Source organism: Ptychodera flava, chromosome 2 (assembly GCF_041260155.1).
Source record: "Ptychodera flava strain L36383 chromosome 2, AS_Pfla_20210202, whole genome shotgun sequence".
Taxonomy (NCBI): Eukaryota; Metazoa; Hemichordata; class Enteropneusta; family Ptychoderidae; genus Ptychodera; species Ptychodera flava.
This window is the reverse complement of record NC_091929.1, coordinates 38,788,608-38,860,696: the sequence shown is the minus strand read 5'-3', so window position 1 is coordinate 38,860,696 and position 72,089 is coordinate 38,788,608. Positions and strand designations below refer to the sequence as shown.

The 72,089-nt window shown below is 38.5% G+C and overlaps 4 protein-coding genes, 1 long non-coding RNA gene and 2 pseudogenes across 5 annotated transcripts in view; 5 read left to right on the top strand and 2 right to left on the bottom strand.

Moving 5' to 3' along the window:
* The first annotated feature begins 28,095 nt into the window (after window positions 1-28,095).
* Window positions 28,096-30,892, top strand: LOC139120454 (uncharacterized). The gene is made up of 4 exons (XR_011549100.1): window positions 28,096-28,238; window positions 28,778-28,873; window positions 29,100-29,195; window positions 29,844-30,892. It is a non-coding gene; the product is annotated as an uncharacterized lncRNA (long non-coding RNA).
* Window positions 30,893-33,758: 2,866 nt separating this feature from the next.
* Window positions 33,759-34,213, top strand: LOC139148385 (histone H4-like; annotated as a pseudogene).
* Window positions 34,214-36,915: 2,702 nt separating this feature from the next.
* LOC139148379 (late histone H2A.3, gonadal) lies at window positions 36,916-37,364 on the bottom strand. Its single transcript, XM_070719814.1, has one exon. The coding sequence runs from the start codon at window positions 37,308-37,310 to the stop codon at window positions 36,933-36,935; it is 378 nt and encodes a 125-aa protein (XP_070575915.1). The 5' UTR covers window positions 37,311-37,364; the 3' UTR covers window positions 36,916-36,932.
* Window positions 37,365-37,614: 250 nt separating this feature from the next.
* LOC139148372 (histone H2B, gonadal-like) lies at window positions 37,615-38,035 on the top strand. The gene has a single exon (XM_070719801.1). It carries the CDS (start codon window positions 37,648-37,650, stop codon window positions 38,014-38,016), a length of 369 nt encoding a protein of 122 aa, XP_070575902.1. The 5' UTR covers window positions 37,615-37,647; the 3' UTR covers window positions 38,017-38,035.
* A 2,491-nt stretch (window positions 38,036-40,526) lies between these two features.
* LOC139148366 (histone H4) lies at window positions 40,527-41,027 on the top strand. Its single transcript, XM_070719788.1, has one exon. It carries the CDS (start codon window positions 40,539-40,541, stop codon window positions 40,848-40,850), a length of 312 nt encoding a protein of 103 aa, XP_070575889.1. The 5' UTR covers window positions 40,527-40,538; the 3' UTR covers window positions 40,851-41,027.
* A 14,580-nt stretch (window positions 41,028-55,607) lies between these two features.
* LOC139148362 (late histone H2A.3, gonadal-like) lies at window positions 55,608-56,253 on the bottom strand (annotated as a pseudogene).
* A 6,398-nt stretch (window positions 56,254-62,651) lies between these two features.
* LOC139150047 (calcium-activated chloride channel regulator 1-like) overlaps window positions 62,652-72,089 on the top strand; it is an 11,977-nt gene continuing 2,539 nt past the window's right edge. The window contains exons 1-6 of the mRNA XM_070722200.1: window positions 62,652-62,720; window positions 67,684-67,968; window positions 68,280-68,523; window positions 68,661-68,790; window positions 70,819-70,886; window positions 71,427-71,594. Of these exons, the coding sequence (XP_070578301.1) occupies window positions 62,713-62,720; window positions 67,684-67,968; window positions 68,280-68,523; window positions 68,661-68,790; window positions 70,819-70,886; window positions 71,427-71,594 (903 nt within the window). The 5' untranslated portion in view covers window positions 62,652-62,712. The remainder of the gene's footprint in view (window positions 62,721-67,683; window positions 67,969-68,279; window positions 68,524-68,660; window positions 68,791-70,818; window positions 70,887-71,426; window positions 71,595-72,089) is intronic.

The window sequence follows — 72,089 nt, the reverse complement described above, 5'->3', positions numbered from 1 at the left end:
TCTAAAAAGAACAGCATGACGCAAGGTAAAAGCAGGAACGTTAAAATAAATCTGTGCAAGAACTTTGGTACACTATGAACTGAGTGAAGAATTTTATATACACTTATTGAAATAACCATCTACATGCACACTACAATCAATCAAACTATCCAATATTTTATATGTGCAATCATGGTCTCTCATCATCACTTATCGACATAACTGTCCTTATGCACACTACAATCACCCACTATCCCATATTTTGCATGTGCAGTCATGGTCTCTCATTTACATCTATTGAAATAACTCTACATGCATACACTACAATAAATACAACTATCGAATATTTTGAATGTAGAGTCATGGTCCCTCGTCTAAACCTATTGACATAACTATCTACATGCACACAATAATCACTCCAACTATCCCATATTTTGAATGTACAGTCATGGTCTCTCATCTACACTATTGACATAACTATCTAAATGCACACTACAATAACTCGACTATCCCATATTTTGCATGTGCTGAGATGGTCTTTCATCTACACTAAGGGGCCGTTCAGTTTTTACGGCTGGGGGGGGGGGAATCCAGGGGGGGTCATTGTAGTTTTGGAATCCGCGAAGGGGGGTCATCGCTTTTTCACTGGTAGGAAAGGGGGTCATCACATTTTCAAAAACATAATACCTACAATAAAGTTCAATTTTTGCAATGGCCATGATCGACCCTCCTTACCGGCGGGCCGCCTTTGGCGTCCCACTACAATTAATTGACTTTGTGTTATGGCCTATGACCCTCTTAGAGTTGACTTTATGTAATAACCCATGACATTCTTAACCAACGGGCCACCTTCTGCGGCCCTGTCCAGTAAAGTTTATGCAATGGCCATGATCGACCCTCTTTACCGGTGGGCCACCTTTGGTGGCCCACTAGGATAAAGTTGACTTTACGTAATGGCTCATGACCCACTTAACCGGAGGGCTGCCTTTGGCGAACCACTCCAATATAGTTTACTTTATAAAATGTCCATGGACAAAGGTTGTTTATGAAATGACGTTAAAAATGCCTATCGGTTGTCCTATTTAACAGACGTTAGCATGGATGTGGCTGGGGAATTTGTGCAATGGCATCTCTGCTACATGAATAAAATGCGCCGCGTACCGGAGTTCAAATCCAAACTGTGCGGGTAAATTTGACACATGGGTTTTGGTTATTTTTCAGCCGGGGGGGGGTCATCAAATGTTTTTCGTCTGACAAACGGGGGTCATCTTTTTTTCTGGAAAATGCAAGGGCGGTCTATATTTTTAGAAAACCAGCGACAAGATTTTGCTGCCCCTCCCCCAAGGCCGTAAAAACTAAACGGTCCCTTATTGACATAACTATCCAGATACACATTACAATCACTCCAACTAACCCCTATTTGAATGTTCAGTCATGGTTTCTCATCTACACATATTCACATAACTATCCACATACACACTACAATCTCTCCACTATCCCATACTTTGAATGTGCAGTCATGGTCTCTCATGTACACTTGTTGACATAACTATCCACATACACACTACAATCACTCCAATTATCCCATATTTTTAATGTACAGTCATGGTCTCTCATCAACATTTATTGACATAACTATCCACATATACACTTTAATCTCTCAACTATCCTATATTTTGAATGTCCAGTCATTGTCTCGCATCTACACATAATGACATAACTATCCACATACACACTACAACCTCTCCAACTATCTGATATTTTGAATTTGCAGTAATGGTCTCTCATCTACACTTATTAAAATATCTATCTACATGCACACTACAATCAATCAAACTATCGAATATTTGGAATGTGCAGTCTTGGTGTCTCATCTACTCTTTTTGAATACACAGTACAATTACTCAAACTATCCTCTATTTCGGAATTACAGTCATGGTATCTCATCTTCACTTATTGACATATTTGTATACATACAAACTACAATCACTCAAACTATCCTGTATTTTTGATGTGCAATCATGGTCTCTCATCTACACTTATTGACATAACTATCTACATGCACACTACAATCTCTCCACTATCCCATACTTTGAATGTACAGTCATGGTCTCTCATGTAGACTTGTTGACATAACTATCCACATACACACTACAATCACTCCAATTATCCCATATTTTTAATGTACAGTCATGGTCTCTCATCAACATTATTGACATAACTATCCACATATACACTTTATCTCTCCACTATCCTATATTTTGAATGTCCAGTCATGGTCTCGCATCTACACATATTGACATAACTATCCACATACACACTACAATCTCTCCAACTATCTGATATTTTGAATTGGCAGTAATGGTCTCTCATCTACACTTATTAAAATATCTATCTACATGCACACTACAATCAATCAAACTATCGAATATTTGGAATGTGCAGTCTTGGTGTCTCATCTACACTTTTTGAATACACAGTACAATTACTCAAACTATCTCTATTTTGGAATTACAGTCATGGTATCTCATCTTCACTTATTGACATATTTGTATACATACAAACTACAATCACTCAAACTATCCTGTATTTTGGATGTGCAGTCATGGTCTCTCATCTACACTTATTGACATAACTATCTACATGCACACTACAATCACTGCACTATCCAACATTTTGCATGTGCAGTCACGGTCTCCCATCTAAACATTGAAATAAATATCTACATGCACACTACAATCACTCCACTTTACCGTATTTTGCATGTCACTAGTACAGAAATTTGCGAGAAATGGACACTTTCTCGTTGTATTGCGAGAAGTAAGCGAGAAACGTACTTCTTGCAATCAATCTGCGAGAAATGTGCTTTCTCGCATGCATCTGCGAGAAATTGGATTCTCGCGATAAATCAGCGAGAACTATGTTTTCTAGCTCTGCATCTGCGAGAAATTGTGAAGTTTTTGTGAAATGCTTACATAGAACAATACAATTTCTCGCAGATGCAAAGCGAGAAAACAAATTTCTCGCTGACTGATTGCGAGAATTCAGTTTCTCGCAGATGCTGAGCGAGAAAACACAGTTCTCGCCAGCTGATTGCGAGAAAATTAAATTCTCGCTAGGCTATTGCGAGAAAGTTAATGTATTGTCGCTTACTTCTTGCAAAAAGCGAGAAAGTGTCCATTTCTCGCAAATTTCTCACAAATTTCTGTACTAGTGTGTGCTGTCAGGGTGTCTCATCTACACTTATTGACATAACTGTCAACATACACACTAAAATAACTCCAACTATCGTGTATTTTGGATGTACAGTCATAGTCTCTCATCTACACTTATTGAAATAACTATCTATATGCACACTACACTCACTCCACTCTCCCATATTTTGAATTTACAGTTATGGTCACTCAACTACACTTATTGGAATAACTATATATATGCACACTACAAACACTCCAATCTCCCATATTCTAAATGTACATTCATGGTCTCTCATCTACACTTATTTAAATAACTATCTATATGTATACTACAATCACTCCACTTTTGCATGTGCAGTCAGGGTCTTATCTACATTTATTTAAATTACTACATACACACTACAATCACTGCACTATCCCATATTTTGCATGTGCAGTCACTGTCTCACATCTAAACATTAAAATAAATATCTACATGCACACTTCAATCACTCCACTCTACCATATCTTGCATGTGCTGTCAGGGTCTCTCATCTACACTTATGTAACCATACACATAAAAATAACTAAAACAATCCTGTATTTTGGATGTACAGTCATGGTTTCTCTTCCACACTTATTGAAATAACTATCTATATGCACACTACAATCACTCCACTCTCCCATATTTTAAATGTACAGTCATGGTCACTCATCTACGCTTATTGAAATAACTATTTATATGCACACTACAATCACTGCACTATCCCATATTTTGCATGTGCAGTCATGGTCTCTCAATTATTATTGAAATAACTATCTACATGCACACTACAATCACTGCACTATCCCATGTTTTGAATGTGCACTCATGGTCTCTCATCTACACTTATTGAAATAGCTATCTACATGCACACTATAATCTCTCCACTATCCAAAATTTTGCATGTGCACTCATCGTCTCTAATGTACACTTATTGAAATAACTATCTTTATCATATATCTAGATTATCCCCATGTTAACGTTAGGGAGGAAGCGCCCGCTAGAACGGGCAATAATTTGCCGTTTATATATACACACAACAATCATTCCACCACTGCAGCCCAAAAGTCCCTCATTCTGTCCAATGAAAACGTCCCAACTTTTCGTCACACATACGCGAGTGCGCGTACACAAGGTCAATGCCACCTTCCACGTCATGTTAAAAACTTCGCCGAATTTCCTCACTGCAAAGGTAAATATTTATGAACGAGTTGCAGATTCCATTTCCCTTGCATATTGCCCTTTATTATAGTATTTTGGCAAGAATTTGAGGGAGGAATTCCAAAAATACCCAAGCGATATTAGTCATGTGCAAAAATAGGTGAAAACATAGTCAACAGCCAAATGATCGTTAACTCGTCATCTCAGAAAAACAAGAGAGAAACTCAAAAAAGCAAAATCATAAGACTCTTTGTTAATCTTCAAGAGATGTGTAATCTGAAATATTGTAAGAAATAACAGCGAAATGAAAAAGTTAAGTCAGCGGGTTTTTCAGAGGTATTTTTCATTTTACGATGTGGCGAATAAGCTCGATTTCCCATAGAAAAAAATGGCGTCTAATGTACCGAACAGATTGCATACTTCTCTCAGGTTCAAATTTTTCAAATATTTGGGGTACCTGAGACATTGTAGTTTGACAGTGAAACAGATGCCATGACTATGCACGCAGTAGTTTTTACCCAGGGTCTAGGTAGTCGCTTCGGGAAAAGCGATGTCGTGCCGGATTATCCAGAAGTCGTGACGAAAACCAAACGGTTTAGACTAAAATTCCACCGTTGGTGTCGCTAAGAACATGGCAGCTGACAAGCCAGATGCTGGCGACGGTAAGAATTTTATGCCATATCTTTACTATCTTGGTGGTGAAGGTTGTTTAAAGTATCCCATACAGTGTAGAGGATATTAGAAAATGTACCAGGAAAGTTTCTGTGTTCAATTTTGAACAATGGCCGAGAATTCAGTGTTCCCGTGTGAGTTCACTGACTGAGTGGTAAACCTCCTATACCTTACACGCATTACAGTACTGAGTACATGTAGTTCAACGGAGGTACGATGCGGACGATTTTTAGAACATATTACTTGATCTTGCTTGGTGTTGAAGATCGTTTTAAGTAGCTCATACTGTGTAGAAGATGTTAGAAAGTGTTCCAGGAAAGTTTCTGTTTTCAATTTTGAATAAATTTTGAGAATTCAGTGTTCCCGCATCATAATCAGTGCAGTGTGCTGAGCGTAGGTTCACAGGGCAGGCGCTAGCTAGGCCATTCATACACATGAGAGAAGAATGCAGGGCATTTCAGTTTATCCAAAGGCATTTTGTGTACCTATTCGGATAGCCTGTTTTGAGAGTTGCAGTGTTTGTGCATCAACAGGAGGTGTTCCCCCTTTACCCGAAAATTAAGGGGAGTTACAAGTTCATGTGTTATGCATGTGGTCAGGTCTGGCAGCAGCAAAGAAAGTATTCTTACTGATTTCACAAATACTGATACACCGTTAGTAAAATTGTCAACTTTTTCATTTGTCCTGGGCAGGCTCTATAAATATGTATCATATGCAATGGCAGCATGATTATAGCTAAGACATATGGTTTGCATGTGGTTCTGAGAACACAAATTTCTGCATGTTTTGCCCAAGTGTGCATCAATGTATTGTCACATCTTTGATAAGCGGCAGATAAAGCTATGAAACTTTGGCAAATTTACTGACCGTGCAACAGACCTCGTGACTCATTATAATTATTATTTTGTGTAAATTCCTTAAATCCACATTGTCAGTTAAAGAAATTGAACCAAACTTGACATCAGGGCCGAATTAGTTATTGTGAATTACTTATTATGTAATCCTTTCAATTCATTTAGGACCATCCATTTGATATGCGTATCAGAAAATGTACAGCTCGACGAAAGTTGCAAGGATTGACAAATCTTGAGCCAGCCAGGGGAGTCACTGGTGTCAGGGTATTCCACAGAGTCAATGAAGGACGACTTAATGCCCTCATAAGACATGGGCAAAAGTGGCAAGACAGAGTATGCAATTTTGACAACCCCAGCAAGACCATGCTACCTGGTGTCAGTGTTACCTTTTTGAGAAGTGTATAACATGTAACAAGATCAGAAAGCATTGTCTATGATATGTATAATTTCAAATTGTGTGATTGTTGGATATTCTCCTCACAATTCCATATTAGTGGCCTTGTCTGTGTTTTAGTGTGTACAAAGAAAAATAGACACAGTTAAACTGTATAGTTTTTTAACAATGTAATAATCTAGTATATATTTCACATACATTTTATGTGTAATCATAAAAATAAATCCATAACCCCAAAAATATTTTCACTTTGAACAAACAACAATAAATATTTACTGGCAGTGTAAACATCAATATGTATCGTATAAGCTTTACATAACAGAAGACATATGAGGTATAGTTTTTCATAAGTGAACATTGCAACAGGAAGAAGGCTAATCTTCTCACTGGTCATTGTGCTATGTTATCAAGGAGCTTTGAGGCAATCTTGTATTCAAAGGTTACAAGTCACACTGCTTTTCACACATATATGTATATGTATCTTGATTCAGCAGTTCTGCACTTTTATATGATTTTAACTATTTTGTTTCAGTGTCAAATACACTTTCTTGATTAACTCCCGAAAGCATATTGACAGAGTCTGATATTATCTGACTTGTCAACAAAGTGTCAATATGTGTGAACTGTACTTGGGTTTTGATTGCATTCTAGCCAAGACTGGAATTCAACTTTCAACAACAATATTACAGTCTATACAGAGTACACATCGAGTTGAAAAGATGGATAGTGCTTGTAGGTGTTCAACATGCTTTGCAGAGAAGAACTAAGAAAGTGTATTTGACATAAAAACATCAGAAGTGGTGAAATGTTACGAGAACATTAAAACACCAAATATTGGGCATGTATTTAACATCCATGCATAACTATAGCAAAAGGTTTAAGATGTTTTACTCAATAAAGAGAATTAACTGTAACTTTGAACAGAGACTGTCACATTTGCAACCAAAATAGACTTCTTAAAAAATAAAACCTGCATTTGAATAAACACCTTTCTCACTAAAACTACAACTACTTGAATCAATATGAAAAAAACCCCAGGATAGTGTGAATTTGAGATCCCTAGAGTACTCTCTTGAAATATCACACTGTATAATATTGTTTATTATATTATAGCTTTGTCAATACCAGTGAATTTTGTGACGTCATATCCATACATTATTACTGATAATGTATTCCATTATTCAGCATTGCGGCCCCACAGCGAGCAAGTTTTTCTTTTGAAAACGAAAAAAGGACTGCGCATTTCAAAGGAGGGAAAGTATCGGATAAACCATGTAATACACAAAACTATAAATCTTGATAATGGTGCACAATATTGATAATAATGTCTTACTGTACGATTTATCACATTTTTTGAGTCCTCACGCATGCACTTGTCGTCTGTCTGGCTGGCGCTCAGCATGCAGTCCCCGTCCGATACGCTGGTTGTACTACTACGTTTGTTACAACATGGTTCGCTTCGTTGCCGTATAGGTGAACAGATCTCAGTACGTTTGCAAACTCCTAGACGATACTGGGTTTGACACATGGCATATTATGTATGTCAGTGGCCATGTAAACAATGCAAGCTTGAAAGGCTACTCGTAACCAGCCTAAACGGGCCAACAACGGCAGCTTGTTGTCATCAACCTTGACCGGAAGTGTCTACGGAAAAATACTACGGAGCCATTCAAAGTCTCGGTCCAAGGTCAGCTACTACCAACAATCATGACGACCGTGGACTCTCCGTTGATCTAACATCTCGGCCACCTAATTCTGATGCACTGACTGTAATCGGAGACAACTTTCATTCATCGTTTTTTCTCCTTGTCTGTGGTTTCACCTTGCCTTGTTCTCGATATCGCGACGGTACGGAAACCCTCCAGTATGTTTGTCAACTGTACCTTTCAAGCACCCGTTTACGTCAAGTTTTCTCGTTCGCCGAAATAAAATAGCTCTTCTCAAGAAGCCATCGAAAATTAAATTTATAGACACCATTATTATTGAAATATAAAATTAGAATAACAATGTTGAACTCTGTTGATATCGTTTGCAATGAATGCTGTACTACTAGCGACATAATAATGATCGTATTGATCAGCTGATACCATGGCATGCAGGTCGCTGATCATGCTGATGTCAATGCATGAACAGTCCGTTTTCTTCATCTCTGGCATTTCACCGTGTCGGCGTTTTGAATGGGCATGATATTTAAAGGTGATGTTTCAAGTTTGATATAGACGGTAGGATGCAGTTCCGTTTCATTTCCTTCGAAAATACATCGTTTTTCAAGTCAAAATTGAACCGTGAAAGTGTTGGTCATTTTTTGTGCTGAACGTGCGTGTTCAGTGCAGTGCAGTGTGGAGTGCATGTGATGTGTGCAGAGTCAGGACGCTCACTGGCTTCAAACTCAGTTTAAATTTCCCTTTTTATTCATTTTCTACAACTACAAATTCACTGGCAATGCCAAAACTATAAAATAATAGCAATAATGCACACCCTCCCGCCCATAATGGACTCAAGCAAACTTTGCACTCCATAATGTACTCGGCTTCGCCTCGTACATTATGTCGTGCAAAGTTTGCTTTCGTCCATTATGGGCCGGGAGGGGTGCATTATTGCTTAATTAACCATGATTATACATTTAAGTCATTTTCAATCAACTTTCACAAAGTCATTGACATACAATATAACTAAATATTCTGTTCTTCAAGTTCAAATGAAATAAACACATATACAGCAATTCATAAGGAGTTTAAAAGACAACAGTAACTGTCAGGTTGGCTAAGACTTGCACATCATTCTTATCACTGAAAGAGCTTAATAAAATGTACATGTTAAGATATTATTGTTTCTTAAATGTTCTTTATACTAGACATTTGAATATATCTGAAATACCTTGTCAATCAGTTCCAATAAACATCGCCAATGACATTTGGCTCACATTTTGTTCAACTTGGCAAACCGGAGTATACTTAACTAAGTTTAACCCTTTTCCTGCCAAGTCCATATTTCACCACCAGGTCAAGATGGTTAAAATTAATGAAACACAACATATTCAATATGATGTATTTTAACATAATACTGTACATTTGAAGGCTGTTGAAAACATAATAATGTAAAGTTGATTTTTTTGGACAAAAGATGCTATAACATACCAAGCCAAGCGGGTGAAAATACGTCATGTTTTGGCTAAATACCACTTTTTACTGACTTGGCTGATGGGGAAGTGATACAGTTATTACTGTCTGGCAGGAAAAGGGTTAAACCTGGGAACATGCATAACAAGAGCTACTTTCTTGTCTTCCCCCTCAACTCTTTCTGCTAATTCGTGTTTTCACTTGTTACAGCAACTGCCTCATCTGAAAAATCTCGAGATTCCACATGCACACTGGGTCTACTTCTGAAGAGTGCACGGCGCTCCTCACAGCAACACCTTCAATGTCAGCAAATAATTTCATGGCGCATCTGATATAACATGACAAACAAAAACCAAAAGTAATCTAATTATACAACTGAAAACAATCCTTGTTATTTGTTACACTGTAAAACTTGGCACACACTTAACGGTAGGAGAAAAAGATAATAAAATCAAAAGTGATAAATTGACCAGTGGTTATTGATTCACCTGCGATGGTAACGATTGTAGAAATAGTGAATGTATAAAGTGCAAATGCAGAGGAGCAGTGGGTTTTACTCGGACTCTTGACATTAATTCCTCTTTCTCTTCAGTTCTACATGTCATCATCATTATTATTCGAAAAGTAGCCCAAGGTCATGAAATTTTGAAGCAAGATCGAGTAACATGTTCAAAAAATCGTCCGCATCGTACTTCCATTGAACTACATGTACTCAGTACTGTAATACATGTAAGGTACAGGAGGTTTTTTTTACCACTAAGTCAGTGGACTCACACGGGAACACTGAATCCTCGGCCATTATTCAAAATTGAAGACAGAAACTTTCCTGGTACATTTTCTAATATCCTCTACACTGTATGAGATACTTTAAACAACCATCACCACCAAGATAGTAAAGATATGGCATAAAATTCTTACCGTCGCCAGCATCTGGCTTGTCAGCTGCCATGTTGTTAGCGCCACGAACGGTGGAATTTTAGTCAAAACGTTTGGTGTTTCAGAACGGCTTCTAGATAATCCGGCACGGCATCACTTTTCCCGAAGCGACTACCTAGACTCAAAACTACTGCGTGCATAGTCATGGCATCTCTTTCACTGTCAAAACTACAATTTCTTAGGTACCCCTGAATCTGAACCAATGATGGTGAAAAGCGGCACGGCGATCCTGTGATTGATATGCAAAATTCCTTTGGTTTTAGATTTTTGAATTTCTTCACGAAGCTTGTTTTATTTGCATTTATTTATTCCGATCACTAATACAATACTGTTGCCCGGAATAAAATGGTGATCTGACGGTGTTTACATACACAGAACAAGGGTCTCAAATTGGCGCATTGTAATAAGTAAGAGTCTCTTAAGTCGTACAGACCAAATACCTGTAAAGTTGTCGTAATTTACACAAAATTTTAGCGAATATGAACTATGAAAATTCCAGTAAACTGAAAAAATAACACAGAACGGAGGCAAACGAACGCAGGGTCTCCACTGCAATCGTGCAGTGAACGTTATCGATCGATATTCTTTTGTCGGAAATTGATACATTGTTGTGTTGCATACTCGCCGGTCGTTCCCGGCTCACAGTGGCGGCAAACTTGGCCAAAGCGCGCCAAAATACACTGAAACGTAAAAGTATCACAAAAACTGAAAAAGTGTCGTCAATTTCATTAAAGTACAAGAAGCCAACGGAAATGCCGATGTTATGGTATATAAGTCAAAATATACGAGTTATTTTGGAAATATTCATGGCGTACCTGAATTACATGAGCAACACCCAAACAGATTTCGATCGATAATCTATTGAAAATACAATGTTCACCGTTGTCAATAGCGACCGGCCGATAGCGCTGTGCGGTAGGAATTATGCTTCCCGGAGTACTGGACACTCAGACATGCTATTGGACCGCACTGCACTATCCCATATTTTGCGTGTGTAATCATGGTCTTTATTAGCTGTGGAAACGCAGCTATCTGTTGGCGGGGTAGCGTAAGTAGCTGTACGGGTCAAAGGTCAACCCCGCCACGGATAGCTGCGGGCCAACTGCCGGCGAAAGTGGGTCCATTACGACGACACCACTTGTATCGGAACTTTGAACGGCAAAATAAACCAAAGTGAGTGTAATTCAATAAAATGACCTATACCTGCCTGAACTCTGATTATTGTTCATTCCCTAACTCCTTTTGTGAACAAAATTTCTGGTTCGTTTACGTAATTCGGCTGATTTTCTGAGGAGTACTCAAGATTTTCACTGCAGCAGCCAACTTTGACTTCGATCGATATGCTAATAGAGACTCACGTTCGAACGCACGACGTCCTTATTAGCAATAAATAATTGCATCAATGAGAAGGAAAGATATCTTGTCATTTTTCTATCTCTAAAATAAGTCTCTGTATCAAATATATATTGTGAAATTTTTGTGCATGTTGCTTTCTCATACTGAATTCTCATAGAGAGAACAGAAAAGTATCAGGAATTTGTCATCCTTTTCATATGAAATGCAGATTTCATAATGGTACACTTCCACTTAGCAAACATGAAGACGTCTCTGATTTATTAGATTATGGCGCCCGAAGGGCGCGCCGAAAAATATGAAACATCCGGATATCTCTGATATATATGCCTTGTATATTAAAGTCACGCACCTGAAGGGCATGCTGAAAAATGTCTGATATATTAAAGTAATGAGCTTGAAGAGCACGCTGAAAAATATTGAACATACATATATCTCTGATGTATGTATGCTTGATATGTTAAAAGTTGGGTGTGCTGAAAAATATGACTGATTATTAAAGTTACGCGCCCAAAGGGCGCGCTAAAAATACAACTTAATGATGAAATTTGTGGCTGACACTAGCACTTTAGGCAATGATGAGCCTGTGTCAAAATTCAAAAACACACTGAACCCCCCCCCCCCCCCCGCTATTGGGCATTTCAACAACATGGTGACCCCCCTATCACCAAAGTCAAAACAGGGTGACCCAAATGAATCCACCGCCCCCAGGCTTAATCTTAATCTTAATCTTAATCTTTAATTCTTATTATCATAAATTGTTTAAACTGACAGTAAAAAAGCAAAGGTAAAATTAGCAACATGTTATAAAAATTAATCATAAAAACTACAAAAATTATGAATAAAAAGACGTAAAAAGGTGAGTTTTCAGTTTACTTTTAATAACATCGAATGACTGAACCTCTAGAATATGTAATGGCAGAGAATTCCATAAGCGAGGTGCACAAATTGAGAAAGCCCTATCACCGTAAGACACATGATATAAATGTACAACACTGGAGTGAGAGCGAAGTGTGCGCTGAGTGTCACGGACTGTAAGCAATTCAACTAAATACACCCGTGGCCACTTTAGTGTTGATCAAGCCTGTCTGGTACAAGCAGAAATTCTGTCTGCAGAAGGGTGATAAAACGGTTACTTTACACTGTATCAGTGGTGATAATGATCCTACTATCCTACCCCGTGGACACGCTGATTAGCCTGAAATTACGAAGTGATTATAAATACGCTGTATACAAATGATGTTGACCACAGCATTTGCTCTATCAGTATTTAGTTTCAGGTAAAACTCATGTGTTTCAAATGCAGTCAGTGTTACAGAACATCACACATTTTGTGCCGATTTCAATATTGCAGTGAATGAATACCAACGATACTATAGCGTGTATCGTAAGTGTCGTGTTCAGACATTGTTCAGACGCAGGAATTGAGATGCCACTTTGAAAATGTCAGCAATTAAATTACAGACATCGCCCGTCTTGACTGCAAAACTTTCGAAATAAACATTCACTTGCACTAAGCCATGTTTCTTTCCTACAAACCGAATAAATTTACTCCAATTTCACTTGGTACGGAAAGGTAAAGTGAAGTACAGTCGGGTAGCGTTTTACATGTACATGTATTCACATGTGTATAACCATATGAACGACACTTTTCTCATTCCGGTTGAAGGGAACCTGTCCTGATACATGTATATCTCTTCCAAACTTTTCTGGCTCCCTCCACGCTTATCTTAAAACGGTCGCTTGCTTGTTATTTTGTAGCTCCTCGTGGTACCTCGCTAGTTGCCACCACAATGTTTTATATTTTGAACAATCAAGCTGCCCACGTCCTTACTGAAGGATTTTCCCGTATGATATTCGCGACCGTTGTTATTGATGTTCATTGTCGGAGTGCAGACTTACAGCGTGTCTACAGTGCAGTGTTGTGATCGATTTGAATTGGGCAGGCGAGACATTTTAGTAGAACGTTATCTCAATCCTAACAGTGGGGTGCCGATAGTGAACCTTACATTTATTACACCGACCACCACTTTGTTTCGTTTATACAAACAGAATTTCTGCTTGCACCAGACAGGCTTAATCAACACTAAAGTGGCCACGGGTGTACTTTGGAGCGTGACCATTGAGTATCTTATAAGTGATGCAAAGAATTTTGAATTCTATCCTTTGCTTAACTGGAAGCAAATGTAATCTGTAAAGACAAGGTGTGATATGATCTCTTTTTTTGTACTAGTAATTAAACGAGCTGTAGAGTTCTGAATCGTTTGCAGCTTTTGAATTCCATAGCTGGCAGGCCAAAAAGCAAACTGTTACAATAATCTAAGCGAGACGTGATGAAAGCGTGAACAAGTTTCTCCGTAGTGCTTTGATCTAAGATGTTACGAATTTTCCCTATCTTCCATAACGCATGGGAGGCTGACCTACAAACATTAACAACATGGGCCGACATACTACCGACTGTATCCATGGTAGCACCAAGATTACGAACTGCGTTCGAAGGCTGTATGATGACATCACAAATCTGTACATCACAGCGAGTTACCGGGCCGACACCTTTAAATTTAGATGATAAATGTACAATCTCTGTCTTCCCGTCATTGAGAACCAGCATATTTTCTCTCATCCACCCTCGGATATTCTCCACACAAGACTCCATAACATCGATCGGGACACGATCGCCCTCACAAGTGATATGAGATTGGGTGTCATCTACATACATCATACAATGAAGTCCATACTTTGTCACGATATCATCTAATGGTGCAATGTATAAGCTGAAAAAAATTGGTCCAAGGACCGAACCCTGGGGGACACCGCATTCAAGGAACTGTGCCTCTGACACAATTGACTCAACACAGACCGATTGCGTACGACCCCGCAAATACGATTTGAACCAATCCCATACAGTTCCTGAAATACCAAATCTGTAACGCAATCTGTGAAGCAAAATGTTATGGTCAATTGTGTCGAAGGCAGCAGATAGATCAAGTAAAATCAGAATAACATCTCTGCGTCTATCAAGAGAACGCAATACATCATTTTGCACTCTAAGGAGAGCAGTTTCTGTACTGTAACCAGCTCGATATGCCGATTGATGTTCTGAGAACAGATTAGGCCAAACAAAAAAATATGTGCTGTTCCGATTACCCGACCTACCCCAATTTTAACCCCCCGACCCTAGACTTTTTAGAGCCTCGTAAACCCGGAAGTAAAAATAACGATATGAAAAAACGTGAAACGCATGAAATCACGCGAGAACTATGACAAATCGCGTGAATCACGCGAGAACTAATACGTCATTCTTATAGTAGGGATGCCAGACGCTCATGAAAACTTGCGACATGACACTGACAGTTGTTGCACACTGAACGGTTTCCGGTTTTCAAACTGCTGTATCTCAAAAAGTATTAGGTCTAATTCAATAAAATTTTCGATAAAAAAATTCCAATTCAACTGCTCGTCCTACCATGGGATATTTTTTGAAAATAAAGGAAAAAAATTGTGTCATTTTAGCGCTCAAAATCAAACATTATTTTTCGCCATACAGCGTGCCGTACTGCGGCACTGCACGCACATTTCTCAGGCCACTACTTCCTATGTTAGAATGGAATGGCTCGTTACAGTATGTTGTTCAGTGCCTAAACGGCGCTCTGTAGGTAGGTTTTCGCTAAAATGCAGGGACAATTTTCAGTGATCGGAGTTAGTATACCAAACAGCAACTGTTATATTAAATTTGTGGAAAGTTTGAAGCATTTTCATGGCCGTTTTCTGATGTAATCTTTCATTTACATTCTTGTTGTCATTTCCGAACCGCGCCATGCACAGCGCGGCCACATTATGCAGGCCAAGTGAAAGCCCGGAAGTGTTTTGTGATAGTGAATCGAGCAAAATTTTGGTCAATTTTACTTTTTATAGTCATTCTATCATTAAAATATAAACCCGTACACCAAAAACTGTGTGGTTAAGGTCAGTTCTGAGTAGTTTCAAAGTCTGTGCGTTCGGAATTTACCGTGAATTTGCCGTACGTACGTACTTCGTTGAAAAGCCCCTAACTGCCAACGCTACAATCAGCTGTTTTCAAACGTTAACCCTGGTAGTTTTGCGAACATTAAACTGTGTTCATTTTTCATCTGTTGATGTTACACAAAATTTACAAAATGATATTTGACAACAGAAATGAATACTCTTTCAATGATGTATGGGAATAAAGTCAGCATGCGATGTAAACAACCTTTATTTTTAAACAGCATTAACGTAAACTGGGGAAAATGACAGACAGGGGTAGTGCAGGAATCGGGAATTGATAAACAAGACAAGTTGAAAGACGGGCAAATGAAGAGAGAATGAAAAATCTAAGGAAAGGAAAGGAAAAAATCATAACCCTGACTCTAGATTTCAATGCTAAAGGAAAATTGAGTACAACAAGATGACAGCTTTTTGGGGGGGGGAGTAATATTCTTGTGTAAAAAAGGACAGCTCCAGGGGGATTATTCTGTACTGTGAGTTGATCAGTTGAACAATGACTTATTTTATTCATATTCCTATGTTTTTTGTTTTGAATATCAGAATTTCTCAAATGTAACATTTAAGAAATTTTACAGATCTAAAATATATTTATTCTTTTTTATTATTACTCAAGTTTAACTGTCCAGAATTTGGTACAGCTAGCGTAAAAACTCTGAGAGTTACAGCTGTTTGAAAATGGGGAGAAAGTGGCTATTTTTACTGACATTCCGTCCAACATTTTTTGGCTCTCCTTGATTGTCAGTGTATCTCAAATACAAACTTCAAGTAATTTTACAAATCTAAAATGCATGTATTCTTTTGCATTATCTCTCAATATTAAAGTGTTCAAAATTTGACAGAGCTAGCTTAAAAACTCTGAAAGTTACAGTAGTTTGAAAATGGCGAAAAATAGCTTTTTGACTGATAGTATACACAGTGCCGTCCAATTTTCAACTCTGTCTCACAAAAGTTTTGGCATTTTCAAGTCTCTGTGTAAAGAAAACAAAGCTCCTTATACCGTACTCTTACAATATATTGCACAAAAAGTATTTTAAAGCAGATTAGTTAGAGAACCAATATTATTATACAACTATATTTTTCATAGGGATACGCACAAAATGACTCTTAGCCATATGTTGAAATTTTTTGACCATTTGTCAAAAAAATCGAGCATATTTTAATTTTTAAAAAATCATAACCCTGGAAGTAGACAAGATAGAACCATCATTCAAACAGTTTTTTAAATCCTGAGACAAGATCTTCAAGAAAACATACAATTCAAGTAAGTTTAACCAAGAACAAAAAAGGGCCTGGTATCCCTACTTATAGCAGGCCTCGTCTCAAACAAAATGGTGACTCGTGATGGACATAGCGTGTACTCAGTTTTGTTTCGCAAATGCGATCACGGCGAAGAAAGATCGATTTTGTCTCCTGTTAAACAGAACCAAACATTCGAAGAAATTTTGGAGGAACACCATCCAGGTTTTTCTGAATGTAAAATGTACTCTATTCGAGTTGAATGTGCCAGTGATGCTGCTGGGCCGTGGTTGGAAGTACAGCAGACAAATATACAGGTTGACGAGGCTACAAACAACTTCAACGTAAAGTATGTGTGTTTTTCTTGCGAGTGACTGCAAAAAGCTGAGGATTTACCTGTGGATAAACAGTTCACTTTCCTGTCAAAGAATCGTAATTCAGCCATATCATTTCCGTGGCAGTCTAATAAACCACACACTTCAATTCTACTGATGAATATTTTTTTAATATATTGGTATTTAATTTGAGTGTGTTTCATGAGGAAATTGTTCACTGGTAGTGTGTTTGAACGCGTACAAAATGCACATTGAGAAATAAAAAAAAAATAATAAAAAAATTTCCCTACCTACCTACCCTATTTTTGAAAACCATGTAATCGGAACAGCACATATTTTTTTATTTGGCCTTATGGTAACATAAGAATGCATTCAATTGTTTAGAAACTGCATGTTCAATAAGCTTTGAAAGAAACGAAATATTTGATACAGGGCGATAGTTGTTAAATATGTTTGGATCCAGGTTTGTCTTCTTGAGCAGAGGACGAACGAGTGCTGATTTGCATGAATCTGGAAATTCGCCATAAAGCAAAGACCTATTGATGATATTACAAATAGCTGGAGCCACCTGTTTATTACATTGTTTCAACAGTACTGTGGCAATGGATCGAGCATACAAGATTTTGGTTGCACGTTGCTAATTAGCATTGACATATAATAGATTGTGATAAGTGTAAATGAGTGAAGTGAAACATTTGAGGTTGGGCAATCAGAAGGTGCAACAAATGTCAGATGCTTGCGAATGTCTTGAACTTTAGATCAAAAGAAATTTGCAAAGGCGTTTAGTAATTTTGCAATGTCCATATCTGGGAAAATTCCTCTCATGGTCTTCTTTTTTCCAATCATGTTGTCTATAATCTTGTAAATAGATTTCTGGTCAGCATGATCTATCCGAGCGCGATGATATGCATCTTGAGCGCCATTTAATTTTCTAACATAACTGGAACGGAAGGATTTGTAAATTTCTCCATGTACAACTAGACCGGTTCCAATCCATGGTCTTTCAAAGCGACGAAGATCTCTTCTCATCCCCAAAAGCTCTTCGGTATACCAAGGGATCCGTTGCTTGATTTGGGTCACTTTAGTTATTTGAGGAGTGATGGCATCGATGAGTGTGCCGAGTATGTTGTTATATCTCGCAGCCTGCAAACTAGCCCGTTCCTCATTTGATGGCAAAACTGACAATAAGTCAGCTAGGCTGAAAAAAATGACCAGTCCCTTATGTAATAACTGTCCACATACACAGCACAATTACTCAAACTATCCTGTGTTTTGGATGTACAGTCATTGTCTCTCATCTACACTCATGGACATAACTATCTACATGCAGATTACAATCACTCCACCTCCCTTATTTTGAATGTGCGATCATGGTCTTTATCGACACTTGTTGGAATAACTATCTATACGCACAATTCAATCAATCCAACTAGTAAATATTTTGAACGTACAGTCATGGTCTCTCATCGGCACCATTTACAAGTGGTATAGCCACAAACTGATGACGTCAAAATCGCCGTACACAAAACACAGACGCCCGTAACTGCGGTACTGACTAACTAATAAGGTTAAAATAATATTAATTTGCACTTTCTCCAAAATACTGTCACAATCTCCGACTGCTTAGTTTTTGTATCGGGTGAAGTACAGTGGGGCCAGAATTGGGTTAGCTGACCAAATTGTCGGAACGGAGCAAGCAAAGCGAGCGGAGTTCCGACAATTTGGTCAGCTAACCCCAATTTCTGGCTCCCACTGTGCTTCACCCGACACAAAATCAAGCAAATGAAGACCATCAAAGAGTTTTTAGGTTAGGGTTAGTTAGTTCATGTGATCGCCGCAATAATTCCGTCTCATTCCGGGTACAATATGTCCCCTCTCACGTTTTATTCATCAAATTTGTTGTCATGTACAAACTGACCCCGACGGCAATGGCCATATTGACCCCTTTTCAATATAGCCGTTGCCAAAGACGGCACACAGTTACATAACAGAATTCAAAGTTCATTCGAATGCAAATAATAATCAATATGACGGCCAAAAATCTTTGTATGTTTAAATTTGCATTACTTCTTCTACTTCACACCTGTACATTAGTTCAAACTCTGTTATTGATTGGTTTAATTTTTTGTCCACAAATTTGTTTCCTTTATCTTCGCGATATGCCTCCCAATAGATTTTTAGCCAGGCTGTATTATGGAAATTTATGAATACACGGATGTAAGCAAAAAAAAAATCTATATTGAATTAAAGTTCCGGAAGTCCAAATACATCTTGAGTCGACACAGTGACAGACATTTGGTGATTGGAATCATTGGTCGCGATATTTGTGCTTGCTTTTTAATTTCTGTTGACCGGCGTACGTAATGCCAATGCTTTATCGATTTGTTCCTACAGGTTCCAGTATTATTCTGATGAATGGTAGGGGGCTTATTCTTCGTTGTCCAAGTCTCCTCAGTTCTCTCATTTCACCGCTAATCATTGTCTTCATTTTGTGGATCCTCAAACCTTCGCCCACACCAACACCTTTGAAGGCATGTGGATGCATGCCATGCGAAATTGGATTGGCTTCACACCTTCAGATTTATTTTCAACTTATCTTTATGAAGTCATGTGGCGAAGGCGTTTCGGCGATAAAGGTAAGGCGTTGATTTTACTTGTTCAACATATTTCAATTCTCTGTCCTTCAAGTTTACAGTCCCCTTCGTAGATTCATTGCAACTCTGCACATAACACCATATTATGCCAAATGTTTTGAGACGGTCTAAAAACTAATATCACGCCTAAATTGACAACTCAGGAGGCCACTACTGCCGCTGATGTGTGACACTGGGAATGCACAAACCAGACCAAGTTCGTGCTAGTGACAATATATGCACCCTAAACCTTATATTGGCGGCAAATTTCGTTTGCTTCTGTACTTAATTCACTTCGTCGATCGGCGGAATTTTTATAATGTAATTTTCGTGGCATATCCAACGAATTGTTGTTCACGTTTTCATCTACAATAGCAATGAAATATCGCATTTCATACATGTTGAGTGATGAACCACTTTTATATAAAAGTGTATCCTGTCAAAAACGGAACACACACCTTTCGTATTGTAAAAAAGGCAGCAAATGACAAATTCAATAATAAATGTCAAACACAAAGTTTTCAACATATAAAACATCCTAAACAAGTGACAATTTAATACTTGAACTGTGCAAATACAAAAAATAATATGAAAAATATTAAAAAATAACAAATCTGCACAACAAACACGACAATGCAGAGAAAAAAAATAAAGACACGCAATAAAGAATCAATTCAGAGGCATAAATTCAATTAAAGGAGGAAAATGCGTAAAAGACTTTCAAATCATTACAAGTGAACATTATAAATTCATCAGTTCCTGCTTAGCATTATCATCCTATCGTTTATATGAAACATTGCATCCCTTTCTGGCAACTTGTTCTCGTGGAGTACATGTTATAGGTAGTGCTTCACATGCTGGAGGTGCTGGGTGCGACCCCGGCAGCGGTGATAGTTGTTGGGTTAAAAAACGTAACTTAAAAATAACATTCTCTCCCTTTTCATTAATCAACCATTACTTCCTCATAGGTATCAGGCTGGCTGAAGAAGACGTGGATAGAGTAATAGGAGTGAAGATAGTAAAAAATTGGGATCCTTCTTTTCAATCATTTCCCCCTAAGTTTCCAAGCCCCCATTCCTAACTCTTACCCCCAAAATAATTCATCGCCCCTTTTAGAACGTAACCTTTGACCTCATTTCCATAAGTACGCACATCTTTGACGTCATCAGTTTGTGGCTATACCACTTGTAAAATGTTGCCCTCTCATCTACACTTATTGAAATAACTATCTACATGCACACTACAATCACTCCACTATCCCACGTTTTGAATGTGCAGTCATGGTATCTCATCTACACTTATTGAAATAACTATCCTTATGCACACTACAATCTCTCCACTATCCCATGTTTTGAATGTGTGCAGTCATGGTCTCTCATCTACACTTATTGAAATAGCAATCCACATGCACACTACAATCTCTCCAGTATCTCATATTTTGCATGTGTAATCATGGTCTCTCGTCTACACTTATTGAAATAACTCTCCTTTTCATATACCTAGATTATCCCATGTTAACCGCTACGGAGGAAGCAATCGCTAGAACTAGCAAATAAGTTGCCATTACTATATGCACACAACAATCATTCCACTATCCCATATTTTGCATGTCCGATCATGGTCTTTATCTACACTTATTGAAATAACTATCTACATAATCACTACAATCACTCCACTATCCCATGTTTTGAATGTGCACGCATGGTCTCTTATTTACACTAGCTACATGCATACTACAATCTTTCAACTATCCCGTATTTTGATAGTACAGTCATTATATCTCTCATCTACACTTATTCAAACAACTATCAACATACAAACTACAATCTCTCCAACTATCCGATATTTTGAATTTGCAATCATGGCCTCTCATCTACTCTTATCGAAATATATATCTACATGCACACTACAATCAATCAAACAATCAAATATTTGGAATATGCAGGCTTGGTCTCTCATTTACACTTATTGACATAACTGTCAACATACAAACTACAATCACTCAAACAATCGTGTATATTGGATGTACAGTCATGGTCTCTCATCTACACTTATGACATAACTATATACATGCAGACTACAATCACTCCACTCTCCCATATTTGAATGTGAAGTCATTGTCTCTCATCTACAATTATTGACATAACTGTCCACATACATACTACAATCACTCAAACTATCCTGTATTTTGGATGTACAGTCATGCACAATTCAATCCATCCTATTATCGAATATATTTAAATGTACAGTCATGGTATCTCATCTTCACTTATCGAAATAACTATCTACATGCACACTAAAATCACTCCACTATCCCATATTTGCATGTGCACACATGGTCTCTTATTTATACTTATTGACATTACTTATCTACAGGCATACTACAGTATATCCACTATCCCATATTATGAATGTACAGTCATTGTCTCTCATCTACACTTATTCACACAACTTAACATACACACTACAATCTCTCCAACTATCCGATATTTTGAATTTGCAATCACGATCTCTCATTTAACACGATTGGAACTATTTTGGGAAAATTGGATGAAGGTAATTATTGGGAAAATGTAACGAAATCGAAATTTTTACAGCTGAAATTTTACAAAATGATAGAAAAGAGTAAAATTTGAAATATTGTTCTCATCGAACAAAACAACGAAAACACAATGATTATTGCATACCTTTTTCATCGGATTCATTTTTATGAAAAAATGTTGATTTTTGTGTAAATGTACTGAAGAAACGAGACAAGATGCTTAAATTTCTCTAATTGACGACTTTTGAGTCAGGGCACTTTTGAAATGCCCCTGCCTTTTTCGTGAATTTAAGGCTTCATAAACATTTAATTGAGTCAGGGCACATTTTAAATGACCCTGACTGACTTAACTGTAAATCAATCAAAAGACTTCATTTTGGTCAAGGAAAATTGACAAACTGAGATTATTACTAGTTTTTCAGTAATGAAGAAACTACAGACAAACTCTCATATTTTCATTCAAATATAAATATTGTTCCTATGTTTTGAACAATATTGCATTAGACACTATCATGCACTGATACTTACTTACTCATAACATTTCAACAGCATTGTAAATTTGAATAAAATTTTAAAGGTGGTGAGCAAATCAGGTGTAATATTAGACAAATTTCTAAAATTCTTGAGAAATTGTGCCTATCCAATTATCCCAAATTAGTTCTCATCGTGTTCATCTACACTTATCGAAATATATATCTACATGCAAACTACAATCAATCCAACTATATGATATATGGAATATGCAGGCTTGGTCTCTCATCTACACTTATTGACATAACTATCTACATGCATACTACAATCTCTCCACTATCCCATATTTTGCATGTGCAGTCATGGTCTCTCATCTACACTTGTTGAAACAACTATCTAAATGCACACTACAATCCCTCCACTGTCCCATACTTTGCATGTGCAGTCAAGGTCTCTCATTTACACTTATTGAAATAAATATCCCTATCATAAACCTAGATTATGCCCTGTTAAACGCTATGGAAAAAGCGCCTGCTAGAACGGACAATAATTTGCCGTTTCTATATGCACACAACAATCATTTCACCATCCCATATTTTGAATGTGCAATCATGGTCTTTATCTACACTTATTGAAATAAATATCTATATGCGCAATTCAATCAATCCAACTATCGAATATTTTGAATGTACAGTCATCAGGTGCAGCCATCGGAGTTATTCGTCGTAAAAGTTATTCCAGGAGCAATATTTGAGGGCAGGGGAAATTATAATTTTGCTTGGGGAGGGGACGTATTTTTAGGTAGCAGGGGAGCAAATTTAGTTTTTTTGTCGGGATGGCAGATATCAGTTGATTGTCCAGGGGACAAGGCTTTGCGAAAAACGAGGAGGAGGGGAGTAACGGCCCGCTGCTGTTATCGGACTGCTTTACTAAAGCTCTTAGGGTATATGTGAGGGCGCCAAACAAGGCTGAGCAAAGCAGTCTGGGTAAAACGAACTCCTTCACAGCTGGCCCAGATACTGCGGGTATATTGCCGATATAACGGTTTTACCCTTAGACTGTCTGCACCTGATGAGGGAAGCCAAACTTTAAGGAGGGCAATTCTTGTAGCATGCAAGAGGGGCTGTTCACATGTTTTTGAATTTATTTCCGAATTTTTAATGTTGGCTGAAGTCCACCCTTATTTATTCATAGCAACTGTCTTTGTAAAAGATTTTAGGATATTATGCCCGATCGTTGTGAACCCAAAAACTAATGAAATGATTTTATATTAGATAATACGCAACGGTATAATCATGTAGCAAAATTGAACTGAACGTTTGGCACCAGTTATTTGTCACCTTGTTATCTGATTACACCCCACTGCATCCAGCACAGCACAACCAAACAAAAAAGACCTTCATCGCGGAACAACAAACAGAGATTGATATTAAATTGTCCAGATCCGACAACACGAAAGACAGCCAAACGCCTCCAGAGCAACAACAACAACAACCAGATCTCTGGGTCCCCTTTTATGAAAGGCGAAAACCAAGATACATCAGCACTTGGAACACTAACAATAACTTAGTTTCAAAGGTCAATACACTTAATGCAAGATTAGTCGAACGTGGCTAAAACCAACAGGAAATCTGTTGTCACATCGCCACACGAATTACGCAACTACAAAACCAGCGAACTTCCAGAACTTCAAGCGAACAAACGAAGAAACAAACAACACACTAGTGTACACAAGAAAATATATTTAAGAACACAAGCTAAAAAACAGCAATGTGAGAAAACTGTGAACACATAGAAAAGGACGAAACACTTAAAGGAAATTATTCCCACAACAACTGATCATCGCATACAAAAGAAATCCAACATGAGCGATACACTGATAACGGCCAAAGTCAACGGCATCAAGAACAAGGCAACAAACAAAATACAAAAAACGATACAAACAAATATTCGATCTCTCTGTTAGAAGAACAAGAGATCAACAACATCAACAAAATATAAAAATGAAACAGAGATAAGCTTATACCTATATCTCTTGGCGACTGAGGAAGGAACCGATCCAGTTTAGAAACGTGAGGTCAAAGGGTCACAGCTGTACTACGCCCATGCATGTCTCACCATGGCTTATTTTGAAATTAACAACCTATATTTTAATTTTCACACAAACAACCAAAATACAATATAACCACAAAACACATTTAAGCACATACAGGACGAGATAAGCGATATTATATGAAGCCACTTTCCTTTTATCATGTTGTAGTATGCAAGCGTAGTCTACATGAGGGGCTGTTCTCCTGTTATTGAATTTATTTTCGATTTTTCTGATTGGTTGACTACATGTACAGAGATGTTTGTAGCTTGATTAAAAATTTTCGACACATGGCAGATGGTGTTAAACGGAATCTGCTGATTATCAAAGTGACGCAAATTACGTCGTTCCTCACGTGCCATAGCAACTTGATGCCTGCCATGGTAACTCCATACGTTGAAGTAACTGTGGCAAAATATCAGAATATTGCGATACATCAATCGGAGGTTTTCCGAAAATTCTCGAAGACCAACGAGGTTTGCAGTACATCCGGGATAACCGATCTGCCTACTTTTCCGACGTTTCCGCGCCAACGCGACTTAGCATATCCTGGAGCCTTGTTCCGCGGATGCAGTCAACTCCACACAGTGGCTCGTAGAACAACCCACGTTAAGTGTATCCTTAGAGTGTTACAGAACATTATATTTTTGCCGCTCAAATTATTCTTTTGCCTTGATTTGTACGAACTGCATATCTCCAAAGGAGATTCGGTTTTGGCTTGTGTTGTGTCGTCTGCTACATTTTGTACTTTCACAGTCATGTCACTCGCACCAAAATTGGAAACGAATTTTTACCAAAATTTGTGAATGAAACTAATGTAAAATAAATCAGCATCAGAAAATATATATCATCAGTAATTAAATTGTGTAGTTATTTGTGAACAAAAGTAGAATCAAGATTACAAAAAAAAATCCAACTTAGTACCGTTTACTGTTAATAGCATGCGAGGAACAGGCCCCTGTCAACGTTTCAGGAGCAAAACCAGGGCTTTGTGACATGCGAGTGTTTTTAAATCATATCAGCTATTTTTACTGAAGCGCTTGTTCCGTTGTGAACGATTTGCCCTTTTTGCGGAAGATTGAAAAGAAATGGGTCACTTTGTAGCGCCACTTGATATTATCTTTTTACATGTATTCTGGCGACGCCACGAACGCACCCGTGTACTGTACTGTACAGTACAATGTGCTCTGGGTAAGATGATCATCACGACACTTTATAAATCCTGTAACGAATAACTCTGTTGTACTTCAGGGAATGAAACAAAAAACTGAATTGTCCAAAATGTGGGAAAAAATTAGCCAGATCGTGGTACAAAAAATATTCAGTCAAACACTGCTACATATATGACGAGTGTTCGCCTATGACTTCGCTGCCGAGTTGCCCATTGAATTTTGATGGTAGCATTGGTTACTTTTTGAGGTTTTTATTTTTCGTGTATCCCATTCTATTTCTTCCCTTCTTTTAATAGAATACAGTGAATCACATATCTGTCGACATAATCGACATTTCTGTTTGTGAAACTAATCGTTACTTTGATTCAAAAATGCCCGTGCTTTGTCTCCTTTGAGCGTCAACGCCCCAACCCCAAATTAATATCTAACCTTAAAATGCCGTCAAATTTTTATGACAATTCCAAAATTAATATTTTTCAGTCACTTTTCAGCTGAAACTATCAATTAAGCATTTTCTATATTATATAATATAAGATTTCAAAATCAATTTTTAAGATTTTTAGAGCAATTTCAAGCTTGTAGTCACCAACAGCCGTGGTTGGCCGGCCGGGCTACATAGCGTGTAAATGTAACAGTAAAGCCAGCATTACTATCAATGAACCTCAGGATCGCTTGCTGAAAAGTAAATAAAAAGCTATCGATAATATTAAGGAAAGTTATGCCTCTCCATCTGTCAGTACATATTCCCGGTCCCTCAATGTGGATTAGCCTAACATCTGCCATGGATTTTGAATAAATGATCTATATCTGTCAAGGTTACTTGTAGGTGATGAAGCAACTTCGTGTATTTTTGTTTGGCAGTAATTGGGCCAAGTCAAATAATTACTGTAAAATCTTCAATTTATGTAACTTGCAAGAATGGTCTGAGTGTCTACAGCGATAGGTTCAGGTTTCAAAGTCAACTGTCTGGCGGCAATGCAGCATTCTCTACTATCCAGTTTTGAATGCATTCTTCATTTATTCAGCAGCACAGATAGCCAGTCAGTTTTCATATTGCAAGTAAGACTTACCACTACCGTATAGTCAACACTCAATAGCAAATTACAGTATGGATGTACAATTTCGAATTTACCGAAATTAACATTTTTAAACAACAATCAGGGCCATGCACCAATATATGTTACCTAGAAAAATGTGTTGAATCAATGTCTTAACAGTTTTATTCTGACCCAAACAGGTATTGAAGTTAATGTGCTCAATTTAAGCATTATTTTGCCACATAATTTCAAGTTTTTAATTAATGTGGGAACCAACCCACTTGAAAAGGTGGACACTGTCACTGTTATGTAATCAAGTTCCAGATAACATATCCTGACTTCCTAGGAGATAATAGTAATTTAACTGAGACAATGATATTTCTGACTGTGATGATAGACTGACTAGCATGTTTGACCGGAACACCGAAATATATGAATTTATAGAGTAAATTCTGCCATTACTGAAACTCTGTAAGTTTTACAAAAAATCAGTCCACATTATGGTGCACCCTGCCCCTTCAGTTTGACAAAGGCATGCTCTAATATGGATAAGTGATATCAGTTACTGCAGTGATGTTATCTTATATTTAAGTAAGACACAGTATTAAAGATACATGTAAACAGCTGCTGGACACTGACCTACAGGTCATATAAACTGAAGGTGTTAAAGACGACCCTGAAAATAGACAGGAAAGTATTTTTGCCAGGAACCACCGAACATATACGCATTTGAGAGAGTAAATTATGTCCTTACTTTAACACATATAAACACGTGTATACACATTCAATTATGGTATATAAATTGACGTACAGATACACAGATACATAATAAACGTGTCATTTTAAGGTGTTTCATTAAAGAATCGCTCGAAATTCCACATTTCAGAAGTCCTTGACGAGCCCATTTCTTCACGCCGAGGGTCAAAGGTCATTGTTGACCCGAGGTTAATCTACGACAGAGAGTCGGAGAAAAACACAGTCCTAGATGACGAAACAGTGCAACCAGGGTAAGTTGAAGAGCGCAAGCAAAAGTGATAAACATCCCGTTTTAGAATATTGATAGCAAAATTTCAGCAAAAAGGCTTAAAAGCTTGTCACATTCCTGTGATTGTAAGACCAAAAGCAATAATCTCGCGTTTTTAAATTTATCACAGTCGCTCTATGATAGAGGACCGTAATTTTACTGAGCATTTTAGTCCGCAGAGACAAGACAGGTGTGTTTGTGACAAACCAACATTAAGTTTGCTACTTTATCAGAAAATAATGATGTGATGTCGCTGATTCAATTGTTGATTTAGCATCGCGCGCAATATATTGTGCTGTCGACAGAAATTCGGACATTTGCCTGCCCATTGCCTTTGTTTCTTACCACAAATTATGTTTGGAAACCTTTACGAGTAATTTTCGTCAAACTATTGAATTCAAAGCTTTGTGTTCCAATGCAGTATCTTGAAATTATGAGCCTGGAAAATTCCACCAAAAACAGTTTTAAACAACGAAATATTTTTCTGGTGTTCCATTGATATTTTCATTCTCTCAATTGAAGGTGGCTAAAGAGGAGGAATTGTTACGGATTCCCCTACTATGAAGAACAAGAGACTGAATCTGAAACCTGGGAAAAACCTCTGGTGCTGCCTAAATTGTGAGTTTGTTATGAATACTTTTCTACTAGTGTGTAGCATACAACCATATCTACGAGAGAGAGAGAGAGAGAGAGAGAGAGAGAGAGAGAGAGAGAGAGAGAGAGAGAGAGAGAGAGAGAGAGAGAGATTAATGTGACAAAATCTATAGATAAAACTAACAGATGCTATGTTTGCGAAACGATGCAAGCGTTGAAATTCACGATAGACGTTCTTATCACATTACAGCTGGGAAGAACGTTGTGACGACAATGGCTTTACATACTACATTGATTGTAAAACCGGATTTATCTCCTGGGAAAAACCTGAAATTCTCCCTTCTGGGTAAGTTTAATTCTCAAAATACATTTCAACGATGACATTGAAAACTGTGTATCGTTCGTTAAGTGTTAGTCCAAAGACTACTTTGGCTTCATGCAGCTCTATGATGCCGTGTGTCCGAAAGTATGAGTCTACATTGCCGTTGGCGGCGCTGTTTTGTTAGCGACATCACCTACCAATGCATTGAATCCGCCTCAGAAAAAGTCATATCAAAGTGGACAAAACATTGTAGGAAAGTTCAGGCATTTTGATTAAAAAGCATTTATTACCTCAAAGATATTTCACACCGATAAAATGAACTTTTGCTCCAACTTTCCTCAAGCAAATTTTAAACCGTTGCTTTTCAAAATCAAGAATGAAATTTTGGTGCAAAGTGCAAATTTCGCGTAAGAGAAACAAATCACCTAATATATACCGATATTTGAAATTCAAAATGGCCGCCATCCCTGATTTATCTCTATGGGGAAATACTATTCCCGACTTTCACAAAACTAAGCCTGCAAAAACTTTATTAAAACCATAAGCTTCAAAATTAACCGTCACAAGTGGCAGGCCGGAAGAAAATTTACAAGTTTGAGTGTCCAAATATCTGTCTCCGAGGCGCATTCTGTCTTGATTTGTTTACATTTTGATTTTTTATCTTTTGATCAGGTGGGAGAGACAGACGTCGAGTGATGGACGCTTGTATTATTTACACTACCACACAGACATCTCATCCTGGGACAAACCCAACGTCAATACTTTACAGACTCTACAATCATCAACCAGTTAAATCATTACAGTTTACTTACTTTACAATATAAATGCGACACCTTGAAGGTTAGAAGATCAAATTTCCTTCGACGAAGCAGCAAAAAATAAGCGATCTCTATCTTGCAATGGAATTGTGCTGTTACCATGAACTACGCCCTCTACGACTGACTACCGTCGCGTTTTAAAAGCAGTCGCAACTTATTCGACACCTTGCCGTGTATGGACTGAAGAATCTAATGTGCAGTTAATACGGACTGAAATTTGAAAATTTGTGGTCCGAGCAGGCAGAGCATCTTGGTTTGATCTGTGGTGGCGCTATACTCATCTCTGGCTACAAATACATCTTTATCACGCTTCGAGACTCGGAGTACACCGCACCACGGTTTCTCAACCAACCCCCCCCCCCCCGTAGAGTAACAGTAACCGCTCAGTAAGAAATGGCGTTCAAAGTTTTTATAAAGTGACGCCAAAAACAAATATATATTCACACATAACATTATATATGTGGCCAAATTTACGGATACTGAAATTTTAGCGTTATAGTATTTTTATGTTGAATTGATAAAATGGATATTACAACTACAATAATGACAATTACGAATCCCCCACGGTGACTTACCGCCCTAAACGATACATGAAAATGGTATTCAGAAGGGTTGGGGCATTGATAATGCTATAATCAGACGTACCTTTAAATGGTGAAATTCTTATAATTGAAGCAGGGGATTCATATACATGCATGAGGTCATGACCTTGATAATGAAGGGAGGCACGTCGGCTGGCTATATGAGAACTGAAATATATGTTGACAATTCATGAAAAATGGTACGTTGGGCACGGAACTTTTAGAATTTAAAGGAAGTAGTCGTCGGAACTGCGCATGTGCAACTTTCTTGTTTACAAACAATGTATTTCATGCACTATATATAGATGCATCACGTCAAAATAGCTGCAACATTTAATGTACTTTAAGACCAACATGCTTTAACTTTCATCAGTGGCCAACGTAGCTTGAATACAGAGTTTGTATAGGTCGTAGGGGCCCTAGCAACCTTTGAGCGCCGTTCTGACGACCACCGCCTTTAAGACAATGGGATCTGTACACGGTTACTTTAGGTGAGATACGAAAGGAATATACATTGGAAGTATTTTAACTTAATAGAATTCAGTGTATGACAAAACAGTGCTGAGACTAGTAAACATCATCATCATCATCATCACCATCATCATCATCATCATCATTATCATCATCATCATCATCATCACTTGGAGCAACATTTTCGTCTTTTCTTTTCATGTCTACAAGAAATCTTTTATTTTGCTTTATATTAACTAATGTGTAAATACAATCCTAGAATACAGCTCATTTTATGATGGCATTATGTCAAATTTTAATAAAACTTTAAAATAAAAAGAAGCAGCAAATAATGAATGGTACCAAAAAAAAATCTCAGACGATAATTCTACAACTAAATTTTGAATTTGCTAATTTCTTCTGATTGCTATAGCGTAGTGTATATACGTAAAGATATGGGGGCATGAATATATTTTGCATTAATCACCAGTAACTTAGGGAGTCGTAAGAGTTGGACATTTAGCATGTACAGTCCTTCCAGAATCTCTTTTGGAGTACATCAACTTGATTGTGGCTACTAATTTAAAATGTCAAAATTTCCATGCATTTTGAAGTACTCTACGTCACATCATATCATAGCCGCAAGGCAATCAATGCATTGAACTTACGCATTCCAATGTTTTTAAACTACCAGTTTGATACAGAGGACCTTATTTCTACATTTTACAACCTTTATGTCAAATTTGTTGTGATTATTAATTATTAAATAAAACAAATCCGTCCACATGATTTCCTTAATTTGATTTACTGGGTTTATTATTTTTGTTGTACGATTGTTCATGTTGTGATTGGTTCACCTGTGAGTATGGTGTTGGTTTACAGTGGATGTATGATTGGTTTGGAGAGACTTTCTATTAAAGTTTGAATTGAATCCTAATTTGCTGGGCAAACAGCATAACGCAGGGCCATGAATTCGTATGCGCTTGCCCCCTCACCCCATCGGCATCTACTTTTCCAGGTTACTAATTCCTCCGAACGCACTTTGATGATCTTCTTTGCTGGCCGTAAGATGTAATGACCTCAAATTTCAAAATTAGGGAGCCGTCTCTGGTTAGATTTTCCTGCCGAAGATCTCCAGCTCCTGGACAAATAAAAGTCCTAATATCACGCGTACGTTTGCTCTAATGGGGAATGTTTAAGACGTCCTTGGATATTGGAAATACAAACTTTGTGCACTTGTGAGAGAGAGAGAGAGAGAGAGAGAGAGAGAGAGAGAGAGAGAGAGAGAGAGAGAGAGAGAGAGAGAGAGAGAGAGAGACGCAACAGATGCAGAGAGACAACGACAAAGACAGGGAGAGAAAGAGACAGACAGACAGACGGAGAGATGGTAGAAATTTGCCCGGGGAATTTGCTGTATGTGTTAATAATATTCATTAGGGGCGAAGAGTATCGATGGAACAGTTTAAATTTTGTCATGGGCATCTAATCACTATTTTCATACAATTGTAAAACTTCGGATGTAGCAAATATAGTAACTAACCGCCCATATTTTGACATTGATAAGTATGATTCGTACAGCAATAGTGTGATGTGAAGTAAAGTTGGCTCTCGTTGACAGGTTGTTGCAATGGAATATTACTCCCTGGAATCCGAGCCCAAAATAAAATCAGTAGAATAATTATGTTAATTTCTTACACAATAACTGCCACACCAACGCGCTCGACAAACTTCTCCAGTACCTCCCTGCAACAGGTTAATATTACCATACATTTAGTATACGGTAGGTTAGTCGTATAAGGTGACTGTTCTGATATTAAAATATTGCAACCTTGTGTAGTCATGAATCAACCACAGTGTTGGGTTCGTGTTTGTCTTATTTCACGTAAACACGCCATGGTTCTCTCGAATTTCCTTGAAGCGCTAGTATTGTGCAATACCTTTTACTTCAAAAGGACACAAGGGTTTAGAATTGAGGAGCCTTGAACCGTCAAGATAGGGGAACGTTTAGTCGTATATGCATGTGCCACAATCTTCTATAAACGAAATCACAGCACATTGACATAATTTACAGGAGGAAAATTCAAAGGAAATGTACAAACTTTGTCCACAGATTCATATATGTAAAAATTGTCATTCTTCAATACGAAGTCGGATTTGATTTAATATTAGACAAAGTCACTTGTGGCTTATCACTTGTCCATACATAAACTTTATTCTGTATTTATGTTAACATTCTTGAACATGGAAATAGAATGTATGGAGTAGGTTTGTGTTTTACAAATCTCATAGATGCAAGATTATGATAAGGCGTCCATTCTCGCTTAGATTGTGATCCGGGGGCTAATTTTTGAAAAAAAAGTTCATATCTGGAGAACGTGGATTAGTAATAGGTCCATGGCGTGGACTTATGTTGTCCTTCTCACAAGAAAAAGTTTTCCGTAGTGCAAAACCCTCTCTGTACAATGGAAGTGCTTTTCATTTTCGTAGCACTTCCATGCACAATGGTCTACAATAGATTACCAACTTTTACTTCACACCTTTGCCTGATCAATGTTGCTAATACTATGCATTTTACGGACAAAGGAAACAACGTGAGATCTTTTGTGTCTTAAAGGCGGTAAATATTAATGTACTGTGATTGTTATCTTTATTTAAATGGCGTTTTCTATTGCGTTCACAATTGCCCTATATAAAACTGACGTTGACCATACCAAGTTATCGGAAACTGAACTGCAAGCATGTCTGGTCGTGGCAAAGAGGCAAAGGTCTGGGAAAAGGAGGCGCCAAGCGTCATCGTAAGGTTCTTCGTGATAACATCCAGGGTATCACCAAGCCAGCTATCCGTCGTCTGGCCCGCCGTGGTGGTGTCAAGCGTATCTCTGGTCTGATCTACGAAGAAACCCGTGGTGTACTCAAGGTCTTCTTGGAGAACGTCATCCGTGATGCCGTCACCTACACCGAGCACGCCAAGAGAAAGACCGTCACCGCTATGGATGTGGTCTACGCTCTGAAACGCCAGGGCCGTACTCTGTACGGCTTCGGCGGTTAGATTACCAACTTCAAAACCCATACCAAACGGCCCTTTTCAGGGCCACCACATTTTCCAAAAGAGAACTACCGTTCACACTTCCAAATTTTTTGCAATCCTTTAAAAGATGGGTATTGTCAATATGCATATTGGTTGGAATGTACATCAACAGGGGCAAAGGTCATACTCACAACTACAGACAAATTATTTGTTTGTGCTACAACCTACATGACAGTAAAGTGTAGGAGTCTACTAGCCGTGTATAGATATATGACTTATATGATATGGTACAGGCACATGTAAGTGTGTTAACGGTAAAATGTTTTTCCTTCAAAATTTGTTGGGTGAGGGCTGTTTTCAAATTTGACAACGTTTGTTCCAACATGCTCAATGAACTGAATCTTGATCAAAATATACAACATTCCAGAAGGACAACTGATGAAAAGAACCACTTTCTAGTCATGCCAGATATTAAAATTACATTTGCATGAATGTAGATCGAGAAGGTAGATTTGGAAAAGTTACGCATGTCACATAAAATCATAGAGCATACACACGCTGTAGGTACTTTTCACATCTGCATCCCAGTCAACGTTGTTCTAACATACTGTAACATTCAACAAAGATTAGAAGATAGTTCTTGGAACGCAAGGTGTATATAATGTGTGTGCTATATCAATGGTGTGGTCATGTTTCTATAATTCTGCCTTCTTTATTTTTATCCATTTTCTAAAATTTCAACGTTTCCCTACAAAGTAACGTCTTCGAACAGTGTAATTCCCGCGTTTTTTCCCACTCGATTTGGATACGAGATATGGCGCTGGATCTACAAGATGGTGCAACTCGTTCACACAGTCAAAATTCACCCAGTGACAAATACTTCTCAAGTACGAAATCTGCATGCTACCTCCATGTTCCCATTGTATCGTAACCATTATCACAATAATTCATTAAATGGCGTGGGTCTGAAACAAAAGATGTAGCATTCCTCGCAGGGGCATTTGATAATATAGAAATAACGGACGACGCGTTGACCATTAACGTTTATTTATGGGCAAGGGCGAGAGGAAAGCCAAAAATTAATGGGCGAGGCTTGCCGAGCCCGTTAATTTGGCTTTCCTCTCGCCCGCGCCCATAAATAAACTTTAATGGTCAGCGCGGAGTCTGTTATTTCCATTATATTATCAAAGAACCCCGAAAAACGGTCAAAATTTACGAAAATTTCCCGTGCGAATGACAACGGGGCCCAAGAACCTGACAGTGAGTAGTGCGCGCGCTGCCAAAATTTTGCAAATCCAGATATTTCTTTGAAAACAGCGTCTAAACTTGGGCGACAGATGCTTCATTTTATGTTGTGGTTGATTATGATGAATTTTGTACAAATCACAATTTTCATTTTAGCTGTAAAGTTTCTATGTTTACGATATTATTCATATTCACGGGCACGAAAACAAACCATTACTGTGTATTTGTGGGCAGTCACGTGGTTCAGCTCGACCAATCAAAACACGATGGACAGGGCATGGTAATATAATCACACTTTTGTTTCTTTTCAATGTCAAGACAATGTCTCGTTATTTTGTTTTGTATCGCGTCGGTGTCAAGTATATGCACAATACTGTAAATAGATTGACTCATTCTTAGCCACGGTCAGTCACTCTGTCATTGAGGGATATTTTTATGTATCAGCAGCTGGGCAATGAGGCCTAGTCATGGTTCTGCATTCGTTAAACAAGTTCTAGGTCTACATTATCAATCATTTGTTCCTTGTTTTAGGCGAATTATGAGAATACTGATTAGCCAACTCCCAAAGCGTTTAGCGTGGGAGCGACGAGTCCGAGAAACAATTCAATCATCCTTTCCGGCCTGCCTGTAAAACAACACTCTTTGATAGTTCACTTCTGGTTGTACACATCTATGAAGCGTTTAAATGCTACTCTCTGTCTGTCTGTCTGTCTGTCTGTCTGTCTCTCTCTCTCTCTCTCTCTCTCTCTCTCTCTATATATATATACATAATTTTGGCATCGACTTGAAAAATGCAAACGGTTATATCAGACCACTTTTCATGAAACAGGAACAATGCATTCTGAAACAGTCCGGTATCGCACTTTCGTGTTTTCTGATATTTCTATAGGCAGATAAACTAACTCTGAATTATATTGATACAAACACATATTTTTTCTGGCGAAAGCTCTGACACACTGTCAATGATTGATTAAGAACAATGTGCAGACTTAGCCTATATTTGGATTCTGTCACTGAAAACATTTATACCCTTTGTATTTGATGATGACATTGATGATTCTGAAACTGGAATAAGAAGACATCAAATTCACCTTTATAATAAAATATCACTGAACTTATTTATTACGAATGTCAACATCCACTTTCAAATTCTCAAAAAACTATGGAAATGTGTAAAGTAGCAAGATCCCATAAATTGGTTCACCTTATAAGGTTCTGCAACTTTCCACTTTTCGATATTTATATTTTTCGTTCAAGAGATATACTATGTTTTTTCCTAAGACTATCGGTAACACACACACACACGTATGTATGTAGTATGTATGTATGTATGTATGTATGTATGTATGTATGTATGTATGTATGTATGTATGTATGTATGTATGTATGTATATATATATATATATATATATATATATATATATATATATACATATATATATATACATATATATATATATATATATATATATATATATATATATATATATATATATATATATATATACATACACACACACACACATATATGTGTGTGTGAGCTTATTATTTTGTAAAAATGTATTACGGTAGTTCTCTTTTTCAAGGATGTGGTGGCCCTGAAAAGGGCCGTTTGATATGTGTATGCTAGGCATACGATTTACTTGGATTTGGCTTGGGTCTTCTTGGGCAAGAGTACTGCCTGGATGTTTGGCAATACACCACCCTGGGCGATGGTGACACCACCGAGAAGTTTGTTCAATTCTTCGTCATTACGGACAGCCAACTGCAAGTGACGGGGGATGATTCTTGTCTTCTTGTTGTCACGGGCAGCGTTGCCAGCCAATTCGAGGATTTCAGCAGCCAGGTACTCGAGCACTGCAGCCAAGTAGACTGGAGCACCAGCACCGACACGTTTGGCGTAGTTGCCCTTGCGCAAGAAACGGTGAACGCGACCGACGGGGAACTGCAGACCAGCACGGCTGGATCGGCTCTTGGCCTTACCCTTTGCTTTGCCTCCTTTACCACGTCCAGACATTTTGTTTATTGCTTGAGTTTAGATTCAACTGACATTACTTGGCGCCTTCCAGAGCAGTATTTATGCAGACCGAAAAGATCCTTATGGGCATTAATCTGGACCAATCAAATGTAATTGTCGACTGCAATGACCAATGATCGAACTGTAACATTGACAAGGTCATAATAGGTTACACATATAGTTGTAAGTGTGTACTTAAGTGGGTTAGTGTTTCCTATCCCGTTCGCAGCTACCTTCCCGCTTAAGACCGACGATCCCTTATTTGCATACAAATAATTATAAATTGATGTACTTCCCGGTATCTGGCATTCCGAACTCCATATCAGCGTCGTTCATAATGCCTCCCAAAACAAGTGGTAAAGCTGCCAAGAAGGCCGGCAAGTCCAAAGCTGCACGTACTGGAGATAAGAAGAGAAAGAGACGAAGGAAGGAAAGCTATGGTATCTACATCTACAAGGTCTTGAAACAGGTCCACCCCGATACTGGTGTCTCCTCCAAAGCCATGTCAATCATGAACAGCTTTGTCAACGACATCTTCGAGCGTATCGCCGCCGAAGCTTCCCGCTTGGCCCACTACAACAAGCGTTCCACCATCACCAGCAGAGAGATCCAGACCGCTGTCCGTCTCTTGCTGCCCGGTGAGCTTGCCAAGCACGCCGTCAGTGAGGGCACCAAAGCCGTCACCAAATACACAAGCTCCAAGTAAATAGTATGCCTAGCATACACAAACCAAACGGCCCTTTTCAGGGCCACCACATCCTCAAAAAAGAGAACTACCGTATACTTTTTTATATCACTAATATAGTTTCTCTAAATAATATATATGAATATCAGTGGCGTCACTAGTAATATTAGTTACCTTCGGTAAAATATAGGCACTATCAATATAGATAGAATCTGCTGGCGTTTGTTTATTCATGGTTTATTCTTTTATTATAGAATACATCAACATACAAATATCCCTTCCCAAAAAGTTATGCATTACATTTTAAACTACTCGTCTGTCTGAAGATATGATCAATACACATTAACTGTTCGTGCTAAAATCAGTAAAGTTTGGCCGTAAGATAAGGTTAAACCTTTATTGGACCTCGACGTTAATGAACACACTTCACCGTGACTGAGGGAGCGAAGCTATAGCACCTCACAGGCAACACGCGGGCACAAGCTCAAGAAAATGCCACTTTTTAGTTTTTTCCGGCCTCAAAAACGCAGAGAGACTGCCAAGCGGTCAGTGCGAAGCTACTGCCGATCGAACTCTGTGGTTATTTTTAAATTCTAACGCGACTGGAAGACGATTTTTCAGGAAATTCGAGCGTTGGTGGTGGGGAATCAATGCCGTTGGCGATTCGAACCGACCATCAATCAAACGCTTGTATAAACTGTTTGCAGGAGTAGCAAAAGGCGCCAAAAGGTTGAGATCAGTTTGTGTTATAGAAATCAAATATCGTACTGGCCAAGTGTTTGACTGGGAGGAGAACTCCACTAATGCGAGAATCTGGATTGAAAATTGCGGCTTTAATTTCTCACACACAGCTTTCCGCACTCCATCATGCATCATTATGAACCACTTTACACTTTGTTAAGAATTTGTGGATCCCTTAGATATATGAATTACCTTGTCTCCACGATTATATTTCATAGAAACGTAGTTTAGATCTTATAGAAAATACTCAGCGTTACTTGGAACACAATTCTAGTCACAGAAGCAGTAACAGTGACATTATCAAGGTATGCGTCAAAGGCATATTCAACTTGAGATTGGTGTATTATAGTGTAATCCCTCACTGCATTAATTTTGCCTTCGGCGATTTTTGGCCTTCGGAGATCTTTAGCCTAGAAGACCAGACATCTCCGAAGCCAAAATACTGCGGGGAGGGATAACACTGGGTGTATTAGTAATTGCATTGATATCATTTCTATAGATGTGTACATAGTCAGAAAGTATATTTACTTAAAGGGCCATTATTTGTAACTTTTGACCATTTTTTACCTCGGAAAATTCCATGTTGGAGGCTCATATTTGTTGCAAAATGTTGTTTACTAAGAAACAAACATGATTAGTGATGTTATAGCCACACAAAACTGCTAATTTTTGTTCAAACGTGTTGCCCTTCCGAGCTCGTTTGTTGACGTCTGGCATGCTCAGCGTGCTGGGGAGAACGCAGATATGGTGACGCCGCGATCACGCGAGATGTACAAGTTCACGTTTATTGCGGGATCAAAACAACATTGCGTCGTGGATTGCCAGACATCTGGCTACGCAAGGTGCTCGGACAATGGACTACGACGTAAGTACCGGGCATAAGTAATGAATATTTATTTTGAAATTGCTGTAAATGGCTCGCTCAGGTGCAGAAGAATGCCTACGTTGCAATCCGCGTGTCAACAGAGTTTGTATTTCTGTCCGGACAAAAATTGAAATTTTCGTTGTAAAATCACATGTTACTTAGTTGTAGGGCACGTAATGTTTCCGAATAATATGCGATTCTCTGTTATTTGACAGGCTATTCAACATGAGCCAGTGATCATTTCAATCAAAACTAACGGAAAAATCGCCAGAAGATACAGCTAATGGAACTTTAAAATGAAACTAAATGGAGTTCATGCGTATAAATATTGAATATTAAGCGGACGTACACTTTTGCATATCGGTATTGTCATCTGTGCATCTAATCCAGACCGATGGTCAAAACATGAAACAAAATAGACGATGAATAAAAATAAATGTAAGACTGTTCGTATATATGTCTGATTGTTTCTTAATGTATTGTGCATAATACCTCTTTTTAATATATAGCCATTGTATAGACATTGCTACTCGCGTGATAAAACTGCCGTCTTCATCAGCATTGTTAAACTTTCATTTTTTTTAAAATTACGCTACTGTTGTAATTTATCGATTCCAAATTTTTCTGGTTCGCAAATACGAGATACTAAGCTAGATTGGGGGGGACCCGAAAAAACAAGGCATAGCGACAAGTACATGGGCCACACTACAGCTGGCTCACCAGATCTTACTTTACGCCTTTGATTGGAAAATGATAATAATGATATGTATTTATGGACCAATGGAACAAAATGAGATCTTTGTCTCCGAAAAGGGGAAATATTGACTAAATTGATTATTATTTAAATTTTAAACAATGTTTTGTATTGCGTTCACAACTGCTTTATATGTAAGTATTGACAGCTGTCATCTTGCTATCTGCACATTGAACTGCAAACATGTCTGGTCGTGGTAAAGGAGGCAAAGGTCTGGGAAAAGGAGGCGCCAAGCGTCATCGTAAGGTTCTGCGTGATAACATCCAAGGTATCACCAAGCCAGCTATCCGTCGTCTGGCCCGTCGTGGTGGTGTCAAGCGTATCTCTGGTCTCATCTACGAAGAAACCCGAGGTGTACTCAAGGTCTTCTTGGAGAACGTCATCCGTGATGCCGTCACCTACACCGAGCACGCCAAGAGAAAGACCGTCACCGCCATGGATGTGGTCTACGCTCTGAAACGCCAGGGCCGTACTCTGTACGGTTTCGGCGGTTAGATTACCAACCACAAAACCCCATACCAAACGGCCCTTTTCAGGGCCACCACATTTTCCAAAAAGAGAACTACCGTAACACACTCATATGGTCCACACTCACAGTAGACGTTCACTGGCAAGAATCTCTCTCTAATTATTTGATAGTGTACCTCACGACCTTCAGCCAAAGCGGTTACCATACCAAAACAACGGACAGGTTCTTGACAAAAGTTAGCAAATAACCATAAAAAAGTGGTTTATATTGGTTCGTACGCTCCTGGAAAGTCCTGGAAAGTCCTGGAATTTAAAACCACTCCTGGAAAGTCCTGGAAACTCCTGGAAAATCAAAATTTACTCCTGGAAACTCCTGGAAAATCGCTAGTTACGATCGCACACGGTCGAGAACGGCCAGATCGTAAAGGCGAATGTCAAACAGTATAATTGTCGAACGTCAAAATCGTAAAATGCGAAAAGTTGTTTTGCGACAGGTGGGGAGCCCTCCTGAGACAAAATTTGGAAAGCGTAGTAGTGTTTCTTATAATGTCGTAAAGGGGTACTCTTGCACTAGCGTGGGCGAGACCATGTTGTGTATTCTATTATCCATGGTTTTGCACGCACGTACAGTGACATCGAAGTAGGCATGAGTTGCTTGTGGAGGGACCGTGTTGAAATTTTAAGTTTGTTCGGGTCATCAGTCACAGTAATGCCTCCTGGAAGGTGTTTATTCAGCGATCATTGGTTGAAACAGCCCGAGTACAAAGGATGGCTGGAGCGGGCACAAGATAAATTCGCGGCAAGATGCAAACTTTGTGAAAAGACTTTCGTTGTATCGAAAAGCCTAGCCCTGCGTATGATGCTCCGTGTTCCCGTGGCTCGCCATTCGGTACCTTCATGCGAGATATCGCCGGCCTGTGTTGAGTTAGGTGCGGAATTGTGTCTTTTCCTGAAAGCCATTTCTAAACTACGTGTATTCCCTATGGGAGCTAAACTAGCTAAAAACGATAAACACGGCAAAAAAACGATAATTATCACTTTCTAAATAGCGCTCAAAGTTTAGAAATTAGCTGTAGTTTAGAAAGTTTAGAAAGTCAGGCCTTAGGTTGAAATTTTTTTTCCAAGGATATATCGGATAAAAACGATAATTATCACTTTCTAAATAGCGCTCAAAGTTTAGAAATTAGCTGTAGTTTAGAAAGTTTAGAAAGTCAGGCCTTAGGTTGAAATTTTTTTCCAAGGATATATCGGATAAAAACGATAATTATCACTTTCTAAATAGCGCTCAAAGTTTAGAAATTAGCTGTAGTTTAGAAAGTTTAGAAAGTCGGGCAGTAGGTTGAAATTTTTTTTCCAAGGATATATCGGATAAAAACGATAATTATCACTTTCTAAATAGCGTTCTAAGTTTAGAAAATAGCTGAAGTTTAGAAAGTCGGGCCTTAGGTTGAAATTTTTTTCCAAGGATATATCGGATAAAAACGATAATTATCACTTTCTAAATAGCGTTCTAAGTTTAGAAATTAGCTGAAGTTTAGAAAGTCGGGCCTTAGGTTGAAATTTTTTTCCAAGGATATATCGGATAAAAACGATAATTATCACTTTCTAAATAGCGTTCTAAGTTTAGAAATTAGCTGAAGTTTAGAAAGTCGGGCCTTAGGTTGAAAATTTTTTCCAAGGATATATCGGATAAAAACGATAATTATCACTTTCTAAATAGCGCTCAAAGTTTAGAAATTAGCTGTAGTTTAGAAAGTTTAGAAAGTCGGGCCCCAGGTTAAAAAAATTTTTCCAAGGATATATCGGATAAAAACGATAATTATCACTTTCTAAATAGCGTTCTAAGTTTAGAAATTAGCTGAAGTTTAGAAATTCGGGCCTAAGGTTTAAAATTTTTTCCAAGGATATATCGGATAAAAACGATAATTATCACTTTCTAAATAGCGTTCTAAGTTTAGAAATTAGCTGAAGTTTAGAAAGTCGGGCCTTAGGTTGAAATTTTTTTTCCAAGGATATATCGGATAAAAACGATAATTATCACTTTCTAAATAGCGTTCTAAGTTTAGAAATTAGCTGAAGTTTAGAAAGTCGGGCCTTAGGTTGAAAATTTTTTCCAAGGATATATCGGATAAAAACGATAATTATCACTTTCTAAATAGCGCTCAAAGTTTAGAAATTAGCTGTAGTTTAGAAAGTTTAGAAAGTCGGGCCTCAGGTTAAAAATTTTTTTCCAAGGATATATCGGATAAAAACGATAATTATCACTTTCTAAATAGCGTTCTAAGTTTAGAAAATAGCTGTAGTTTAGAAAGTCGGGCTTGGAGTGGAAAAAGTTTCCCAAGGATATATCGGATAAAAACGATAATTATCACTTTCTAAATAGCGTTCTAAGTTTAGAAATTAGCTGTAGTTTAGAAAGTCGGGCTTGGAGTGGAAAAAGTTTCCCAAGGATATATCGGATAAAAACGATAATTATCACTTTCTAAATAGCGCTCAAAGTTTAGAAATTAGCTGTAGTTTAGAAAGTTTAGAAAGTCGGGCCTTAGGTTGAAATTTTTTTTCCAAGGATATATAGGATAAAAACGATAATTATCACTTTCTAAATAGCGTTCTAAGTTTAGAAAATAGCTGAAGTTTAGAAAGTCGGGTCTTAGGTTGAAAAGTTTTTCCAAGGATATATCGGATAAAAACGATAATTATCACTTTCTAAATAGCGTTCTAAGTTTAGAAAATAGCTGTAGTTTAGAAAGTCGGGCTTGGAGTGGAAAAAGTTTCCCAAGGATATATCGGATAAAAACGATAATTATCACTTTCTAAATAGCGTTCTAAGTTTAGAAATTAGCTGAAGTTTAGAAAGTCGGGCCTTAGGTTGAAAATTTTTTTCCAAGGATATATCGGATAAAAACGATAATTATCACTTTCTAAATAGCGTTCTAAGTTTAGATATTAGCTGAAGTTTAGAAAGTCGGGCCTTAGGTTGAAATTTTTTTCCAGGATATATCGGATAAAAACGATAATTATCACTTTCTAAATAGCGTTCTAAGTTTAGAAATTAGCTGTAGTTTAGAAAGTCGGGCTTGGAGTGGAAAAAGTTTTCCAAGGATATATCGGATAAAAACGATAATTATCACTTTCTAAATAGCGTTCTAAGTTTAGAAATTAGCTGAAGTTTAGAAAGTCGGGCCTTAGGTTGAAAATTTTTTCCAAGGATATATCGGATAAAAACGATAATTATCACTTTCTAAATAGCGCTCAAAGTTTAGAAATTAGCTGTAGTTTAGAAAGTTTAGAAAGTCGGGCCCCAGGTTAAAATTTTTTCCAAGGATATATCGGATAAAAACGATAATTATCACTTTCTAAATAGCGTTCTAAGTTTAGAAATTAGCTGAAGTTTAGAAAGTCGGGCCTTAGGTTGAAAATTTTTTTCCAAGGATATGTCGGATAAAAACGATAATTATCACTTTCTAAATAGCGTTCTAAGTTTAGAAATTAGCTGAAGTTTAGAAAGTCGGGCCTTAGGTTGAAATTTTTTTCCAGGATATATCGGATAAAAACGATAATTATCACTTTCTAAATAGCGTTCTAAGTTTAGAAATTAGCTGTAGTTTAGAAAGTCGGGCTTGGAGTGGAAAATTTTTTCCAAGGATATATCGGATAAAAACGATAATTATCACTTTCTAAATAGCGTTCTAAGTTTAGAAATTAGCTGAAGTTTAGAAAGTCGGGCCTTAGGTTGAAAATTTTTTCCAAGGATATATCGGATAAAAACGATAATTATCACTTTCTAAATAGCGCTCAAAGTTTAGAAATTAGCTGTAGTTTAGAAAGTTTAGAAAGTCGGGCCCCAGGTTAAAAAATTTTTTCCAAGGATATATCGGATAAAAACGATAATTATCACTTTCTAAATAGCGTTCTAAGTTTAGAAATTAGCTGAAGTTTAGAAAGTCGGGCCTTAGGTTGGAAATTTTTTTCCAAGGATATATCGGATAAAAACGATAATTATCACTTTCTAAATAGCGTTCTAAGTTTAGAAATTAGCTGAAGTTTAGAAAGTCGGGCCTTAGGTTGAAATTTTTTTCCAAGGATATATCGGATAAAAACGATAATTATCACTTTCTAAATAGCGTTCTAAGTTTAGAAATTAGCTGAAGTTTAGAAAGTCGGGCCTTAGGTTGAAATTTTTTTCCAAGGATATATCGGATAAAAACGATAATTATCACTTTCTAAATAGCGCTCAAAGTTTAGAAATTAGCTGAAGTTTAGAAAGTCGGGTCTTAGGTCTTAGGTTGAAACCAGTTGTGTGTCTTGAAGACAAATGTAAATACCGTAAAAGTAACCAGACTGCCACAGTTCAAATGCCCAAGGTGTGTTGGGATTATCTTAGTTCCACGACAGGAGCAGATTAAGTAATGATGCAAATTAATGCTAATGGCCTTATCAAACGTGTTGCCCCTGTGGTTGCCATCACCTGGCAGCTGCGTGCTCGCAGTAAAATATGGCGTCATTAAAAATCCGGGCCTAAAGTGAAACTTTTTTCCAGAATAAATCGGATGAAAATCTGCGAGCTTGTAGCAGCATTATTGTAGAACCAGGAAAATACTATCAGTTTTCCCCTGAAGTAAGTTTTACAATCGAAATCTCAAATGTGATGCCCGAGATACTATACCTTCTGCTCATTGCATTAGGCAAGAAGTATAATGTTACGAAGTAGAGAAATATGACAGTGAGTCAGCTTAAAACAAAATTTGTGAAGAAAAATTGTAAATGTTTGTTTTTCAAGGTCTGTCAAGCAACCTCCCGGCTAGTGTATATTGCAAATAAACCAGCTGTGTGACGTGAAGACGAATGTAAATAAAAGTGACCATGTTGCCAAACTTAAATGACCAAGGTGTGTTGAGATTATCTTTGTCCACAACGATCGCGTCCATTTGTGCTGATTAATGCAAATTTATGCTAATGGTCTTATCAATTGTGTTGCCGGCCAGGCCGCCATCTCCCAGCTGCGTACTCACAGTAAAAGATTGGATCATTCAAAAAATTTCCAAGGATATATCGGATAAAAACGTTGGTACACCATTTCTGTTGTCATCTGTATATTCCCTAGTGTTTCAAGGGGAAAAGTGTGAGCTTGTAGGAGCAGTCTTGTAGAACCTGGAAAATACTATCAGTTTTCCCCAGAAGCAAGTTCTAAAAGCCAATGCTGAAATGTGACTTGTCCAATAGACCGACGAGATAGTACCTCCAAATTAATGCATTGGCCCTATCAAAAGTGTTGCCGGCCAGGCTGCCATCTCCAGGCTGTGTGTTCACCGTGAAATGTGAAGTGCGTGAGATGAAGTCCCGCAAACTTTTCCAAGATATGTCGGAAAAAAGGCTGATACAACGTTTCTTTTGTAATCTGTATATTCCCAAGTGTTTTTATTAAAGTAAAAAGTGTGAGTATGTAGGAGTTTTCTTGTGCTTCAAGTTAATGCTAATGAGGCATTGATAAGGCTATTAGCATTAATTTGCACCACAATGGACACGATTGTCGTGGAACTATCTGACCTCTTCTTGTCTGTGTCTGAACACACCTTGGTCATGCGAATTGTGGCAGTATGGTTATTTACATTCGTCTTCACGTCACACATCTGGTTTATTTGTCATTAACACTAGCGGTGGCTATTTGACAGTCTTTGTTTTTGACGGTCTAAGAATAAACATTCACAATTTTTCGTCATCGCTCACTCAGAGCCACATTTCTCTACTTCATGACATTCAATTCTTGCCCGTTGCAATGGTCAATTCAATAAGGGGTGCTTTTCTCGCGGCTTTATGGAAAAAATCACATTTGAGCTTTGAATTTGCCGCTTGGCAAAACTGATACAGTATTTTCCTGATTCTATCCGACATATCCTCGAACAAATTTTTTTCACCCAAGGCCCGACTTTCTAAACTTCAGCTAATTTCTAAACTTAGAACGCTATTTAGAAAGTGATAATTATCGTTTTTATCCGATATATCCTAGAACAAATTTTTTCACCCAAGGCCCGACTTTCTAAACTTCAGCTAATTTCTAAACTTAGAACGCTATTTAGAAAGTGATAATTATCGTTTTTATCCGATATATCCTCGAACAAATTTTTTCACCCAAGGCCCGACTTTCTAAACTTCAGCTAATTTCTAAACTTAGAACGCTATTTAGAAAGTGATAATTATCGTTTTTATCCGATATATCCTTGGAAAAAAATTTCAACCTATATCCCAAAACTTTTTCCACTGCAAGCCCGACTTTCTAAACTTCAGCTAATTTCTAAATTTAGAACGCTATTTAGAAAGCGATAATTATCGTTTCTGGCTAAACTTTCTAAGTTTAGATTTAGATTTATACAATGCTAATTTAGCTTTCTAAACTTCCAGCTAAACTAGCTAAAAACGATAAAACACAATTCCGCACCTTAATGCGGCCTTTGGGCCCTTGACCGTGTATCGCCAGCACACTAATGGTTTTGGACGTCATGCGAACAGTTCTTTTACAGTCTGTGAGCGGTTGAGTTATTCGGGTAGGCATACGGTAGATTGGAATCGAGTTTATTTCAGCCGAAAGTAGTTAGAAAAATAGTTTTTCGTGTGCGGTCCAAATTGGGACCGCATGTCTATGGACCTTAGCAGGGCTGTAGTGGGAGGCTTCATAACGCCGGGAACACACAGCATTGTACGCGGGGCTATGAAAAGCCTAGCTGCAGTACAGTAGCTCGAGGTTTTGCCTGGGTATTTGGGTCGGACGGCAAAAACTGGTTTTGCCGTCCGACCCAAATACCCAGGCAAAACCTCGAGCTACTGTACTGCAGCTATGAAAAGCCATGCTAAAGGAGCAAAACATCGAGCTCTGGTAGGAAAAAAACAGGAGCAAGTAAATCGCAAATTAACGAGTTCTTTGCCAGATCTTCATCAAATGTAAAGTCATCGACGAATTCTAAAGCCTTCCCCGAGTTTATCTTTCCCGACACCACACTCACAACTCACAACTCTCTCAGTCGTCAGTGATGTTATTCAAGATGTCGTCACCATCAAAACCTGTCAACTCGTCATTGACTGCATTTGTCAGCAAAATGATGTCTTATGGGCTGAAGTTTTGTGGACAATGAAAACTTTAGAAAAAATTAGTGTATGATGCTTATTAAAATTGCAAGCTTTATCGTGCAAACACTCCTGGAAAATGGCATTTTTCAACCACAAATACTCCTGGAAAATGGCAAAAAAACTCCTGGAAAGTCCTGGAATTTTGATTTACTTGAAGTGTATGAACCCTGTACTACATGTACGGTACATTGACACGGCGAAGTTTTTCTATTGTTTGACAACCCACGCCATGAATTAATTTAGACGATATGTAAAGCAGCTTAATATGACAAGTGGTTGTAAAAGATAGGGACATGAAAAAATAGCACCCTGATCTCCACTATGGCTTTCTCACTAAGTGGATATTTAGCTGAACGGACGGTTTTGTGGAATCCAACAATAGGCCCACGTTTTTCTCGAGGGTCTATGATTCAATGCTTGTATTTCGTGGAGTCCGTATTGATATAGTCTGCACCTACTGCTATTGCGGCTTGGCATTTTCGCGCCATTATCTTTGCGTATATTTTGAGGATTATGACACAGTTCAGTGTGTGGCGGGACTGATTATGACATTGACTTTGCGATCTTGACCAATAAGGGGGGTTTACACGTGGGAGTTAAGTCCGGAGTAGACACCGGAATATATATAAACCTGTGTCAGTTGGACGTGTGAACAGACAACACCGAACTAACAAAGAACTAAATTAATTCGGTGTCAGAGGGCTGGTCCAGGTTCGGTGCTCCGTACTAAACAATGGCCTATTTACACGTGTGACCAGAACACCGAACTAAACGCCGAACTATATCCTGTCTTCGGTTCGGTCATTACCACAATGGACGGTGTTCAAGTAAGAAGCTCTCGCGATCGCGGCAACAATTGGTCACAGGAAGAGATCAGGCTACTAATTTCAATCTGGAGAGACGAAAACGTCATCCGTATGATGGACGGCACGTCGAAGGATCGGCAAGTGTATGAAGACGTCGCTGCCAAGGCCAGGGAGAAGGGACTCGAGAGGACAGCCGAACAATGCCACAACAAAATCAAACGGTTGCGAGTTCAGTTCAAGTCCGTGTCCGACAACAACCGTCATAGTGGCAGAGCTAGAAAACGATGCCATTTTACGATGAGTTGTTAGTAAAGGGAGAGCAACTGATAGTAAAGGGAAAGCAACTCCACACATCGTTCATATTTGGGTTGTTTGCGTTTTGTGTATGATATTGTGTATAATATAAGTGTACATCATGTTTGGCTGTTTTATGTAAAATGTCGCTTAGCCATGGCGGGTACGATATAGTGGGAATAGAAACCGTATGTCGCCTGTATACGGTAGTATGGTTACAGAAAGTATCCGATGAAGTCTGGCGCTTATAAGTGTGTCGCCTATATTTCTGTTCCATCTATATGCGATTATTGGTTGGTTTTGGAACAGTTTTTTTAGTGTTTCGTCTTTTTCAAGTTCACTCCAGTTTTATGTCAGGGCCTTCTTGATTTTTGTCGTGTCGATGTACGGGCTATACGTTGTTATGAAGACTATTGTATTGTTGGTGGCGTTATTGGTTTCTTTTTGTTGTTCAAGCAGTCTTTTCCTGCTTTTATGATCTGTCTCTCTGATAATGCGTTCTATTTCATTTTTTTATATTGTCGATCTTGTAATTTTTCACTAATTTTTTTTCACTAAATTGTGTGACTTTCTGTGTAAAATCGGTTTCGTTGATACGTGTTCTGATGTATGGTAATGTTTCACGTTTGATCAGACCGTTGAATGTTGCTGACAGATGGCATGAGTTTCTTTGTAAGAACTTGAAAATATCTGTTGGTTTTGTGTGTGTCTTGATGTCGAGAATATTCTCTTTGTTGTACCGACGACCTTTGTAGATAGTCAGGTCTAAATATGTGATTTCTTGAGAGCTTTCAAACGAAAATTTGAAAGTAGGATGCATTTTGTTGATGTTTGATATGAATTCATTGAGTTCGTGTTGTGTTCCGATGAAAATCAGAAAAACATCGTCCCTGAACCTCAGCCAGGTCGGTATTTGTTGTTTGCGTTTCAGTATTATTCTCATTTCTGTCTCGTGAAATGAAGGCCTAATATCTGCTATTTCTGGCGAACAACCCATCGAGATTATTTCCGTATAAGAGCATCCCCATATCACCTATCTACATCGTTGAATTCAAATGTGTTGTTTATTAAGATTATTTCTAGCAGAGCTATCATGTATTTCGTTGTTGGTTACTTGATTATGTAATTGTTTGATGATCTTTCCTGATTTAATGCTCTGCCAACTGATTCAATTGCCTCATAATGTGGTGTATTCGTGTTCATGGAAATCCAGTGTTACTAGTGTCGCATTGGCCGGAACTTTGATTGTCTCAATTTTCCGTATAAGAGTCTGTATTGTAGGTGTCTGTCTAGGTGTTTCATCTTAACATGAAATAGATAATGACATCAGACGGGGCGAGGCCAACAATATTCTCTCCTGGTAAATTTCTTCGCCGAAGGCGTCTCGATTGGTTGACTGAACACAAAAAGAGCGTAGACAGCAGCTGCATGATGTGTGGGTCCGCCATTGCAAGCAAGCGATTGTTCTCTAGCCCAGATATCGCTGAGGGCGCTTGACCCGAACTAAATTCATACCTTGTATATGACGTGTAAACGTGAGATCGCTTAGATCGCTGATAAGGAATATTTACAGAACGACTAATCAGATTCCCTCAGGTTTAAAAAAATACACGTGTAAACCCACCTTAAATTGTTCTACCAGTTTGCAGAGTACACCGGTTAGATGTCCGAAGTTGTCAAACATTAGCTATTGACTTGGAGGGGGTGGTAAAATTGAAAAGTCTGGCGTATGGGAAATTTCTGAGACAACCAATTGGCGATTTTGAAATTTGAAAAAAAAAAGTAAACATTTGTGTATGTGATAGTGTATAAAAAAGTGCTCGTGCATACATTGAAGGTAGAGAAGATAACTATTCATCTTATCTGAAGCTAACTTTGAAATCTTAGTAAGTCTTAATCCTGGAAAACAGACATTGCCAACACTAATGACTACGTCTTTATACTATCATATACATTCTCTTCCTGTACGTGTATTAGAATAGGACGTCCTGATTAGCTGTCACTTTATAAATGGGAACGGTGATTTCTCTGGAAGTTTTGTAAAATGGGCGCAGAAACTTTACAGAAGTGTAATTGAGTCTGAACCTCACTGAACGCGGTATACTACACAACAGAATTTGGTAATTTTGTTGAGAAAACGGGTAAAATATTTACAGCCGCTACCACTGCTTGTGCTGTCAGCCATCTTGTTTTATGCCCTCAACATCAAACTATGTTCAAAGCTATCGTTTAAGTTGACCAAACTTACGGATTCCATTCCAGCAACTATATCGTTTCCCTACCCAAGCTATCCTGCACGGTGTCAAAGCTATCGTTTTCATTCAAAAGCTACACTTTCTTAGGTACCCCTGGTTGTGTCAAGCCAAATCCTTGGGTATGCAAACTTTAAAACAATTCTGTAAATTTTGACACGTTCACGTTACATCACAAGAGAAGAAAGAAATTTACACGTTATAGTTACCATGCTCTTTTCATCTTATAGCTTCTCATGAATTATTCAGCACTTACTTAAGACAAGGGCGGTATATATTGGTTTTTGCTACCTCCCCTGAACACGGTCCCTCTATCACAGAGGGACCGTGCCCTGAAGAACTTTGATTGTTAATTAGAAAATTAATCATAATTTCGACGATGAGATAGGGCTGAACTGTCACAGGTATCGGAATACACATGTAGCCCGAGATTTTTCAACATACATCATTTCTTGCTCATAAAATTAACCGAAAAAATCTCACTGGGTAGAGTTATAATAAAACAGGGGAAATACTTGCTTTCGGCTGCCATGCTCCCCCTTCTCATTCTTATAAATTGGGCCGAAATGAAGCCTTTTTGAAACAAGGTAGGGCTATTTGGTTTGTGAGGACTTACAGCTACGGTTGTTCGAAGTAAGAAGGTATTCTATTTTCAACAAAAATAATGCCTTTGCGATGCATAAATTATAGGACGTTATGTAAATTTAGCGCCAACCCTCGACGCATTTACGATATATCAGCCGATATTAAGTTGGCTAATTACTGAGTCTCGAGAAATTTGACATGCTAAGCCTTATAATATTTAAATTTGCCTCAATATGATCGCGTAATTTGAGTGATGAGCATGTAGACACGGTCCCTCCACAAGGAACGTGATGTAGACTGGTTCCCGTCGCTCGCCTTTTTCTCGACAGCAGTTACTTGCTGGCCAACGCGTTTAAACCACGAACGCGACGGTGTGTTGAAGTTTATTCATTCAATTTCATCTGTTTTGATATGTATAATGCCCAAATACTCTACACGTCTACTTTAATTTGATATGTGAAATCTTGGCCTGTCGTTTCAGGCTTAAATACTTAGAAATAAAAGCGTTGAAAGCCGCCGTTCCCAATCCCAGGTTCACGCATTAGCGGGTGCTCCACCCTGTCAACATAGTATCGTTTTCATTGTTTTCCGCCAAACGCCGCTGTATTAGTAGATTTACAAACATAAACTATTCACGTCGAACGTCGATGTGCGCGTTGGAATACATACATTTTGGCATGAGGTGTTTGCACTGTACGTGGTGAAAACAGATTTCACCGATTGCAGCAGTGTGTCACTTGGCGCCGGATGCGGACATTGTCTGCGACCAACAAGATTACTACACACGATCTGCATCGCTCGAATGTTTCAAATTCTTAGAAGTACATGTTTTTATTAAATTTCGAAACATCGATGTCGAAATAAGATAAAACGAATATTTTTTGAAGCTTGAACCGTGATCCCGACGTACTCAACCAGCCAACGTAAAACTTATGTGGCCAAGATGGCGGTCGGAAGTCAGAGAAAACGAGCCCAGATTATCGTGTATTACATATTTGCCAATTTGAGTTGCGAGACTTTGTTTGGATTGGAACAAAAAAAGTACCAAAATCAGATGCATTTCCAAAACTCGGACAGGAAATCTCGTAAATTTCTCAGACATAGTGAACTTTGACCGATATGGAGACAGTAGTACACCAGGAGTGACGAAGGAATAAAACAGAGGAACTCAAATAAACATTTGGTTTATTAGGAGACTCATGGAGGTACAAACCACACTCCATGAGAAACTATACACGGATACCGTACCGTTTCACACCTGTGTCGGGGTATTGTACATTTCTTGATTTGTCATTCTGAGTTTAGCATCATTAACACGCAAGGCGTGATGAGCTATATTTGGCCCGAAAACATCATTTTATGCAGACCGATGGCGTAGTCGTCACTAGAAGAAAATTGATATGCCATTTTGCATGAATGCTCTCGTCCGATCATTATATCAAAATTTAGCCGGCGTACCGTAGACGTTTGCCATCGTTCGGTGTAGGGTAGAAGCCACAAAACCAAACCAAACGGCCCAAAATTTCCAAAAAGAGAGTACCCGATAAATACATTTTCTTCTTCACGGTTACCAAGATGTAATCGACTTGTATGTAGTCTGATCACGTTTTTATCCCAAGAAATGTGGCGGGTAGGTACAAATGTTGGAGAACTGTGAAGAAACTATTGCGCACGTTTTTCGACACTGGAAATCTTGACACACATTTTATTTATTTTAGTCACCGTTAGCAGACAAGGCGAATGCTAATTGACATTAGGTACACATTCAGCTGAATCGTGTCTAACTTTGCATGAGGTTTGATTGACAGTGGTATTCAAATCCCCATGGGCGTCCCCTGGATCGACGTTCTCACTGGCCACGCACAATTACCCACTAAAATTGTCCCGAAAACTCATCGGTTTGAAAAATAAGGAATCATTATTCATCGATAAAATAATCTCCTGTAGAGCATTCCCCTTTCATAAATTTTCAAATTTTCAAAACACCGCAATCTCTGGATCTCTCATGTACTCGTATGGCGTCTCTTTGCCTAATGAGCGTCTTTCATATGACATTGTGCTTATGTTAATTGCTTAGGGATGGACCATTAGATCTTGGGAGGGGGTGGTCAAAAACAGAAAAAAAAATTTTCAGAGCAGAAAGTTAGGAAAAAAAAAATCTTCAAACTAGTTTGCAAAATAAAAAAAAATAAATAAGAAGACAAAGGCGTAAAAAAAAAATCTGCAAAAGTCTTTAAATTTTGAATTTTTTTTAGATTTTACCGACAGAAAGCAACTTTCTGTATTTTTAGTAGATCCTCCCGGCACATTTTTAATTTTAATTTATACATTTAGAGTGACTGTATCCCTTATACTGGAAGTTGTGATTATCTTATCTTTTCAGGACTTTTTTATTCTGATCACTTGAAAATTATGAAATTATAGAGCCTGTTTTCTACTTGTTTCCTGGGTACAAACCAAGCAGGTACACAAGGTAAAACATTGAAACTATGGTATGGTTGTCAAGACAGAAAGTTGTATTTGCCTTTTAAGATCAAGGTAAACAGATGCAGGCCACATCAGTTTCATTTTTTTCACAGCATTTTATTGCAATGATGAATGCAAGAATGGGTGAACAAGTAGAAACACGTCAATAATGATAAAACAACATATCAAGTCATTATGTATTATTTTGCTTTTCAAAAAGGCATTTTCAATTCTTTTTTCTCAAAAAACAGCCTCAAAAAACAACAGCAACACATGTTCAACAATACACTACGTAGAATGCCATCTATCCAACAAATCCCAACACAAAAACACACAAAAGGGTTGAACTTTGAAAGTTTCTCGACAGCAAATACTGAATAAATCTGCATGAATAATCGTTTTTGTGTAGCAAATTTCAAAGAAATTGGACAAGTCCTTTCAGAGAATACAGATTTTTTGACCATGAATGGCATAATTGCCCTAAAAAGACAAATATTGAAATTTCAACACATCTATACACATCCAATCAATTTGGACATGCTGCTACAGGGAAATAGATGTTTTGATCAAAAAGGGCAACAATTGCTCTAAAAACACAAATATGCAATTTAACTATATTATTTAGCTTATTTTAGCTTCTTAGCTTGTCAAAATCAATTGTAAATCATGAGATGCATGATGTTTGGTGGGACGAATGTAGGCATTTCACCACGCAGTAGAAAGGGAAGCCAGGAAACCAAAATAGTCAATTTTCAAAACTATAGGAAGCTACTGAGGAGCAAGAAGACCATGTTTCAGAGGAAGATGTCTAATCCGAAAAAAATCCTCCTAAAGTGCCACCAAATAACACCATTTTTATCTCTATTTTTCAAAAGCTCCAACAGCAGGAGGGGGACACCCCCTCCTGACCACCCCCCGCAAAAATACTCCCCAAGTGCAACCAAATAACACCATTTTAATCTCTATTTTTCAAAAGCTCCAACGGCAGGAGGGGACACCCCCTCCTGACCTCCCCCCCGTGACCGCTTGCGTGGCCGCTTGTGGTGCTTGGCACCACATCTTTGCCCTCTTTATCTTCAGACAGCGACGAACTAAAAAAAATTATAAATCTGAAAATTTACTCTGAAAAAAAAAATTTGCACAGCTTATCTCAATTGGAAAAAAAAATTTCAGAAATTTACAATAGTAAAAAAAAAATTTTCACAATTTCATTGTGACCACCCCCCCCCTCCCAAGATCTAATGGTCCATCCCTTATAGTCGTGGACTTCTTTCAAGAAACTACCAATTTTTAAGTGGTCATTTCTAGTATATTCCCTCGTGATTCACTTTCTATTATTCAACTGTATTTTATGCAATCGTAACATCCTAGTGTTTTGTGTTTTTTCTCTGGAAGTGGTTATCATTATATAACAATATAATAGTGATAGACGTATTACGATAGTTCTCTTTTTTGAGGATGTGGTGGCCCTGAAAAGGGCCGTTTGGTATGTGTATGCTAGGCATACGATTTACTTGGATTTGGCTTGGGTCTTCTTGGGCAAGAGTACTGCCTGGATGTTTGGCAATACACCACCCTGGGCGATGGTGACACCGCCGAGAAGTTTGTTCAATTCTTCGTCATTACGGACAGCCAACTGCAAGTGACGGGGATGATTCTGGTCTTCTTGTTATCACGGGCAGCGTTGCCAGCCAACTCGAGGATTTCAGCGGCCAAGTACTCGAGCACTGCAGCCAAGTAGACTGGAGCACCAGCACCGACACGCTGGGCGTAGTTGCCCTTGCGCAAGAAACGGTGTACACGACCAACGGGGAACTGCAGACCAGCACGGCTGGATCGGCTCTTGGCCTTACCCTTTGCTTTGCCTCCTTTACCACGTCCAGACATTTTGATCAGTGCTTGAGTTTAGATTCAATCTGAGCATACCTTGTACATTCGCCTGTCGTATTTATACATACACTTAGGATCCTAATGGCCTTTATCTTAACCAATTAAATTCAATTGATTGCTGCATTGACCAATGACCGAAGGGCACTATTGTCTAGGTTTTGACATGCGCAAACATAGTTATGGGCATAGGCCTATTGTGTACTGAACTAGTCGTTCCCTAACCCGTTCGCGCTCTTTACCGCTTAAAATCGACGATGCCTTGTGTGCATACAGACTTGAAAGTACAGAGTTTCCACTTCAGGCGGCTATCTCAAAAGCACATTGAATTCGCATCTGGTTCTTTTTAAGATAAAAATTGATATCGAAAGTAACATGACGCCATCGCTCTTGTTGATTTATATGCTGTTGACTTACAGACTTTTAACCTTTGAAAAGGTCACAAGCTTTTCCAAACAGGACTGAGGATGACATCTGATAGGCTTTCTGATGGCTAGTCAAGTCATGCCGTATGGAAAGATCATAGGGGTCAGCCTTTCTGGTGTCAAACGCAAATGTCACAGTGAAATTCGGCACATTTTGTTTCCACTTTAAATGTTGCTATGAAAGAATAAGCAACACACATTTCTGAATACCAATACATTTTAAAAGCCCTTCCACCAATATTTTAATACACATATAAGAACATCAAACAAACAAGTTTCTATTGGTGGAAATATGTGTTCACGCAGAAATCTAGCGCAAATCATTTTCTACTTAATATTGAAACGTGCATATCATTTTTATTGCAACAATATTAAGTGAAGTATCTTTTCGACTGATATCCTTTCGAGATCGAAGAAATGACGATTTACTGGTTGTTGTTTAAAATTTGTGCGTGGAAGGCATGTGAAGTTAAATTGGATTTGCAATGTGCACTGGTAAGATTCAAAACCTGCTGACTTCCGGATTAGATATCCTGGAAGGCACGAAAATATCAAAGGCGATTATAGAGACACAGTGGTCGCTGTTTGATCAACCGTCACGAACCTAGAACTCAAGTCTGTGAACAAAACGGAATTCGACATGTAAAAGCCCACTGCTCCCATGTACATGTAAATAATGAAAGAGTGGCATGGAAACGAAAATTGAATTAAGGTAAGTTAACTATGTAAGAAGTATGCCCAACAATATCAATAAGAACCTTAGTTTTTACAAGGCTATTTCTAAGATGATCCAAAGACAGACCGAAGATCAAATATTGCAATCAATCGTAGAAGACGTCCGTCTGTTGCTATGTTGAAGAGTGGGATCATAGAATTTTTCAAAACTTCTCTTTAGTGCCCAAACTTTTTGATGCACGAGAAGGAGACTGTCGACAGTCGTTTGCATCATTTTCGTCGCTTCAGGAACACTTGACACGGCTGAGTCGAGGCATGGCCTTTTTTACCTTCTTGATCGAGGGTAGATGTGTGGCCTCAGGCCTTCAGCTCGCGGTCATGCCTGCGGTATTCCCGACTCGCGCCTTCGGCGCTACGCTTGCAAACCCGCACCCCGTATGTGCGACAGACTATAAAAAGAAAGGACACACAAGGGATTGTTGACAGTCTAGGGGGATAGTAGCCCGGGTTTAAGGGAGCCCTCATTATTTATGGCCTTGGGGTCACTCGAAAAATAGAAAACTTCAAGGGGGTTGCTCAAAGTGAAGAGAGGGAGAAGGGAGTTATACTCAAATTTTGTGCGAAATAAATTGAAACACCTCTGAAATTGCACCATTGCACACATCAATTTCTCAAAATTTTCACAGGATCTAGGACAAAACTGGTCTGTTGTGAATTCATCCTTCACTATCACAGAAACATATAATTGACCTCAGTTCAATAACCATTTCGACATTTAAACATAACATATTCAGGCTTTTCATTAAAAGCTGGCAGCTTGAGAAATGACACAAAAAGGTCGCAGATTTTTCATTCCTACATACACTTTGGTCTTCAATCTCTGGGTTGAATAAGCTTATTGTGAGTCAAACACTGATCATGCAAAAAATGTAATAAAATATCAGTTCAATGTCATTTTCAACAGTTTTACCGAATGCAAAATAAATTGAACCACCTCCCAGATTGCACCATTACAAACATCAATATCTCAAAATTGTCGATGTGAGAGGGGTCCCTCCCTCTCGTGTTCTTCCGCTTTGGGTGTTCGAACAGTTTTACCATTAAAAAAGCAAATTAAAAAGACCTCTCATATTACACCAGACTGCACTATTGCACACATCAATTTCTCAAAAATTTCCATGCAAGATAGGGGTAACCACCCCTCTGACACTTTCCCCCTCAGCCTCTCGTGTGTTCTCCCCCCTGTACTTTCAGATTCTGCCCAGTCAGATATTCTAGTGAAAACCCGGTCATAATACCCATCCAAATTAAAAAATATACTATATGGTTAGATACTAGTCATAGCGTGAGCTTTTATATCTCTGTTTTGTTGTCACTTTGAATTTCATTTTGCTGGTTTCACCTTTTTCAACTGTCATGAGATAACCGATGATAATCTAGTAGGGTACATCAGGATTTGAAAGGTCTTTACTATTGCTGTATTTTTAAAATTTTACAAATACGTGTATTGTATTTAACTTTCTAAGTAGGGTGTCAGTCAAAAATTCTGAGTCAGAGAGGGTGTTACTTAAAGCCTCAATAGCTGCGAATTTTAAGCATTATTTTCATCATTTTATTTTCAAACCAAAGTTGGTTCGTGTAAATATGCTAACTGAAGGATGTGTATAAAAGTATCACTGCTCGCTGATTTGGACCGTGTGATTTAGACCATGCCTACACGTTTTAAGAGGTTGAATAATAAACGGGTGCCGCACTCATAAAATGGCGCCCACAGAAAATTACAAAAAACAGTATTTCGTGCACATTCACATCGTGATCATACCAGAAGCAAGAATGATGCCATTTACTTAAATGCCCAAGACACGTTGGTCAACATTTTGTTGTTGTAATCTTTATTTTCTCTCTCATATAATTATTTTTGAAAATGGCGGGAAATCTAAAATAATGTTAAAACGTTTGAATATACGTGCCACTTTCGACACTTATGACAGTGTTTCAGTCTTTAATGGGTCTTATTCAAAGAAAACTCTTGGGAAACTGAGGATATTTTGAGATCAGTTTATTACACATTCGCAGCTATTGGGGCTTTAAATTCATCATGGTTGGCGGGGGCGGGGTGGGTTACCCGAACTTTCGGAATTTGTGATGAAATTCCAACGACCCTCAGACAGTAAATAACGACGGCTCCTTAATAGCTGAAAGTGATATACATGGTTTCAATTCGTGCCACTTCTGTGTGTGAGACCATGGGTGTAACACTCTGTATGCACAATGTAAACGATTAGCTTTGGTATCACAACACATTTCAAAGTCACCGACTCATTGATTACAGCACGGTCCCTCTATCACGTGGTTACAGTAAACCAGCATAGGGCAACTCTATCTTGACCGATATCTGAACAGTTGATTGCACTCGATCTATACAACGTAGCTGTTTTTCTAATACAGCTGAGAGTTAGAAGATGTTTGCTGAAGCTAAGACTGTCTCACAGACAGAGTTGTGGCGCAAGAATGAACCCCACTGAAGTTTCGCCCCAAAGTATAATACGACCACGTTCCCTATATACGGCCAATCAGAGAAACTGTCGTTTTTGATATACATCTACAATGGTAATTTATGTGAAAGTTTTCGGATCGGATCGGATCGGAACTTAGGTTAATTATAAAGGACACAAGTCGAATTTCCTACTTGGATAATAAGATAATCAATAATCTTGTTGACATTCCAGCTTCGGACTATCTCTCATTAGCACGGAGCCGTACGCCACCCAAGCACCGTTACAAGCTCCGGCAATTTAAGTTTGCAACTGATACTTATAATTTCCCAAATACTGTTCGTCTCTGGAATACTTTGCCGGCTGCAGTTGCTAAGACCCATAGTTTGACATCTTTCAAACATGGCTTATCGATAGTAGAAATCAAAATTTTGGGGTTGTGCATTGAGGTTTTGAGCCACCACTTAAAAGTAGACTGCAATGAAACTTTGAAGCCGTGTAGGTTGGGGACATCTCTGATAAAACCCCTTGGCCGCTACGGCAGCCTGATTGGTTCAAAGCTGAAAGTCAAGCGGGGCTCTTTATGGTTAGTTGGTTGATCCTAGCGCTGCGCCACCGGGTAATAGTCAGGGTGACTGCACCGGTGTATTTTGTAAATGTAAAAATCTATCCTTTGCTTGACTCTCTTGTTTGCCAACTTTGTGAACACTCCTACGCACTACGGAACGGATACATAACCGGACATATATTCAAGTGTAAACTTGCGCCTCTCAAGTTGCAAGTGATTTATGCGTCTTCAGTCCAGATGGTGACCTGATCTCCTTGACTCACAGGCCATTTTTCCAGGAGAACCCAAATTAAAGTCAATGGTAAACTAGACCTGTAAATGTGCACGTAGCTTGCATTTGCATTAAGACAGTACGCGCCTAGAAATAGACAGACTTAAATCTTTGCTGAAGCTTTCCGTAAGAACACTTTAAACTAGTCCCTTTTGAAATCAAGGATAAAATTCACGGTCAACGTGCAAAATTTGTTCATTGAGAAACTAATTATCAAATAATTACAGATTCTTGAAATTCAAAATGACCATCATGTCCGTGTTAATTCTATCGGTAACGTTGAGATTTTTACAAAAATAAGCCGGTGATAACTTCATTTACTCCACAAACTTCAAAATGAGCACCGCGAACGCTTGGCCAAATTCATTTTACAAGTTTCAGAGTCCAATATCGTTGTTCCCACGTCATGTTCTACCTAGATTATTTTCAAGATGTCTTCGAACGGAAACAATTTGGTTGATTTTATCATTCCAACACACGGTGTATACGGTGAATGTTTACATTTGAAAAAAAATCAATCTGTAAATGTGATACTTCCGTTTCCTTTGATTGATTGCAATAGGCGTACTAAGAATAGATTTATTTCAGAAGAAGGTAGTATTGTTAAAGTGCAAATTTTATTGGTAAATATTGAAGAAGCCCACACATGTATGAACACCCCCTTAACTACTACAAACGCTGATTTGACCTAGTTTGCTGTGACCCACGGCAATATTGTTCACGTGTACAGTATTGTGATGCATTTTTTGCAAGAAATTGTTCCTCTTCCTGAACTTTTACTGTTTCGAAATCTGTAGTGCAAAGATAGCTTTTCATGAAAACTAAGTTTCACTTCGTTTAAATGGAGTGTGGCATATCTGTACAGGTTTATTGACGGGTGTACTTCCGAAATTAATCGCTACACTTCTCTCTCTCTGTATTCAAGACTTAGTGCTGAGCAGTAGCGAAATCAAGTTTGATGATTCTCTGCACACAACGATTTACACCAAGTGTGACGCCTACGCGCCCCGGAGACAGATATTCAGACTCTCTCATTTCTTATTATTCTTTTGGTCTACCAGTTGTGAGGGCTCATTTCGAAGCTTATGAAGTAAGTACAGATTTTATCGGGTTAGTTTTGTAAAAATCGGAAATTACATTTTCTCTTCAGTAGAGATTTTGAATTTCAAATTTCGACAAATATTGGGTGATTTGTTTCTGTAATACCAAAATTTGCACGGTTAGGCAAAAAAACTTTCTGGTCCTTGGCATTCAGCAAAAGTGACGCGGCGACGCGGTTTTCTTTTTTCTTCTTTCTGCTTGTTTAGTCGTTACAATATTGGTTTGGCACTTTTGATGCAACAATTATTGTCTTTTATCACTGGCTGCATAACACTTCGATTTCTTTTTAGCATTTTTGGACATGCAAACAGGGATATCAAGGATAGCTATACGGATTAGTATGTGACCCCCCCCCCAAAAAAAAGACATGACGCGCAGGTTCTGAAATGACGCGCGCGGTCACCGGAAACTATCTTTTTTGGCCTTACCCCGATTTTCATTCTTGATTTTTGAAAGAGGATTGTTAAACTTGAACTTTCCTTCCGAAAAGATTGAGCAAAAGTTGAATTCTTTCATTTTCAAGGCGCGAACTTCCTTAACACATAATTACAAACGGATATGCTCCTATATCGCAAAACGTCATGACATTGTAACATAAAAATATTTGTTTCTGATATGACTGGTAAGGTCAGAAAGACAATGGCCAACTGAATCCACATAAAACATTTGTGGGAATTGCGTTTTGTTTCGGAGCTTCAGCCACGAGAGAAAAGTTTGCTCTTTGTAAAATATGACAACACTGCTTACGTAGCCAGTTTCACACCTTGTACTTTCATTTCGGGAACCAATTTCTTCCTAAATTCATTCGATTCGATCGCGCTCGGTGATTTGAAACGGAGGCCCATCAATCTCTTCGATGAGGGCGCCCCTGTGCAATAAAGCTTAAGACTGATCATCCAACCACTTCACTTGTAGTTGCGAGACCTAACCAGCAACAGCTACATGTGCAGGTAAGTTTTGTCTCTGTGCCTATCCCCCACGTCTCTCTCTCTCTCTCTCTCTCTCTCTCTCTCTCTCTCTCTCTCCTCTCTCTCTCTCTCTCTCTCTCTCTCTCTCTCTCTCTCTCTCTCTCTCTCCAATGCGCCCCTTTTCCATACGAATTATAATGCCGATTATCAAGGCGTATGTCAGCCAGTGTGCGAAATTAAGAGAAAATAGCTTCAGGTCATAAGGACCTGTACCAAGCCAAAGCTTCAGGTCCTTACAGAAAACTGCCGGTCCTCAATAAATGTAGTTGTTAACGACCATTAAAGTCAACTTCTCCACCAATATTATGCTTTTGAATGTTGTAATATTAAATTTTTCATGTCCTTTTATCAATAGAGTCAGTAAGTATTCACTCAAAAGGACTATTGTTCACATAGATGCAGAATAGTGTCGGTGAATGATCATGAATCATTTATCTACATGATCTGGAATCTGAAAAAGATCACAGCCCTCATCTTCCTCGCGCACACATTTATCAATGTTTTCCACCACGGGGGAGGGGGACTATGGGACTAACAGGAAAATTTGACATTTTTTTCTAGCCATGTCAAATCCACTCTCGGACTATAAAATGATGTCAAACACCCAGGGCCGGGGAATACTGGCTCATGCACTGGCTACATGTGGCTGATGAAAGCGAGAAAATTTGTCTTTCATGACTTTCTACGGGGAATGGTGTTCTCTACATTGCTGAGTAAAAATGTACACTACACCAGGGCATGTGATATTGTGATTTGAAAATGGTTGGCAAGCTGAAAATCACTTCTGAAATTAGCCAACGCGAGTGGTAGAAGAGTGAGTGAATAACTTAGTACCTTGACAGTCATAGGTGTATGAATATTTTTTATGCAAACATTGATTACAACGTCTACAGGGGAGAAAATACTTGGTATGTATTTTGATATGACGTATGGATTACTTTCAACATTTTTCAAAAAATAAATATGCTTAAATGTGGCCTCTGTTGCATTCATGAAGAACCAGATGAAGTTATACTTTTAATTAAAAAGGACAAGTATCGTAACTTTTTCTCGATTATAGAAATTGCAGACAACATGAATGGCAAACGCCACTCGCGGAAATGAATGCATATTTTTTGATTGAAAAGTTTTGCCTGAGCGATTGCTGGGTCTCATCGCCCTTTGAAAGCTTAAAGTTATCAAAATGACTCTGAAAAGTTTGACAGACACTCGATACTGCTGAAAACTATCGACACGATCAGATAATGATACCGTAAAATCTTAAAAGACGTATTTTTTCGACATTTAGGCCTACAGCCCAGGATGACGGTCGAGTTTTGCATGCCTGTCGTAAAACGGTATCGATATACATCGAAACAATTTGAAGCCTCAGAGAGTATACACGACGGATCGTGCAACTCGACAAAACTGTTATGATAAGGCCGCTCTGTTTTATAAAATGTATACTTATTATTACGTCGATATATCGTGGTAACAGTCGGCCTTGTGAACTTTGGTTAAAGACCAACGAGCAAGCAAGATGGTCTAGCGGTCCACAAACAAACACAGCGAAACGTGAATTTGATTGCCGACTGCAAGTAGCACAATTGGGCTGTCGTGTAACATCTAGTCCTTGTATCGGGCGTAGTTCAAAACCATAGAGGTAAAAATACCTCCATGTTCAAAACCAAATATGATTAGTCAACAGCACTGTTCTCTTAGTAGGTTTTGACTCTTCTATGAACTGTTGATGTTTTGAACGCTTCAATGAAAAATCAAAGCAAAGAAAATGGAGTCAGTTTGCAATATTGTCAACCCCACCCCCTCCCCGTCTGGCGTACCATAGAGATCGAATTCCCCACTACCAGAACTCGAAGTGCGATCAATATTCCCTGTTGCCCCGTACTTCAACGGTGGAAAACATTGATAGGTGCATGAATGGCATTCAAGTCTGAATCGCATGATTCAGAGTCAGTCATCATCAGCATCTGTTACAGGTCTTGACGGAGAAATTTTCATCATTTATTCCAAATTTCAGTCGGTCATAAGGACCGACATGTTGCTAAAAACTTTCGGCCCGACGAGAAATCTGTCGGTCTTGGACCGTCGGACCGACGTTAATTTCGCACACTGATGTCAGCCCTACAATCGTATTACCGTACAGGGCAAGCACTTACCTTTGTTTACCGATCACTAGTGAAAGTAAGATTTCTCAGCAATGTTGTAATGTCCTTATTTCATTTTGCAATTGACGTTGTAATTATTCGGCTGTAGTCGCCATCAAATGCCTGCAGGTAGCAGCCATTTTCCCATCTCTACACACTTCTTTATAGCGTTAATTGTAATTTTAACATTAGAAACGCAAATTCCGGGCTGCGCCTATAAACGATCGACTGTGCGCACGCGCAATGAGCTAAAAGTGCAGTCCGCTTTCACTGTTCTGGTGTTGTGTATGTAATGTTCCGTTCTATTCAAGCAAGGTAATTTGATCTATCGACGAGCGTCCTGTCACTTGCAGCCAATAGCAGTAGAGCTTTGATGCGAGCTGACCAATCAGACGATGCCTCCCTTTTGCATGAGCCCGGGAGAAAGACCTAGATTTTATGCTTCGGTCGTGGAGGTTGAACCTCCGATTAGCTACCATATCTCAATATGACTTTTTAGTCAAGGTGAGCAATGTTCCTGACGGATCTTTGAGAGAGTGCATTGACGACTTTAGCGGGACTTTAACGATATATTTAATGTGGTTTGACCCCCATATGCAGAAACCCTATTGAGTATAAATTGGGGCACCAGTAAAACAAGGACAAGTTTATTAAACCTGTTTTCAAAGGGGTACTTAACCCTTTGAGCGCCAAAGTCAATTTTTGTCACCTTTAAAAATATACCTCAGTCGATTTTTTTGAAATTTTTGTCAAAATTTTGATCATAAACTGTAGGCAATGAAATGTGATATCCGTTTGGTTAAAAATTATCAAAAACATTACAGAAAAATTAAAAAAATTGGTAAAATGTTGCACTAAAATTTTGGTGGGAAAAATTACAGCATTCAAAGGGTTAACCCTACTATTGGTTAATGTATTGGAGTAAAAAACCGTACATTGTAATTAGAGTGTACACACAGTACGCGATTTTAGGCCCACTTCGTAGACTTGTCGTCATGTACAGCATAACGCGGAGTGGGGAAATATGCGGTCTGACTTGCACGTATGAACACGGCACTTTTTCACTTTGAAAAGAGGATAGGCTGCATGTTTTACCATGTTCACAGACTTCTTACAAAGTAAGATGTGAAACCAAGTCGCCAGAACTGTCACTGAGGTTAGGGAAGTTCATACAAAATAAATATACAAGAAATTATAAAAGAAATATGAAGGGGCCAATAAGTATAGCCTTTGTTTTTCTATAGTGCCGGAAATCCAACTAAGTCTATTTGCCAAGAGAGGACTTTACATCCTGCTTTTTTGTCGAAACCAACTCACAAGATCGTGTCAGTGGAATCTACAATCACGTCATTTCGAGGAAAAACTGCATTTCCGCCACAACAAGTACTGTTTTTGGAATAAAGGGTGTGAAAGGTCATGTTTTTGTAATGAAAATGACAGCGTGGCCCACACAGTATCTTTTGAACAAGACCTCACATCTAGTGGATATCAAATCAAACCTGAAAATGTAAGTGATCTGATACTGTTAAAGATGTCCGGGTCAATTCTGTGTATAATCCTGTGTGGGAAGACACGAAAGCAGATATATTAGCTCAGCTATATTAGCTCAGTCGCGTGATAATTCTACAAGAAAGTACCTAAGTTCGTATCGGCTCTCTTACATCGCTGCAATGTTTGTTTTATTCCAGCGCAAAACATCCATTTGGCACTCATAGCTTTTTACGGACTTCATAATAAAACATCGCTTCTTGACAATGGTTGATTATGCTTCCACATCAACTTGCCACTACGTTAGTCTCGGTTACCCAGAATGCACTTGGGGACAGTTTGCGTATCCTCTTAGATGGAACGATGGGGATACGCCCGGTACGGGGATAAAAAAGCGTAGATAAGTCAGCAACTCCAGATGATGCGTTTTGACTGGCAGCTTGTGACAGGATTTGTAGCCGACACTCATTACCGTCTACGAAGTCAGACGCTAAAACCCGTGTCGCTTCTTTTGACAGTCACGTTCTCACAATGGAACTTATGAATTATCTTGTCAATGTGAGCGTTGCGTAACTTTTATCGATGGTTACTCTTTCTTACCATCGTAAGCAAGCATAGTACGCCTCATTCATATGAAAATTTGATATTTGGTAGGTTGAAAATTGAAAGTCATCAGGTGTTTCATTTAATGTTTGTAGGAGGGAGATTTTAATTTCTTAGCGTGTCTTCCTCACGGCTGTACAAATCAATGTAACGCCTTTTTTTTACCAGCAACCATATTTTAAATGGGTCAAATAGAGGTATCTCTGGTGAAAAAACTTTTATTCTTACAAATAATAAATGAATTGTGGCCTTGGTGCAGTCCGTCTTGATCACAATCGGTCTTGAAATATTCCGTACCGGGATACCCCTGACAGGAAAACTGGGCAGAGTCCGGGAAATTCGTGTTTAGCTTGGTCATTTTCGGATTCGAATTCATGGTAGCATTCAGAAGAAAGATGGAGCTCTGCTCTCGGAGCTGTCAGAGATCCGTCATAGCGCCTTGTCTTAGAGCCCCTCTTAGCACCCCCTTAATGCTCTGAGCCTCTCACAAGTCAACTTTGCCTATCCACTGGGCGCAATTGATCACACTAAACGGGATTTTAACGAAGAAATTGTATTTAGATACATTTGAACAATTTGGACTATCGAAAAGGAAATTAAGTCATATACCACTTCTGTAACTGAGTCACATCTTTTGAAGCAAGAGGCACATAGAGTAACGGAAATATTGGCGGTGCTTTGACACGGATCAATTTTTCTCATTGATTTAGGGTTCCCGTTTTTAGCTGTACATTTTGTCGTTTTATTCGGGTCGGAATAAGGCGCAGGGTCAGAATGGTGTTCCCACTGGTCGTGATGATGGTGCTGCTGCTGCACTGCGTAGACGGATGTGGTCGGCACTGCTTCCGGACCGCCGACGAACTTGAGCTAGAGAACAATGGTTACATCGGAATAATCATCGGTATCGATGACAGAGTTCAAGAAAACAGTAAACTCATTGATGAAATTAAAGATATCTTCACCGATGGTTCTGCAGAGCTGTACAAAGCGACAAGGTAAGTTCAAGGTCACATTACAGCACCTCTGATTCATAAACCGATAGGGACAAGAAGCCGTATTTTTGTGTAAAAAATCACGGTAATGCTTAGCTTAACACTCACTGCAGATCTAAAAGATGTACGTCGCAACTGCCAATGTGCAAGTGTTCTGCTGTTCATAAGCAGCCATTTTATCCAGAAAGGTTTTGCAAATTAAAGGGGTACACTTCTCTAACTTAGAGCACCACAGCATGGTACTCTGCAAGGGACCATGGCCTATTCTTCATTTTCCTCTGAACATAATCCAACGACGTTTTACTTTTCTTCAGGAAACGCGCGTATTTTCGACAAATTACCATCACAGTTCCCAGCCACTGGTCGGACTCTGTGACATCTACAAGGGCAACGACAGAGAGTTATGACAGGAGTCATATCATCATCGATCAAGGCCTCGCAAACACTCCATACGTCACAGGCATACCTGGTTGCGGTCAAATGGGAAGATACATGCATCTTACTCCCAATTATATATTGGATCCCGATGTGCAAGATAACTATGGACCCGGTGGAAAGGTTTGTTGTTTTCCCTTTGCTTGCATAACCATACCGTGGTTAAACAGGGGAAACTGGACACAGAACATTCCAGGATGTTTATGTTTTCGATAGCAAAATGGAAAACCGAATAAAATGATTGGCTACATTTTTTTCAGACTATGGTTCATGAGTGGGGACACCTTCGATATGGTGTATTTGACGAATATCCTACAGATGAAAACAAACAACATTACTTTTCAACAAAAGGAGCGGTAGAAGCCATTAGATGTTCTGCGGCAATAAAAGGTATATTGGTGTTCCGTTTTGAATGTTACTATTAATGTTGTGAGATAGAATGTGTCTCGGGTAAAGTAAAATCTCAAAGTATTACACACTGCTTGTCTGCTACTTGTGTATACTCATTTTGCAGCTTTAGGAATAAGTGAAGTACCCCCACATTGTTCAGGCAGGGAAAGTGGACATTTTGAAAGACCAAATGTCAGTCAATTCTGATTTGCTTGTTTTTCTACTTCCAATTTTTGCACGGCTATCTATCACTGTTATTTTAACCTACAAAATAATGGAGGAAAGTTTAAGCAAAATGTTTTGTCTTTAAATATCGAACTCGTACTACCGTAATCTTTATTGTCTTCCATCTAGGACGTTGGTCTCCCGGATGCAATTAAGAAACGGTATCCCTCAGAGAGGTCGAAGTGAAGGCTGTCACTTTTATGATGATGAGCGAGACAGAGGATACAGCGCATCAATCATGTACAAGCATTTCTTACATAACGTAAGTTATTATCAGTTAAGTCATTGGCAACGATACAATAGTTGGCCAATGCTTCAGGCTGGGGAAGCTTGCTAAATGTTGCATCTTGGGAGTAGATTTTCATCAATCAACAATCAATGCTGCAAAATTAATTTAAGGGAAAGTGGAGCAAGTGGAACACTTAAGCATTTTTGTTTAATATTTTCTCGATAACTGTTCAAAGTGATTTGAAATATAATTATCATGTATGTGTATTGTCTACTGCTCAATCTGTGGAATAAGAAAAAAATAAATTTCACGGTATTAATTTAAACCGATTTTGATGAAACAGGAAAAACGCCCCACTTAGCCCAACATGTTGGGGGTAAGTGGGACAATTTTATTTGAAGTTTTTAAGACAGTAAAATTTTCGTTAATGTGTAATTGGTAAAAACTACACTTATAATAGCAACAGAAACTCAAAATTAATGCATTTAAGTGTATTGAAAATTCACTGACAACAAGACAAAAAAAAAGTGTGACCTGGATAATTGTTTTCATTTTATTCTGTGAAACTACTGCAATATCAGATTTTAGGCCTACTCTATCATGATATCAATATTTTGAATCGAATTTTAACTTAAGATTTAAGTTTGCAAGTGAAAAACTGGAACCGGAACCGGAAAAAGTAAACTATCCGTCAATTTACTGTCAGTAAACTCTCAATTGTCCTGGCGGGGGTGCAAGAAAATATTATCGCAGGTATCGGTTTCCCTTGAGAATGAAAATGTGACGTAGATCCCCTTGGGCAGATTTAAAAGGTGCCAAACGTCGACCCGTTTTCTCTCGTAATTTCCACTGGAAAATAGTAAACACTCGCCATTATTGTTCTTTGCAAGCTATACCGGTCCGTGTGTTTAAATGACCCTTTGAAGACAACCCAAAGTCTAGGACTGACGTTCGCTATGTCATGCAACAATAGCCATCATTCCTTTCGCTCAATACAGTAAACTTGGGAGTTACTTTATTGACACCAACATGCTTAAGGTTCACATCTAGTAATTAACTCTTCAGAATACTTGACGAGCCTAAATATGTCGACTGTCTTCTCTGATTATGAATGAAGTTGTAAAGCCAACTGAATGACAACCAATGCGACTAACTAACTAACTAACTAACTATCTAACTAACTAACTAATTAACTAACTAACTAACTGACTAACTTACGAAGTAACGAACTATTTAATCAGTTAGCTTACTAATTAACAAACAAATAAACAAACTAACTAACCGACCAACTACCCACCTTTCAACTTTCCTAGCCAGCTAGCTTACCTACCTACTCTATTTCTTCCTTCGTTATTTCCTTAGTAAACCTACCTACCCATCCATTTTCCTTCCTTCCTCCCCTTCCCTCTTTCCTCATTTTCCTGCCTACCTGCACACTGACTGACTGAATGACTGACTGACTGACCTTCCCGCCAATACCTCATCCACTCACTCACACACTTATTTCCTTACCAACTTGCATTTTGATCAGATGATAGACTTTTGCGACAATGCCCGTTCCGCTTCGTCATCAGGAGGAGTTCATAATGTCGAGGCTCCGTCAAGGCATAACAGATTGTGCCAACAGAGGAGCGTGTGGGAGGTAAGGTTTAGTTACTAGCTCTATTTGATAGAGGATCCTCTCAGACTTGGGCGGATGATATGCTGTATGTAGAAATTTTGTGGCTCAATTTAAATTCCCGAAATCCTCATGTACTGTACACTTTGACTGAGAGCATTTCCCATGGTGACAACCGAACCATTGATCATGGTTCTCTACTTTAAGGTAGTATGCGCCTCGAAAGTGAAGGACTTAAACTTTTGCTCAAACTTTCCTTAATGCTCACCAAATAATAAACAAAAATCAGGGGTCACTGAAATTTCGGTACTAGAGAAACAAATTACCTGACAACTGCCGATATTTGAAATTCAAAATGGCCGCCATCAATGTGTTACTCTATGGAGTAAAAATACAGATTTCAGATTTTTGTAAAGTTAAGACAGTGAAAGGTTTTCTTACACCAAGAGCTTTAAAAGAACTTCAGCCATTCAAAGTCAAGGTCAACAAGAAAGCTCACAAAGCCCTTAATTTACGATGCCAAACAATTCATCCATACACCATTTCCTTATCCCTTTTAATCAGGTAATGAGGAACAACGATGACTTCAGAAATAATGCCAACCCTCCAAGAACTATTTCCTCAACTAAACCGAGATTCAGAGTTGTCAAACGAACTGTGAGCAATGTGGCAATGGTACTGAGCGTTGGAGCAAGCATGGCATCCGCCAACAGAATGGAAAAAATGGGACAGGTAAATCGATGTAAACACTTAACAAGTCATGAAATCTTTCGCGACCTCTGAGAAGCGCCATATCGTACCATGTTTTGTCGTTGTATCAAACGTCAGATCATTACAGAGCAACAAGCGATATCTACCAGATAGAATTATAGCGTATCACACTTTAACACGCAACACAAAATTACACCACATCATATCATAGCAAACTTCAGCACATAATCATATATACTGTATCATAAACATTCACACAGTACTCCCAGGATAACTCTCTTAGACATTTGTAGTTTATCTATCAATCATTAGATCATATTAACATAAATAAACAAAAAATCTTCGTCGACGTCTTATGTAAAATCTGATTTCATAAGTCAACTCATAGCATATTACACCTGACATGTATCATATCGCATCATATCATATCATATCATATCATATCATATCATATCATATCATATCATATCATATCATATCATATCATATCATATCATATCATATCATATCATATCA

Excerpts from the sequence above, each read along its gene's own strand:
- LOC139148379 (XM_070719814.1), bottom strand. The coding sequence starts at position 37,310 with ATGTCTGGACGTGGTAAAGGAGGCAAAGCAAAGGGTAAGGCCAAGAGC.
- LOC139148372 (XM_070719801.1), top strand. The coding sequence starts at position 37,648 with ATGCCTCCCAAAACAAGTGGTAAAGCTGCCAAGAAGGCCGGCAAGTCC.
- LOC139148366 (XM_070719788.1), top strand. The coding sequence starts at position 40,539 with ATGTCTGGTCGTGGTAAAGGAGGCAAAGGTCTGGGAAAAGGAGGCGCC.